The 72,089-nt window shown below is 29.3% G+C and overlaps 5 protein-coding genes and 1 long non-coding RNA gene across 10 annotated transcripts; 4 read left to right on the forward strand and 2 right to left on the reverse strand.

The window, feature by feature from the left end:
- Window positions 1-10,959: 10,959 nt before the first annotated feature.
- On the forward strand, window positions 10,960-16,370 carry LOC112693824 (sorting nexin-6). 2 transcript variants are annotated; one of them, XM_025569067.1, is made up of 14 exons: window positions 10,960-12,106; window positions 12,289-12,357; window positions 12,429-12,533; window positions 12,595-12,705; window positions 12,824-12,945; window positions 13,013-13,175; window positions 13,245-13,410; window positions 13,497-13,612; window positions 13,698-13,880; window positions 13,963-13,980; window positions 14,667-14,730; window positions 14,798-14,883; window positions 15,367-15,441; window positions 16,271-16,354. In XM_025569067.1, the coding sequence occupies exons 1-14, from the start codon at window positions 12,101-12,103 to the stop codon at window positions 16,352-16,354; spliced, it is 1,368 nt and encodes a 455-aa protein (XP_025424852.1). In that variant the 5' UTR covers window positions 10,960-12,100. The 2 variants fall into 2 exon arrangements, with proteins under 2 accessions (XP_025424852.1, XP_025424860.1); XM_025569075.1 differs by lacking the exon at window positions 13,963-13,980 and having other exon boundaries at window positions 10,962-12,106; window positions 16,271-16,370.
- Window positions 16,371-18,109: 1,739 nt separating this feature from the next.
- Window positions 18,110-23,506, reverse strand: LOC112687721. 2 transcript variants are annotated; one of them, XM_025560640.1, is made up of 6 exons: window positions 23,006-23,506; window positions 21,223-21,413; window positions 20,225-20,399; window positions 19,989-20,072; window positions 19,652-19,814; window positions 18,110-18,881 (listed from the first exon to the last, which is right to left on the reverse strand). In XM_025560640.1, the coding sequence occupies exons 1-6, from the start codon at window positions 23,030-23,032 to the stop codon at window positions 18,301-18,303; spliced, it is 1,221 nt and encodes a 406-aa protein (XP_025416425.1). In that variant the 5' UTR covers window positions 23,033-23,506; the 3' UTR covers window positions 18,110-18,300. The 2 variants fall into 2 exon arrangements, with proteins under 2 accessions (XP_025416425.1, XP_025416499.1); XM_025560714.1 differs by lacking the exon at window positions 23,006-23,506 and adding an exon at window positions 21,471-21,551.
- A 4,257-nt stretch (window positions 23,507-27,763) lies between these two features.
- On the forward strand, window positions 27,764-42,065 carry LOC112692235 (monoacylglycerol lipase ABHD12-like; the record flags this gene model as incomplete). Its single annotated transcript, XM_025566875.1, has 10 exons — window positions 27,764-27,816; window positions 30,150-30,188; window positions 31,041-31,159; window positions 32,185-32,290; window positions 32,423-32,616; window positions 32,701-32,833; window positions 36,895-37,012; window positions 37,142-37,303; window positions 38,728-38,849; window positions 41,717-42,065. Coding segments are annotated over 10 exons (1,110 nt in total), but the record flags the coding sequence as incomplete, so codon positions are not given.
- A 1,341-nt stretch (window positions 42,066-43,406) lies between these two features.
- LOC112682149 (small nuclear ribonucleoprotein Sm D1-like) lies at window positions 43,407-46,615 on the reverse strand. The gene is made up of 4 exons (XM_025552698.1): window positions 46,356-46,615; window positions 45,403-45,479; window positions 44,036-44,239; window positions 43,407-43,800 (listed from the first exon to the last, which is right to left on the reverse strand). The coding sequence occupies exons 1-4, from the start codon at window positions 46,367-46,369 to the stop codon at window positions 43,700-43,702; spliced, it is 396 nt and encodes a 131-aa protein (XP_025408483.1). The 5' UTR covers window positions 46,370-46,615; the 3' UTR covers window positions 43,407-43,699.
- Window positions 46,616-48,767: 2,152 nt separating this feature from the next.
- Window positions 48,768-50,904, forward strand: LOC112685699. Of its 3 annotated transcripts, none has more exons than XR_003148833.1 (4): window positions 48,768-48,876; window positions 48,995-49,484; window positions 49,558-49,679; window positions 50,538-50,904. It is a non-coding gene; the product is annotated as an uncharacterized LOC112685699 (long non-coding RNA). The 3 variants fall into 3 exon arrangements; XR_003148834.1 differs by having other exon boundaries at window positions 49,558-49,621; XR_003148825.1 differs by lacking the exon at window positions 49,558-49,679.
- A 15,146-nt stretch (window positions 50,905-66,050) lies between these two features.
- LOC112692316 lies at window positions 66,051-67,249 on the forward strand. Its single transcript, XM_025566982.1, has 3 exons — window positions 66,051-66,071; window positions 66,162-66,402; window positions 67,128-67,249. The coding sequence occupies exons 1-3, from the start codon at window positions 66,051-66,053 to the stop codon at window positions 67,247-67,249; spliced, it is 384 nt and encodes a 127-aa protein (XP_025422767.1).
- Window positions 67,250-72,089: the final 4,840 nt, after the last annotated feature.

Genomic DNA, 72,089 nt, shown 5'->3' on the forward strand with positions numbered 1-72,089 from the left:
ATACTGTTGACGATGTTTTTCAATGACTTGCAGTAAAAACTGATTTTGTTCCTCTTGATTGGTCAGAACTGAATTAAAAGATGAAATTAAAGACACTCCTCGCTCTGCTATGTCATTCACAACTTTTAATGACCCCACTGTTTTCTTTCCACTTAGATATTCTTTATTAGTTTCCCATGTGCTTGGATCAGTTCGTAAAAAGTTTGTTTTAATATTTAATGCATTAAATAAATGTATGGTTTGATTTATCACTAAATTTGATAACTTCTTCTCAGCCAGTTCTATTGCTCGTATTTTTAATTTTTTTGCTTTACCTTCATCGCTCCCTAAATTTGACAAAGCTGATACCATGCTCAATTTATTTTCATATGAAACATTGTTATCAAAAAAAGATAGACCTACTAATGTCGGGCTCAAGTACCACAAATGACGAGAAAAACATTCTAAAGCTATTTTAGCGATTGTCTTATTCTCATAAGCTTTTAAATCATTTATAAAGTTTAAATCATTTTTGGGGACACTAGCAGCATTAGGCGATGTAAACCAATATTTAACATACACTTTGACAATAAAAACATTGAATGTTTTTAATCCATCGAGAACTTCGGGTTTTAATTCAAACTGTGATCGAAACATATAAATTTTCAAACAGTAAATGATTTTAGACATCCACCTTGCTCTATGGAATGCTCCGGGTGCTTGTATTGTAACCTTTTCACTTATATTTTCTCCAAGAAATATCAAACTTAAATGTAGTAATTCTTTGTAATCATCTCTTGGCTGATAAACTGATAATTGCTTTCGAATAAAATTGATTATATCATTTTTTACTGGTATTATATTATAAGAAATAGAGTCGTCCGACATTGCACTTTCAAACCCTTGTTTATTTATATTTTTCCAGAATTTTGAAAATGTTTTAAAAAGTAATAAGTCAGGGCCAGATTGATGTTCAATTGGAAGAGAATTAAATACTTTGCTGATTATTATTTCAAATATATGATGTCTACAAGCTAGACCTAAGAGATTTTTTCCGATTTTTCGTTCTAAAATAGTACAGGCCCCCTTTTTTATACCAGTGTTACTAGCTGTGGTATCAAAACACATAAAATTTACTCTATTTACAATATTCCATTCATCCAGCAATTGAAATACAGCGTTTACTTGTTCTTCTCCAGTTCCTCAGGTTAATTTTGGTACTCCGAGTAGTTTCATTACTCCTTCTCCTGAGACTAAAACTGCTAAACGATCAACTGAGTCTTTAGAAATTAATTCTGGTAATATTTTACCGTCCCAATGAACTAAGTGCAACTTCAGGTTGAAAATCTTGTTTGATTTCTTTAGCTATATTTTTCCTATGCGTTCGTCTCATTTGACGGATTGTTTCTTTATTTAAAGCGATTTCAGAAGTATTTAAACCAATTGTTTCAGCTGTAGCAGCTAATATATATGTGGCACTACGATCACTAACTTTTGTACGATCGAGTGCTGACGCAACAGCTCGATTAATTATATTCCTCGGACGTTTTCTAGGACATTTTGGTAAAATATATTTTACTTCTTCGTCACTATCACTTTTCTCACTACTGCTACTATTACTAATACATAATACTGTATGTTTTTCAATTTCTAGACGTTCGCTTTCTTTTTTTTTTCTTGATATTATTTTTAAGTTCTTTGCAATACATTTTTTTTCTTTAATTAACAATTTTTTATCTAGTGCACCCATCGATCCTCGTCTACCCTTCTCTCTTTGTGTTTTCAAAAATTCAATGTCTTCTTGTAGCTTAATTAAATTCATAGCACAGGCATGGGCAACATCAAACAAATTGTCTAAATTATTTAAAAAATGGATCACTTTCATAACCTGTGTCTCTGTTTGTCTGGTTGCATTTTTTTTAATACCAATCCATTTCGAATGTAATTTTTTGATCTGATTTATTATATTATAATTTTGTTTAGTAGGGATTCTCGCTTTATTCCAAAAATCTAACAATTCATTTGTAGTTATATGAGCACTCTTTTGTATCGAAAAGTTGTCTTTTAAATGCAAATGTAAAAAGCGGCCAAGTATTTGTCTATTTGATGGCAGTTTAGATCTAGTTAAAGTTTCACTTGTGGTGCCAATCAAATAAATACCACGATTTTTTGAATTTGTATAAGACATTATATTATGTACTGAACTAATGTGTTATATTAAAATATTTATTTAAATCAATTACATTGTAAAATGTACATACCAATAATTTAAGTCAATACTATTGAAAGGTCTGCAATCTGCATGTGTGAATAAGTGAATAATTGATTGTCTTCAGAAAAAAATAATGAATTTAACTTCACTTTAATATAATAACAAACAAAATTTAACTCACTGGCATACGAATACTAGTAGAATGATACGAGTATTAACAATTTAATAGTTAATATCAAATGCATGGGTAAATAATAATCAAGTTTAATAATAAAAATGTAGATAATCAGTTTTATCTTGAAAATTAGGTACCTTACAGAAAATTATATAGGTATAAAACTTTGAAACGCGTGAGCGATCTCGAAATATGTGATTATCTAAATTATATTTTTACCACAGCTATTTAATAACATATAAATCAATATTATGAAGTAAGATATTAGAAAAACAATTTTTTTTTTTTAGCCTATATAGTTGAGTGGCACCCTAATATATATATATATATATATATATATATATATAATTATTATACTATAGTAATGAAAGCCAATCCGTCTCTACATACCGGGAAAAATTGAATTTTATAAATAATATCTTTAATTATAGATGTCAAATAATATTTATTACATTATTACCGCCGATGTGCAATATATGTATGTTAGTATTATACTAAGTATAGTAATAAAAGAAGCTCCGTTTCTACCTTCCGGGAAAAGTTGAAATAACAAATGTATTTATAGACCAAATATAAAACCAAATACACCATTAAATTAGTAATGTAATCACAAATTCTGAAAGCTTATTTAATCAAATAATTAATTTAATCTCAGAAAATAATTTAAATATAAACAAATGTGTTGCACAATGTTACGATGGTGCATCAGTTATGAGCGGAGCGTATACAGGTGTACAAGAACGAATACGCAGTAAAGTGTCACACGCAATATATGGGCACTACTATGTGCACCGCCTTAATTTATGTTTAATTCAAACTTTGCAAAATATACCATTTGTTGTAAATTTTTTTAATACAGTGCAAAAAACGTATACGTTTTTAATGAATGTACAAACAAGATATGAGTTATTTATTAAAGTTCAAAAAGACCACAATTTACCCGTGTTACATTTAGAACGTTTAGTGGACACTAGGTGGGCTTATTGGTATAGTTCATTAAGTAAAATTAATTCAAGATATACAGAAATAATTGAAGTACTTAGTATACTTAGTGAAGAAGGTGATCAAACGGCTATGGGCAACTGGAATTTTAAATGAAATGTCTAAATTTTCTTTTATTATTATGGCGATTTCGATGGAATCCCTTCTTAAAGTTATACATTGTGCTTCTACAGAACTTCAAAATTCAAGTATTATTTTACCAGCAGCTATTGATCTGATAAAATGTACTAGACAAAGTTTAAATAAAATGCGGAGTGATACATTTTGGGTTGATACAATAAAAAATGCTAAATTAATTGCTACTAAAAATGGAATTCCTACAAATCACAGATCTAGCAGATCACTATGTTTCAATAAAAGGCTCAAAGACTACTTTACTGAATCATCAGTAGGGAATACTTCAAATAACACACTAAATAATTCAGTGAATGAATTAAAAGTATTATTTTATTCAGCAATTGATAGGCAAGTGTTCTGCAGTTTTATTACAGTTTAAATATTTTAAATGAGTTATGATTTGAAAATATGATTAAAATAATTGCTTACCAATGTAACTAAGGACTTATTTTGTTTTTTACTTGGCATTATTGCATGTATAATATAAACAAAAGATTAATTTTCAATGCATAACTTAATTCTTCTATACAACGCTTATTATATTTTTTTATACAATATTTATTAGCATGGTTATTATGTAATTACTAATTAATTATTTATTTATTTTATTTTATAGATTTATGAATGAACTTGACAAACGTTTTAATGACACTAACAACAATATTATTTTAACCTGTACTATATTTATTTCTTCGGATCCTGATTACTTTAACTTCAAAAGTCCTTATCTTCAAGCTTTTTTGGATCACTATAATTACTTCAAAATTAATCCTATATTCCTAGAGTCTGGATTTCTTATTGCCAAAAACCTATTTTCTAAAAACAAAAATAATACCCGTGAAGATGGAGTTCATGATCTTTTTTCCATATCTAAAAAATTGTTGGAAATTCCAAACTCTTTTCCAGAGACCCTAAAAATTATTTCTATACACTACAAGTACTTACTATATACTACTTTATATTACTACACTACCTGTATCAACTGCTTCTAACGAACGCTTTTTTTCGTCATTAAATCGTATGAGCGTTTGAGCGATTTGCTAGTGATTGCTGTTGAAGGTGATGAGGCTTCAAAAGTTGATCTTCGGGAAGCTATTGATTTATTTGTAGACATGAAATCTCGTAGATATCCTTTAAAAGCTTAAGCTTATATTAATTTTTGCTATTTTATTTAAATTTAATTATTATATCATATTATGAACTAGTATATTATTTTTAGCTGTATTATTTATTTTTCTTCTTGCTTAGTAAATATAGTATATATATTAGTTAAAAAAAAATATTTGTTTTATTATTCTTTTTTCGAGCTTTGCAATACACATATTATTTTACCTAAAGAATCAAAGGGCCGGTAAAAATTTTGCTCCACCCTAAGAAAAACTAAAATGACGCCCCTGCACTACTAATGTATCAAAATTAGAGCAGTTTTGCTTAGTTATCAGATATGTTTTTGGTGGAGAAATCTATGAACGTCTTCTAGCTCTAAAAACTACCCAAGATTTATCTAGATTTGGCATGTTTCAGGTTTTTTGTAAAATAACTAAAAATAATAATTTGAACTGGAAAGAACATCTCTGTAAAACTTTTTTTGTATTAGATATCAATAAATCAACATTTGAGAATTTATTCCTAAAGTAACTTGCCTTGCTTAGCAATAAATAAAAAATTCATCAACTTTTATGCATTATATAGAAATAAGCTATTAATATGTATTTTTCATTCAAATATACAAAAATATGAAAAACAATGATTGACCATAGACTCTACAGACCACGAAATGTCGAGATTTTTAATCAAAATTATTCTAGGACAATTTTACAAGAATATGCATTTGCATAAAAATCCGGGCCCTATATTGGTATATTAGCCGTGGTCTATTTATTATCTTATCTATAAACTGTATAAGTGCAATTTCATAGAAAAATGTTTTTTGTACTTAATAGGTATTTAGTAGGAATTTTAGAATTACAAAAACTAAAGATAAAAAAAAATGCCCTTCTCCAAAAAAAATATGGCACAGATATAGTAAATACTGACGGTATAAAATTTATCCGTGTTATTCATATTTTATTTTCGTATAGACAAAAATTCATAATTTATAATTTTGAAAAAAATAATTTGCAATTTAAATAAGGTATTATAAAGGATTTACTTTCGTAAATCTAAAAGTAATAGTGTTCCAAACGAAAAACAGATGAGAAATTATGAGAATCATTAACTTGAAAAAAAATTATTATTTTATAATATACGTTTGTCACACTAGTTACATTACTGCATTATAAATAAAGACGGGAAAATTAATTTAAAAAAAAGATCATCCGTAATTCTATCAAATAATCGGTCAATTACGGATAACCAAATGAAGTAAATGTTATTTTGTAGCTTATGCCGAAAATTGGCACATATCAAAAAAATTAATTATGATGGTGAATTTTGGGGGAAAAAATTATTGATAAACTTGAAATGTAAGAATTATGGTGGTTAAGTATTAACGTTGAACTAATTGAAAGTCATCAACAACTCTACTAAAACATGGTCGCCATCGATAGCACATATTTCGGTAATAATTTTTAACGTTTTCATGATTTAATTTGAGAAAAAATTCTTTGCCAAGTTTAATAATATGGATTAGCATTTGTTATGATGTAAATTATTTCGTGTTTATTATCAAAAATAGCAATAAACCAATAAGAAATGCATGAAATAATTATTACGTAAACAAACGATAGTGTTTCAGCCGGCGGCAATGTTCCAATGACATCGATAAGCACTGTCCAACATCCTCTGAAGTTTGTACTCTTGTACAAATATTTATATTTTAAATAAATAACACACACAATCGTATGTAGGTACGCGACTGTTATATAAGTAGAATTGCACATGCGTAATGATTAAAGCTCGGAAATTGTAGGAGTTGCATAATTTTCTGTATACTCTCAATTTATAGCAGATCAAGCTAGAAATTCGTTCCACACAAAAACGAGTTTAAATGTTTTCGCATATTTTGGCAATTTTAGAAAAAAGTGCATATTTCTTAATTTTCATATACTTTTTACCTATTCACATTTCTTAATGTTCATGAGATTTTTATGCCTGTGTAATATTTTCTAAACAATTTGAAGTTTTATTTTTTTTTCGATTATTAAACGTACTAGTCGCCATACCTTACCGTTGTTATATCAATTTAATTTAACGGAGCGTATTTATCTTTATAGCACTAAGGTAAACACTATATAATATTATCGACGTTATCGTTAATCTAATAGCAATATGGCAAGTGTATTATTAATACTAACATTACTCGCATACATAGGCGCAAATAGCGTTTGAGATTTGGGGGGCTGAAGCCCTAGGTACTGAATTTTGCATCATAAACTATAATAATACTAAAAAGGCTTAAAAAAAATCAGAAAATGTTTGGGAGGGCTATTGAAGTGTTTGGGGGGGGCTTAGCCCCTAAAGCCCCCCCCTATTTGCGCCTATGCTCGCATATACATTAACCATAACTTCATCGGATGTTTAAAGAAGTTTTTCGCGCTACAAAAATATACTTTCAGACAATCGTCGTTCGTTTGATATGGAAAATATAAAGAAAGTTCTGATTGTTAAATGCAATACGTTTACAGGTATGTATGTTATAATAATTTATATGTTTATTGAATAATAACAAATAAATACCTATAATTTTTCAAATAACTTTCATTCTGTTTTTTTTTTAGATTGTAAAAATTACAATTCATAAAAATCACCCAAAAAATTTTGAATTTAATAAAAACATATAAAAATTTTGTATACTTAGTACATTTTTTTTTCATATTTAATAAAAATTTTTTACATATTAGATAATTTTTTTTTGCATATTTTACAATTTTTTCGTGCATATTTTGCCTTTTTTAGTTCCTACAACTTCCGAGCCCTAGTAATGATCATCACGAGGCTCGATTATTATCGCCTGTGTGTATTAAAAATAAATGCCGTATACTGGTACCTATTATGGTCAGCTCACAGTTTACGTGAAAACGTAGAATACATTATCAGTTGTTATTGTTATACCTAGGAGTCGAACGGCCCTAATTAAACCATTGTAATGTTAATTTATATTTCTTATATTCTGTATTGTTAAAATTGTGGCTTGTGTTGGATAGGTATACAATTATAGTTATTTTTATGTTTTTAAATTACATTTACTGTAAATTCTAATTTTCGTTATGAAGGGGGGGAGGATAATAGTTTGCCTCACCAAAAAAATACTATCAAGCCGCCACTGCGAACCAGTCTAGTTTCTTTTGAGTAACTCCGTTTGTAAAGGGCCTTAGAAAAATCAATGAAGTTACGATTGTGACGATGACCGATTTAAGCAGAGCTTCCACCCTGACTTTAGTCCGGAGCCCTTTTATGTTGGTGACTTTCTGTAGTTGACTACAATGTGTTCTAAATACCTAATCGAATTTGAAATTTATTTTATTTATTTTTGTTCCAAACCTTGTTTAATCTTTTTTCGACAACCTTACCCGATATGTTCAGTTTGTCACGTACCGTATAGTTGATTAATTTATCTTGAAACGACAATAAACACAAAAATATGTTTTTGGTCTGAAAATTATCAACTCAGAATTATAGTTTAATTTTTTTGTAACACCATATAGTCATTCACAAAATGCCGAAATATTTTTTTTTATAGCTTTTTAGAAGATTTATATAGCTTTATTGCTTTCTTTTGAGTATTTTTCTTTCGTTTTTTATTGCTTTAAAATTCATATTCTAGTTATTAGCCTGTTATATATAATAATAAAACATAAAAACCGTATATATTACTAAGGTTTGAATTATTATTTAAAATGTCTCTTTATAGAGTAAAACACCTAACATTATAAAAGTTATAACTATAAATGTTTTATTTATGTATATGTTTATTAATATATTAATAAATATAAACACAAAGAAAACATTAGAAAATATTCAAGTATAGAAAACCTATTAAACAAAGTTAAGGCAAAATATTATTTTGCCCAGAGCCACGCAAAAACTAAGACCGACCCAAATACTATGGCTATTTCACATGTATCTAAATACGTAAGTACCTTACAATTAAGGCACGGTTGTTGTAGCAGTAAAAAATTTGTAAAATGTATTGCAATATTGCACTAAAATAGATTGAAAATTGTGCTTTAAAAAATCTAAAATTACACTAATCAAATAACGTTTCATTATAACTCATAAAATTACGTTTATTTTTATGTGCCGTTAACTTATTGTAATTTACGTATTATATACGAGTATCACTGACTCATTAGTTACAATTGATAAAAATTGTGTGTATAAAATATATATTACTTAAAAAATATTGTTAGAATAAAATAATTAAATACAATTTCAAAATTTGCATTATATATTTTAGATAATCATTTGTACATATACGAAACACATTTAAAATTTACATAGCAATAAATTGGAGCAGTAAAAGATTAAAATGCAACAACATCCGTCCCCTACTTACAATGGACTCCCTATAAGCAGTGCCGTATTTAGTAATTTTTTGCCAAGGCGCAAAAAAAAAAAAAATTGGCACTCCTCTAAGGGGCCTATCCACGGAAAATGGTGCGCCCTCAAAATATCCCATGCATCAAAATATTTCCAGTTAAATTTATCCCCGTTACAAATATCCTACATTGAAAATATCCCCAGTAATATTATCCCTTAGTTCATATTTATATTTTTTATTTTTTAAAAAACATTTTATAAATTTTAATTACACTTTTATTGTTTTTAGCAATGTATATTTCGACTTAACATACTATATTAAAATTAACATAATTTTTAAATTAAATATACATAAAAAAAAGATTTTTTTAAATGAAAAATTACACGCAATGCCTTTTAAATATTTTAGTACGGTAGCATGTTCATAGTTATGAACCACTTATTTTAATTGTATGTCCAACTTCTCATAAATTTTCTTTTTTTTTAATGGGTAGCTCACCAGACATATATTTTTAAATTTTTGCTTCTTGGAGGCCTAAATAGTCGTAATATCGTAATGTAACATAGTTGTAATAATATTACTTAAATAAAAATAAAAAAAAATTATAATTATTCATAAAATTATATGTTTTATTTACCTTGCTTTAGTTGGAAACACTTTATAAATTTCCATATCGATGGTTCTTAACTATGAACATGTTACTGAAATTAAGTATTTAAAAGGTATTGCGTGTAATTTTCATGTAAATCGTTATGAATTAAGGGATAATATTAGTGGGGATATTTTTAATTGGTATATTTGTAACGGGGATATTTTTAACGTAAGATATTTGTAACAGGGATATTTTCAACGAGGGATATCGTGAGGGGGAACCACGGACAATATAGGAGATAGATCCTCATGAACCTTTTAGATATTCTAAAATCAATGCTATTTTTGTGTAGTGGGCACGCCACCGCACACCACACGCGATAATAATACATAGTACATACATAATACACCGTATTATTATAAATAACTTATGTTTATTGACATTATCACAACAAACTTAGGAACTAGTATTAGGTATATTAATAATATTCTGGATCGCTGATAGCTATAAATACATTAATAATGTATATTAATAAATTAAAATACATTAACATTAATTTATAATACTGTTATTAAAAAAAAAAAAAAATAATAATAATTTTAAAATAATTTTAAAAGTTCAATAATTCACAAGTGAGCAAATTTCCGACCATAAAATGTTGACACCCCCAAAAAACTGGCGACCAAGGAAGTTGTAGCCATTGCCCCTCCCCCCTAAATGCGGCCCTGACGGAAATTCCCTGATAATTCAAAAAAAAAAGCATTGTCTTGTTTAAAATACATTATTTAAATGATAAATAAACCTTATTAAAACGAAACCTCTGTTAACCGGATACGGAAGTATTATCGTTTCAACGAAAAAAAAACTCTGTACGCCAGGAAATAAAAACTCTGGATTATAAAATGTTATTATAAATGTGTAAAACAGAGATTTTTTTTTTTAATCAGACCCCGTATAAGATTCGAATGTAAAGATGTATTATTGTACATGCGAGTGAATTTTGAATGAATGCACGAAGCACGGGTAATGAATACACGGATTATAAGAACACGAATAATATCTAGGTCAGTGAATCTCAACCTTTTTTTTATTCACGGCACACTATTATACATCACAAGTTTTTGCGGCTCACTCATGCACTGGACAACAAAAACTTTGGTTACGCCAAATCCAGTAGGGTTGAAACCGCGAAGTGTACACTATACATTTTACCTAAATATATATCTGCACAATTAATTGACATTTAAATGTCACAGTTTTATCAATCGGCCATTTTTCGCGGCATGTTAGTGCACCGCGGCACACCGGTTGAGAATCACTGATCTAGGTACACAAGTTTTTGTTATATTTTTATATTTTTTTATATCAGTAACTCGTAGGCAGATGTTTTCATAATCGGTTAGCTATTTAGTTTTAATGCATACATTTGTACATAAAACGGCTTCATTGTTAAAATGTTACCGATGTAGGTATGATGTTGTTCAAAGATGATTTATTTTTATTAATCGTGGCTGCATCAAGTTCATTTTTCAGATTTCAGTTTTTTTCGTAAATTATTTTCTGATCATCACCATTTGTGCGGTAAAATGATTTTGTCGACGTTTTTATGTACGTTTAATCGCTGGCCCTAGACAAAGTACAGATCACAACGTACACGTGTCGGTTTCGCGATAGGAAACGGCCGTGAACAGTGACCGCGCGCTTCGGTCAAGTGTCGCGACAAGTTATTAACGTTGTTGTACGATTTTGTACGACGCGGTAATGTTTTGTTTTCCTCCCATCCCGTCTACCGTGCAAACAGTAATAACAATAATTATCAATGGGCGATCACAGCGCAATGACGGGCGAGCGATACGGAACCCGACGGTCGGGTGTTGGCAGCGCTGCCTGATGCGTCCGTGGACGACTACGACGACGACGACTACGACGACGACACCGGAGATAACATCGCGTAACAATAATAATATCAGCGGACGCCACACAATCGGGTGGGCGTGTTGGCATACGTAGTGCAGACCGCTTCACTCTTATCATAGTGCCGTACCGTACGCCGTGCCACAGCTCGGGATTCGCAGAACGCGTTCCGACGACCGTAAAAAATAATTTCAATTAACCAACAGTGCAATATTAATATTAATAATAACAACAATAATAATAATTATAACAATAATTATACCGTCTGATTACCGTTTCGCAAATTGTTTTTCTCGTTCGAACGCGACGCTGCGATAGCGAAACGAACCGTTTCGCCAATGTGTCGCGAGTGAACAACAGCCGTACGTACAGCTGAGCGTTTTATGGTTTAATAACCGCACGTCGAACGTTCAGTACCTATCGTCGCCGAATGCGACGACAATTTTGACAAACGTTTACGCGTAAGGAACACGGCTAACGTCTCAGCACTTCCCGTCCGTCTCTTGCTGTGTCCGCCGCCGCTGTGTTGTACGGCTTCGCGTCATCACGTGCACTGGGAAAACTCTATACGCGAGGGTGCCGTTCGCTTGTTCTTCTCGAAACTTCAAAGTTACACATCCAAACATAATGCTTGTAAGTTAAAGACAATAATTTAGATGGTAATGGGTAAATGGTATATATGGTATACAAACTGAATGTTTTAAATTAGGTTTAGATGATACCGTATTGGTATCGGTCGTTAGTTATATGCAATTTTCATATTGCAAGTTATTCTGTATGATAATACGTCTTAAAATTTGATTTTTAAATTTTAGTCTGATGAGTTTGATGTGGAAGATAACAACTCACAAAGTGATCTGTTAAACGAAGATCTTATGACTGAAGTAATTTATATTTATAATTGTACTTGATCTCCTTTGGCTTAGTTAACATGTAAAATTTGTATGTTCATTAGGGAAGTAATTCAGAAAATGTTGACTTAAGCGATAATTCTTTACAAGTTGTTATTTCTGATGCATTAAGTGAGAAGGACAGAGTAAAATTCACCGTTTTGTCTAAAGTAAGAATCATTTTATATAAATCACTTCTTCAATTCTTTGAAAATCATCTTTATTGTCTAGACTACATTGCCAGATTTTCAAAAGTCAGAATTTTCTGTCGTGCGACAACATGAAGAATTTATTTGGTTACATGATCAGTTTGAAGAAAATGAAGACTATGCAGGATTTATTGTAAGTATTTTAGGTTATGTATATTAATCTTTTTACATGATTGGTTGGATGTATTATTATCTGATTATTTATTTTGAAATTAAATCATTTTTATTTTGTATTCAATTTCAATTTAAAGATTCCTCCTGCACCTCCACGGCCAGATTTTGATTCTTCAAGAGAAAAGTTACAAAAATTGGGTGAAGGAGAAGGTACAATGACTAAGGAAGAATTTATGAAAATGAAAAAAGAATTAGAAGCGTAAGTGAATAGTTAAATGGTTAAATACCATTTTTCATACTGTCATTATTGAAATTAATTTTTTTAGTGAGTACTTAGCCACATTTAAAAAGACTGTTGCCATGCACGAAATGTTCCTTTCACGACTTGCTCAGCACCCGGTTTTTCGCTATGATACAAATTTTCGAGTATTTTTAGAATATGATCAAGATCTTGCTGTTCGTACTAAAAACAAAAAGGAACTTTTTGAGGTAGAGTATTTCATTTTACCATGACTTCTAGATTTTAATATTTTATTATAAGTGTAATTTTATTAATAGGAGATTATGAAATCTTTGTCTAAAACCACTGACGAATATCTTCTTTCTGCAACTGTAAGAGATGTTAATGATTTTTTCGAACAAGAAAAAAATTTCCTCATAGATTATTATGGACATTTAAAAGATGCAACTATGAAATCAGACAAAATGGTTAACAAGCATAAAGGTTAGTTGAACGTTAATTTATTTAACCTGAGGATATAGTTTAGCTATGTATAAATATTAAAATTTAATAATATGTTAACTTAACAGATGTGGCTGATAGTTATATTAAAATATCATCATGTTTAGTTCAATTATCTACTTTTGATCATAGAGAACTAGATTGGTTTCTAAACCGATTTTCAGAAACATTGGAAAAACTTAGAGTATGTTTTAATACTTATTATTTCTATGATTTTTCTTCATATAATTTTCTTTTATTTTAATCAAATTTTTTTTGTAAATTATTAGAAAGTAGAAGGAAGAGTGGCATCAGATGAAGATCTTAAACTATCAGATACATTACGTTATTATGTAGGGGATTCATTTGCTGCTAAACGCTTATTATACAGGCGATTACGTTGTTTAGCAAACTATGAAACAGCCAATCGAAATTTAGAAAAAGCTAGAGCAAAAAATAAAGATGTTCATGCAGTAAGTAATTAATTATTCATATTCATAAAATAAAAATAATATATTATTCAATTTTTATTATTTCGTTAACTTGTTTAACGAGGCTCAAGAAGTTTATGATGTAAGTATATGTCTATAATTTATTTTATGAATGTGACATCTTGAATAATGTTCATTTTTTACTTATGTATGATGTATGTATTTATACTCTTAACAGGAATGTGTTGATTTTTTAATTTTTTTTTTTTTCCGTAAATACTTATCATTTAGTAAATGTGCACCAAGTTTTATGCATTATTTTATTTTATATTGATCTTATTTCTTAAATACTTTTAAAAAAATGAAGGAATGATTAATATTGCTAATTTTATTTAGACTAATTATGGTTCTCTGCATGCTAGTCTAGGTTTTTCTTAATTAATTTATAGTTAAAAAATAGATTTTATTCATTATATTTATTTTAACTGAAATAACATTTTTCAATAAATTATTTTGAAATGGATTTAAGTATAATTTTCAAAGATTTTGAATTAATGTTCATAACTTGTATTAAATAAAAAATGTGCATTTTATTTGCTTTGATTTAGTTCTAAAATTATTTTACCATACCCAATATTGTCATAAGTAACTTAAACTTGATTTTTCATCATCCTTTAAATTATTTATTTTAGTTTATTGATTACTATATTATAACAATTTAAGCATTTTAGTTTTATACATATTATTCTCTTAGTAGAAATGTATTAGAATGCATCACTAAATATTTTTTTCAGTATATACATATATATAACTGTTATCTGTTTTTAGGCAGAAGCAACACAGCAATTATCATGTGAAAAATTTGAAGTAATGTCTGATAAAGGAAAAGAAGGTATTGGTCCCTTCACAATAAAACTTATATTATTTTGAATAAAATATAAACAATACATTTTTTTTAGAATTAATTGACTTTAAAGCAAGGAGAGTGTCAACTTTCAATAAAAACTTATTAGAACTAGCTGAATGGGAAATAAAACATGCCCAGGTAAACTATGTTATAATATACATAAATATACGTGTCTTTCCTTATTATTTTATTTATATAATTATTTTGGCTAATATTGTTTCAAAATTACTTTTGAGATTGTTATAACATTGAAAATTTAAGTATTACATATAAATTTAAAACATAAAAAATGAATTAATAATTTGATAAAATTATAAACAAATTAATGTAATCGAATCCCCAAAATATTGTGCCTTTATAATTTTGCCTGACCTAATATTTCATCAAAAATTCATCTAGTCCATCCAAATAGTTTTATTTTGGTTTTAAACATTTTAATGTACTTAAATTAAGTTTTTTGTTATCCAAATATTTAGCAATATTGAAAATTTTAAGCTTATTTTTTAGATTATTTACTACACAGTTTGTGTGCAACATTTGTGATACAACTTAGTTGATAAAAATATTTTTATATTTTGTGATTATTTGGTATTATTTATTATACTTACATTTTTATTTTAGCATCAAATAGACATTCTAAAAACTAGTCTCGAAATGATAAATAGTGAAGAAAAGAAATCAACACTTAACGTCGAGGTAATTTCATAATTACTATTATGATATCCTTTAACACATGTGTTACTGTTATCTTATGGTTGGTTTGAATAAACCCATTTGATAGTTCTGTCATCACTTAGTACAATTTATACAACTATCATCTGTTAAGATTTAATCAATCTTTATCATATAATCTCTATGTAACCACTATTTTTTGTATTAATTTTATTCAAATATTTATCGATTATTGAAATGAAAAAATATTTAAATTTAAAAAATTATATAAAACAATATTATTTATAGCTTATAATTTATTTAAATATATATTTACGTTTAAAGTTTTTATTTTATATTAGGAAAGTAATCATTCCTTAAAGAGATTTTATTATTTTGTATTTTTTATTATTATACACATTTATTATCATTATGTTTTGGGTAACAATTTTCACGTACATTATACCTAAGCTTTTTACCTTTAATATTTATCTTACTGAATTTGTACTATTAGTCAATAAATTTAAATTGTTGAAATTTTTAAATTTTGTCATTTTATGACAAATTTTAATTTTAATTTTTAATAGTTAAAGGCAAGATTAATAAGTTTTCAGTTTATGTTATAAATTATAGCATATATAATAAAAAATTACTATGATTTTATTAAATAAAATCACATCAGTTTCATTCTTTAATCAATTTGACAGTTAATTATTATGTCCTAATTCACATATTTCTGTTTGAACTATTTTAAACTTATTCAAATTGCCTTTTTCTTGAGTTAAACAAATCATCAATAAAAATAATATGTACTTGTGTAATTAGTATACCTGTATATTTCACTTGTTATGTTTTGTTGTTTGCATACATGTAGTTGGCACGAAGTTATCACGGGAGCAATTGTTTTAATTTATTTATGTCTATGAATTTAAATAATTTATTTGTAAGTTTCAATTAAATGAAACATATTGAAATTATGTATTTAAATTATATTTAATTTACCAAGTATTTGGTCAAACACTGATATAAATATTTATTCTAATGCATTGTTTAATAGCGTACAAATATTTTGAAGTAATATTTAAATGGGAGAAGAATACTTGATGAATAATCTTTTATGAATAGTGTTTATATTTTTTATTTTATTTTTTACCTGGTATAAAATGCATATTTAAAGCTACTTTCTTAAAACAAATAATATTTGTATTATATACAAATCATATTATCATATTATGATCATTTGATATACTTTTTGATAATCATATAGATATTGTATGCTTTTAGGAAAGAACCTAGGCTTTATTAAATGAACATGTTGAAATATGGATCCCAAATACCTATAAATCCTATATTTTTCCCTAATTCATTCTGTATCAAAATTTTGCTCATTCATAAAAAGTCTAATTGATGAAAATTAATATAATCCATAAGCAACTTTTATTTATGATTGTTTATACATTTGTCGGGTCAACTAATATCATATGTTGAAAGTAAATCTGACATGTCTTAATAATCAAGAAGAAACTAAATTGATATTTTATTTCTTCTTAAAATATTAAATGGTAAAATAGTATGCCCAAAGTAACTAAACATGATACATTTTAAAATATTTAAAATTAACACTCATTCTATAAATACCTTATACACGGAAAAATTGTAAATGAAATCTTGTTAAATAGTACAATAAATCATATATTGCAATTTTATAATACATATATGAATGATTTTGTTTTATTTTATAATAATAATAATTATTTAAAACACTATTTATACAATATTAAATGCATTGTAAATACTTTTATACTATATATTGTACTCTCTGACCTCAAGGCGTTGGAACAATAAATAATAATAAATACTGTTACCAAATAACCCCTTTAATTTTTTATATCCAACCAGATTTGTTTTAAAGTTAAATTATTTAAAATACATATAATAAATTACTATTTTATAGTAAGGAACTACTTATTCAAAACATTTTAGTTTTGTTTATACGGTTTAAGTATTCAACTGTAGGTATTGGCTAATATACCATTAATGTAAAACAAGCATTTTAGCCATCAGAATGCATTTATGTCTTAAAGATTTACTGTTTGTAATAACTTAATATTTTTATGATAAATAATAACAATTACATTTTTATCTTTAATGTAATAAATTAATCACTTTAATGTCGTATATAAAAGTCAAAGTGTACAATATTATATATTTATATATAAATATAAATAAAATAGTAATTTTTGGTTTAACATTTATAATACCATCAAACCAATATTAAAAAACAATTATGCAGTCTGGTGAGTTACCTGTATATCTAATTTTCCAACAATAATAATAGTTGTTAATTATAAATAGTTATATACATTTTTTGGCTTAGAAATTGGCAAAATAATTTATAATTTATGTATTGATCATTCAAGCCAGAAATATATTCAACAAAATATTTCTATTTCCAGAATAAATATTGCAGTACATTCAAAATAATTAAAAACCGGACTATATATTTTAACTTAAGTTGAATAAAGCTCGAGTTTTCAGTAGAAAATTTAGTTATTTAAAACTTTAAATTTCAATTTATAAACATTAACATGTACAAATTGAAAGTCGGAAGTTAAAATAATCATAATTTCAAAACTATTGATCTTGGTATAAAAATTTGAATATAATTCAACTTTAGTCATGTCTATAATTGTATTAATTTACTGTTTTGTGTATAATAATAAGCAGCAATTTTAATTATACAAACTCAAAGACACAAAAAATAATACATAATGTACAATTTTAAGAAACATACACCCATTTATATTTAGTCCGAATAAAATGTATGTTATTTCATCAATCACCTACAGTAGTTATTGTCGAACAAATCACATTGACTTTTATTCTTGCCAATTATTCAACTCGTTAAATTATTTCTTCGTCTGAAATCAATATACATGTATTTTCATTGGCATGCAAACTACGATCCATTAATTTTTGCGAATGCACTAATGGTTCATCATATTCACTACTAGAGGAGCGACTTTTGTAAAGTACAGGGCCTGTAAATGGTGTTGCAGCATTGTCCAGCAGTATGTTATTGCTACCTTCTTGTAAGCGTACAGAACATATTCTTGATCTAGCAGTTAGTTTCAGTCCGTTATCAGAGGAATCTGATATAGATAGCGAATTGTCAAAATTCGACGTCAGATCAGATTCGGATGCGAGAGATTCTGAACTTTTAGCACTGTTCGGTCGTTTACTACATTTAGTGAGTGTGCGCGATGATCGCTTTTCTGAGGAATCGGTTTGAGGAGAAGGACATTCTTGCTGTTCCGTATTTGAGTCATTATTCTTGATATTACATGAACAAGTGTAACAGTGTCGTTGAGTTAACCGCTCTTTGACTCTTTCTTCTAAAACTTTGGCTAGAATCGATGCTGAAACATTGTTTACAGATTGAGTAGATCCTTCTTCGATATCTCTTGATGACTTAAGGGATTTTTCTAGAAATTAAAAAAAGAATATATTTCCATTATTTAAACATGAAAATATTTTAAAAAACATGTATACACATTAATCATAGCTACTGAACAGTGTTGGCTCACAAGTGTAAAATAAATAAAATGGTTATACTTATAAAAATCTAACTTGTGGGTTTTGTGCTATCTATTTTTACAATAATTCAACTTTGACAGATACAATACTGAATACATCAAATTAACAGGACATACGTAATACTGCTAATTTTATTGATGGTTTAATTGAAATATTTGTGGTAACATACCAAGAATTTTGTGTACTCCAATGCACTTGTTCATTATACTTTTATGAAGCCAAAAAATTAAAAATACAATGAGTATAGATAATATTGTAATAATTCTTGTTCAAACTATTACTTAGTCATAAATGTTTCCAAAAAGGTGTAGTGTTTTATTAAATACTAATTACTTAAGTATATAAGATACTGAATTTATTTGATTGATTAATATGTAACTAGACATACTTTGTCTAATAAAAAAAAAAAATGGTTGAAAATATTAAATTATAAATTTCCGATTACATTTGAAATATTTTAATTATGTAACCCTTTTTATAACTTCATATTAAAAATTTTAATTATTATTTATAAATACAGCCTAATATTAGTTACCTTGAATAAAAATAATTTATAAACTTTTTTTTGTTATTTAACATATATTAATATTTAACGTTATAATATAAAAAAAAAACAAATTAACAACATTTATATATTAACTTGAAAATAAAAAATTACCATTGCTCAATGAATAAACCATAGCTGTTGGAGGAAATGTAGGAATTGGAACTTTTATAGTTTTTCCCTCTGATTTTTGGGCTACATTACCATTGCCATCTGATAATCTTCGTTGTTTGGTAAAAATATAGTTTCGAACTTTGGACTGTAGTTCAGTGGGCAACTATAAAAATATAATTAATATTAATAGCATGATTAAAACATAAATTATATGAATGTTTATATTTTTTTAAATTTTTTTATTTTGATTATATTTTATAATTTAAATTTATTCACTTATTATAGTTAAATAATCAATTTTAACATTATGCACAGTATGTTGTTATGCTTTACTTACATTATTAAATTTTTGAGAAACAAAATGTGATGGTTTACACTGAAGTAATTGGATAGCAGTATTAAGATCATTTTTATACCTCTCCTACAACAAACAATAAATTGAATAATTAAGATATTGTAAATTTCATATACATTTAACTACAAGTAGACATTAAAATTATTTAAACATCATGCATGTCGACAAGCATATTAAGTGGATATAGATCAGTTATCTATTACATTTTATATACTTACATTTTCGTCATTCAATTGATTAATTTGAAGTTGCTGGTCTACAATTTTTCGAGATAGTGTTGTAATTTCTAAGTTTAATACATTCTTTTCTGTTTCAGTTTTATCAACAAGTAATAATAATTTATCTTCAAGACTTTGGTTCACACGTTGAACTCTCTTATGAGATTCTAATAACCTAAAAACCAATTACATTACAAATGTACCGATTACAGTTGATTATATTTATTTTCAATTTTTTTTTACATATATTTTAATTATTTGGGTGGTAAAAGATTAAGACTATTAAACAATTTTCATAAGAAATTTATATTTACATGCCTCCTTTATATTATGTTGATATAATTTCAAGTAAAATAATAGGGCATTTAACATTAATTAGTTTATTTTTATGTATAATACACATGATACTTTTATGGAACATTATATGTTCTATTATTAAACAATATGATGTTCCTCTATTATTCTTTAATAGATAATTGTTTATTTTTACTATGTTTATTTTATATAAAACTATATTAGCAACTTAACTCCATTATGAAATGTATAAAAGTTTACTTTTAGCTCAGACTCTAGTTTGATTGCCTTTATATAATGATAATTCATATAGTAAAAAAATAATTCAAAACATTGTTTTAATATTCAATGTTGTCATTGTCTTCCACCACAACATCAAATACCTATACTAAAAGTATAGTAGATTGTTTTTAAAAATTACATAAAAGTTGAATTACTTTAACCTTATACTTTATTTACTTTTTATATAAAAAAAAAAACAATAAAAAATTAAGAACAATATAAATAATATAAATGCTGTACAGTATACAAAATTGGATTCTATAGACATTCTAAACTTAATTTTATCTTTCAATTTAATAATGATTTGATTATTAACAGAAATATAATATTAAAATTCAGTGTTTAGCCGAAAAAGATGTAATTCACTAGTATGCAAGTATAAACATTATTATATGGTCAATATTTACTACTTTATTAAATACCTGGAATATTTGTCTTGCCATATTATTATTTCGTCTGTTAATGCAGCATACTCGCCATGTGGAAATTTTTCGGCTTCACAGAGAAAATTTGTTTCCATATTGAGAATATGATTTTCTCTTTCTAGGAGTTTTTGTTTCAAATTTTCAATTTCAGCATGCAAATGTAAGCTTGTTTGCTCACAGCCACAGTCCTAGGTATACAAATATAATTAAATTATAGTTTTAAATTTTTAAAAATATTTTTATACATTTTTCATTGTAACTGATTCAGAGACATGCTGAGGATTGTATTTTGGCAGTAATATTTATTATATTTGGTATGGTAGTTATGATTTCATAATAATATCTATAAATACAAAACAAATGTTTTTGTTTTATTTTTAATTGTTATAAATATAATATTAAAAAACAAACACCTAAATTATATTTTATATTTAATTACAGAATATATTATAATAAAGGTCCGAATTTATTTATAAAATAAAGTCCATTTTTCTTTGAAAATTATGCAGATTTTGAAACAATTATTATATTAAAATATCTATTCCTAGTTATTGGATTATTGTGATTTGTGAATTGATAGAAGAAATATACTTTTAAAAACTAGGTGTGATAAGATTTTTTTACGCTGTTACATAAAAAATGAATAAAATCAAAAACTAAATAATAAAATATCAGTAAATGGTTAGTATTTACTTATTACCAAGACATTATGAGTAAATTTACTTAAATAATATTACAATTATAGACTACCTACATTAACAAGTGGACAACAAACATTAGTTAAGATCTCAGGCTTAATATAAAGTAAATTAGGCTACAAATTTCAAATTTTTCATAAGAAATCTAGGGATGAAGAATTGCTTATTCAGTACTAATAATGAGCTCAATAATAAAGTAGTTGCCTTTATTGCTGCATTGGTAATGGAGATGGTAAAAAATGTTGTTCATTAATACATTATATATTACAATAATAAGTTAGGTATTAAAGGTAATTTTATTTAATAATATTAATTATTGAATAAAGAATTTAAAAATTAAAATTATTTCCTAATATTTATTATTGTATTTAAATGAATTAAATTTTAACATCATGTTTTATCTTCTTGTTATATTGTATGCATATTGATCATTGTTGGATTATAAAAGTAGTAAGAACTATGTATAATCACATTAAATAATAGATACTTGTATGCACTTAATACAATTGTTAAGAATTAAGATAACGGAGAGAAAGTTAATTTTATAAATAAATATTTTTATGTATAGCTCTATAATAATGTATACTTACATCATTTTTTACCAATAATATGTTGATATAAAATCATATTAAAACAAAACACCCTATAACCAATACAACTTCAACAATAGGTTTCTACTTTTGCATACCAAGATAGACCTACAAACATACAATTATGTGACAAGAATGACTGAAGTCAATTATATATACCCAGATGCAATGATTTAATGTATTAAGTATTAAGCATATAAGGACATAGATACAAGGTCATTTGACCCTAAGGGCACTGTTTTGTACGAATGGCTAACAACAATACGGGGAAAACTCATTAGTACGCTGGTTAATGTTTTACATGAATATGCAGTAAAACACAATGCAATCGAGCAAAATCTACAGCTACTTAAAAATGCTTCATGGTACATTTGACTCCAAGGGGAATTGCGCCAAAGCTAACAGCAATGTTGCCCGTAGAGTGTTGATCACTGGTGATGGGAGAAGGAGGTCAGATTGAAGCCAAGACAACGGGTAAGTAGTAGCACTTACATTTTTGCAGGGGGTGCGCACAGCCATTGGTGAAAATGCGAGTCTAACGCACGGAGCACGTAGGTGACTGAGAAAAAAACGAATGCAGAGATCACAGCGATGGACCCGGTCGTCGGCCGAATAGTTCCAGGTGCCGTGGACAAGATACGCGTGCCCGTTGGTCGGAACGCCGTTTGCGTCGTGGTCTCGTCGTCTTTGTCGACAGGAGAAAGGGGCCGATCGATCTTTCGACGCCGTACTCGTCTACGCTGACGTACGCATATTATTATTACTGCGAACACAGAAAAGGACGCGCGCGCCGCAAAAACGCACGGTAAGATCGTGTGAGGCGACGAAACGCGGAAGCTGCAAATAGATTACGTTCCGCGACTATCGGCTCACTGAGTCGTGTCAATTGTTGGCGAATGATTATTTGGTGAGTACCTAATATTACGCGATTAAAGTTGCTAGTGCAATGTTATCGTCGGGGAAGACGGCTGCGCACCACGGTGAAACGTCGACGCACGCACGCACGCACTACCGTGATAACAATATTGTACTGCAACTAATTTGTGCCCCTTTTATTATTTTTCTTTTAAACCATTTGGGACCATTTAAGTAGACCATTTAAGCCTTTTTCTGTTAATACCTAATTCGTCCACTCCTCTCTACTGTACGTATGGTTCAAGTTTTCGTGCGCGTTGCCAAAACTCATATTGCTTTACATGCACGTATTTAAATATTTGGCGACCCCGGGCATATAATTTATGCCCCCCCCCCCGCAAAAAAAAATAAATAATAATAATATAACACTTATTATTTCGTCCATAATCGAGATTCTTTAATATTAAAATGTAACTAATAAATTAAAATCGTTTTATACTTTTTTTAATTAAAAAATTAAACAAATTATACCTAATAAAACATACTATTTTCTTTTTTTTTATTGTATTATTTTTTTTTTTCATTAGGTGTCTACATCATTTTTAAAATTAATTTTGCTTAAATATTTTGCAAATTATTTAAATATTTTTTTAACTATTTATGCTATAATTTCCCGTGTCCTGTACACGTAATTTCTAATTTCGAATTAAAATATCGTAGGAGTGGACACGGCAGTAGAATTTCGCTACACGTTTTTCTAGAAAACAACCACATTTTTGGTTTCGATGTCAATATGAACACTTATTTAGTAACATAAACGATTTTTTACTTTTCTTTTTTTTTTTTTACATTCATTCTGTACTAAGCTTAGAAACATAAATTTAATGATAAGTAGGTTAGTAAGTAACAGGTATTAGGAATCGTACGATTTTCAAAATAATGTTCTCTTTCAATATTTTTTGGATAGTAGCAGTGCCATGGCAAAGGGATTTTTGAGAGGCCATACCCTCTCAGTTAATGTCAGTAAATGGATAGGTGACTCATGTGAATCTGCAACACAAACATAATCAGATGTGGCTTGATCATGAATTTTGTGGTTCACTGAACTACCCAAAAATTTACATAATTTAAAAAAAATCTTCTTTTGAAAACTAATTTGTGTTTCACGCCATCTTTTGAAGTACTATCAATTAGACGACAAAATATTTTCACTGGGCGATATTTGTATCGCCTAAGTACAGTGGTGGACGCAGGGAGGGCTTTTGGGGGTTCAAACCCCTCCCGAAATGAATGAATGATTAATTTCAAACGTAGTTATCCTACTTTATGTACCTTAAAAAAAATGAATTATTCAAAATACGATAAAAATATGCTAGAAGAAAAATGTTTTGTTAAGAAAAGTGAATTTGTAATTTGTAATTTTCCAAACGTTTAAAAGGTATTGGTACTTAAAACTCAAATTTTTGAAATTCCATGATGGCAATACTTCGTAAAAATAATGCGTGTTTGTAAGTCGCTTATTATCAGTAAGTAAAAATAAGTAAATATACGTAATCGATATTATATTATTTACAATGGTACATTATGATTGACGATTTCCCTAAATTTCATGTTGTATGGTCATGTGATAACGATCGACAATAGTCAATCTATAGTCAATAGTTAATTATTTCAAAATAACGGTAATCAGGCCCGTATTTAGAGGGGCACAGGTAGGCACATGTCCGGGGGCGTCAAGTCTCAGGGGTGGCAAAATATTTTAGCAAAATTAATTTTAAAAATTATGTACATAATGAAAAAAAAATACAACAATAAAAAAAATAAAATAATATGTTTTATTATGTTATAATTTATTTAATTTGTTAAATAAAAAAAGTATTAAACGATTTTCATTTATAAATTATATTTTAATATCAAAAATCTCGATTATGGACGAAATAATAAGTGTTATATTAATATTATTTATTTATTTATTAATTTTTTTTTTTGGGGGGGGGGGGGCATAAATAATATGCCCGAGGGTGCTAAATTTTTAAATACAGGCCTAACGGTAATTATTCTTATTTTTTTAAAACTCTCCGAAATTTTTTTTCTGCGTTCACCCCTGCCTAAGTAACTAATTTAAAAAATACACTGTCCCAGACGTCTAAACCGAAAATAACCTCTTAGTAATCAAAAATTTAATATAACAAAAAATTTTTCACAAGCCTGAGTGTCATTTATGTATGACTGCTCTAGCATGATTTAAAAAAAAAAGTATGTACCTATTATTATTAATTTTGAAATTTATTTATTTAAAATATGTAATTATATTTATTATTAGTAATAATTTCTCTATGGTTCAATGCTAATGTAATTAATTTAACGCACATACTTATAATGCCTGTTACGTACAGGTTGTATAATGTAATAACCCAAAAAATGAAGGTAGGAGGAGGGGGTATGAGTTAACTCATACAGATATCGGTCGTGAATCCAAGAGCAGACCAAATCAACCAAACAATATATACAACTATAGTTGTATACCTATATACAATATACTGATGTAGTTAGTTTGATGAGTAAGCTGAGGTTTAGAGACTTGTTTCGTTGGCCGTTTTGATAAGGAATTTGAATAAATGACACACGAAATATTCTTGATTACCGCCGAGTCTAAATCAGCACTTACTCAGATTTTCTTATTTCTTGTTAAAAAGTAAGTAACTACATGAAAGTATAAATTTGGTCAAGCCCGTGTGCACACACGTATCTAAGCAAGACTCTTAAAAATAAAAGAGTGATTACACGCACCAACAGCGTATCGGTTTCGGAGACAGACTGCACTACGATTGTCACGCACTGCGCTGGGTCATCACCAGTGCCGGATTAAACATATGTGGGCCCATAGGCAATTAAAATGTTGGGTCCTACAAAATTATATTTTACGTACATCATTAACATTACTATTCAATAATTAAAATTAACAGCTTTAAAAATAACCGACTATTATTAATAAATAAAATCATGTTTATTACATTTTTATATTTGCAAGAAAAATTAAATAATTATTATATTATTTCTATTTTTTTCGAAATAATTTAATTATTATTACTGCATATAACACTTATAAATTAATATATATTATGTTTCATAATGACTTTTGTCCCGTAAATTCGTAAATAGAATACAGATATTATTAGATAGAAAAAAAAATATAGTTTTCCGTTTTCACGGGGCCCTTAAATGAGTGAGACCCTAAGGCAGGCGCCTCCTCCACCTAATGGGTAATCCGGCACTGGTCATCACCTTTATATAGATTTGGGCTCACATACGAGTATAAGCTTAATGTCAGAAGAGGATATAAAGTCTAAAAATATTGAGCTTAACCTTGTATCGATGGCGGCATATTTAAGATTCTTTATTTAAAATATTTATATTGTTTGAGGTGTCGATTCTCGTGATGACCTACGGGTCACGTAGGCTGCGATCTCGTAGTGTATCGAACAATGTTATTTATATTCTGGTCTCTTCGCGATTAAATAATAAATATTAATTAAATAATAATAATAATCTATAATATTAATTTATATATATATAATTAATTATATAGTAATTCGCGATACTCTTATCTCGTGATATATATTCTGTGCATATATTATGGCCTGAAGGTGTGCTACGACCATGTTTTCATATTTCCAAGCGATGCGGCACCGTACATGGTTAAAACGGGAAAAATCAATTAAAAAACACTTCGTGTTACATGTATTTCTTACGCACTTTGTCGGGTAGCTGAACAAATCAGAGGGCATTATTCAAAAGTTGATGAAATAATATCGAACGTCAACTAAGTATTTTCCAAGACACCGTATCGCGTAAATAAATTTAAAGACGACGGTAGTAACACGGTCTGAGGCGGCGGATTGTGCGGAGTACGTGGAGGAGGAGTGGCTCGGTCTCGGAAAAGGTGGTGAAGAAGTATGTGCGGAGATGGAGTGGCCCAGAATCAGCATTTATGTTCCACGCCGGACGTCGAATTTCCTAGATCCAGCGTTGTCAAAGAGTGAACTTCGATTGTTCCTGTTTCGCGTAGGAACTTACCCGATCGCATTTACTGTCGGCAACTAAGTTTTCTCGTCGACCCTAATCGACTTGCTTGCAGCAATTCTGGTCTTTGTTATTTGGTGTCCCTTGCGCACCCGGTCAGACGAATTGAACGATTCCGGACCTTCGTTTCACACTGAACCCTTTCCGTTCGAACCCTCTTTTTAATCACATCATTATTTTGTGTTTCGAATGTTCGCAGCTGTGATGAAATGGCGAAATCCACGTACGATACGTATCACATATTTTACTACATTATTCGGATTGTTTTTCCTGTTTTTACAAATTACCAAGACGTAGACTGTCAGATTTTAACGTGATACCAATCATAGTCCAACACACTATTTTGTCAGTCAACCAAAATTGTTGTGAGTTAATTTTACGATTTTTTCCCCCCCCATATTTTCGAACTACTAACAATTAAAATACAACGATGTACAATACAACGAATACATGAAATATAAGTGTGCATGTAAATATATTTATACGTATACGAGTACATGAAATATGTGCTCATAGATAAAAAAGAATAAAATAAGCAAACTGCTATTCAAAAAAAATAAGAATAGATTATTCTACTCATTACATTAACACAATATAATTCATTACGATTTATGAAAAACATACCATAATTACACGCTATTACGTACATATATTTTAATTAATTAATTATAATCACATAATATGCTAATATTCATCCCTAAATTGACCAAAACCATGTATAAAAGTATAAGTCATTTTATACAGGCAATACGGATATTATTTTAATATTTTAATATTTTATACATTTAACTGTGTTATAAAATGTTTAACAATAATAGTTTATTGTCTATTATCTATTCATTTCATTATGTTAATTGTTTTTAAAATTATATGCATAATTACAATAATATTGTACACGCATCCAATTTACAATATTTTAATTTTCTTAAGTTGTCAGTACGGCAAGTGACCTACCTAATACGAAATTTGTTTCACGAAACTGTCAACTAATTTGGACGCAACTTGTGTTCTATTCTACTCATTAAAGTGTAGAGTAGTTAACATCAGTACGGTAAACACTAATATCTACTTACATTCGTAATTAGTTTTAATTTCAATTAATAACTGTAATATATTTTCTATTTATATTTTAATTGTTTATATTGAAAATAAGCTTTAATTATTCATAAACAAGTTACCTATGTAAGTATACAATTTTCATTATGGTAAACATTAAAATTTAAGTTATACATTAAACATTTATTAAAATTTTGTTTATCAAAAGTATGTATGTTTGAATAATATTATTATTTTAGAATAACTTTTTACTATAGATCGTCGGAAGGAAAGTACTGAATTCAATTTGTATTTTATAAAACTGTATCTATTTAAATTTTGAATAAAATAAATACTCTATACACTTTAAAAATAAAAAGATGTTAGTTATTGGTTCCAGTTATCCAAAGTTTTATTGAAATTATTCATAAAAGTATTAACGATTTAAATTCTAAGCGTGGTTATTGTCAATAATATATTTTTTAAAGTTATTTCATTTTTCTCATGTTTAATTTTACAATGTAACAACTTGCTACACCATAGTATAATTTTAATAATACGAATACGAGAATCAATATTCATTGGTTATTCGATAGGATTAGAATTGCTAATTTATACACATATGTTTAGTATGCAAACAGTATTTTATGATAATCCAAATAAAACGTTTATGCAATATTTGAGGGAAAAAAAATTAAAATTTTTTTTATTTTACAAATTTATTATAAATTATAATTAATAACTCAAATACATAATATTTACATAATTGCATACTTAAATTTGTTTTAAACAATATGATGTCCGAAGATGTGTTTTTAATTTTTATCTGATATAAAATATTAATTGAATAATGTTAAAATAATTGAGAAATGTCTCGATTTTTGTAATATTTATATTTTAATTTATTTTGCCATAAATAATTTTTTATTAAATTCAATACGTTTGAATGGTAGCACTAAAAATTTGCATTTATTTATTGGCATTTAAACTACTCATTTTGGATCATAATATAAATTATACGATGTTTTTTTAATTCATGTTGCTTTGGTTCTTACGTGATATTCATTTTACTCGTGCTTAGAAATTTATTCTAACTACTGTATGTACAGACTTCATAATTATTCAGTAATTTTTTTTTAATTTGAATTACACCAAAATCGGTGGCAACTTGCTTTTATATCACCCGACAAAGTTCTATCTACGAATCATCTCTCTACGCTTTCAGTTATTATTCAATTATACACAACTTCTTGACTAAAACGACAATAGCCGTCTTATCAGTTTTGGTATATTTAAATTCAATTATATCAAAATATCCAACGCACACCGAAATCATGTCTATGTCGGATCGTAAGAATTATTATTACGACGTACTTGTAATTCCTCAATAAAAATTAAAACATAAGATTTCGTAACAAGGAAATTGTTTATAGACTTTTATTGATGTAATAAATCTGTTCCGGTCTACTTAGTTTAAATCATTTCCACCTTTAGTTATTTAAAACTCGATTAGGTAGTATTTAATCTAAAATATGTCTTTATGACTGTAATTTTTTTTTATTATTTATTACTAATGATTGCTAATACATTCATTACTCATCACAAATTCATTGTTAACATTATTATTGTTATTATTATTATTTTTTTTTTTTTTTGTTCATAGACAAACCTCAAAGATGTTCGTTAATTGCAACAAGAGAAAGTGAGTAATCTTACTAATATAAAATAATACAATTAGTTAAATATTGTATAAAAATTCATATGTCTGCTAAAATTTTTACCTACAGAAAATTCAAAACGTACACGACGATTTTTAAGCCTTATTTTTATCCATTATCTACTGGATTTTATGTATAGCACAAAACTAAAAATATACTTAGCTAACAAACTCTTCTTAAACGTCCTATAGTTTTACTCTTGTTCCACCGAAATAAAAATTAAACTACAATTTTAATTACACAAGTCAGTTTGGTTTTATACAATTTTGTAAATTGTACTACTTTTTTACTATTTATACAATAATATATCTTTAAAAAAAAAATAAATAAATAAGTAATTTAATCAACTGGATTTTTTATTTAACTTAATTGTTAATTTTAATTAATTATTTCAATATAGAATGATTAAATATAAAATGATTTTATTATATATTTGCATAATAAGTTTTTGCATTTGTTATTTAAGTTATAGCTTTTAATATATTTGTAGGCATAAAAACATATATCTATATTATATATATTTTAAGTTATTCAGTAGACAGATATTTATGTTTATTGCTCTTAGTAATGCATTTTTTTTTTCATGGAGACTATAACAAATTTTTATTTAACTCTTGTTATTTCACCACTTTAAATAAATTAAGACTTTAACACTATACGAGTACACCAACAATAATTTTCGTGAGTAAATTTGTTAGCATTCGAAGAACATTAATTATCAGAAAATGCTAACCTTTTTATAAAGTACATTAATTATAGTTTATAGTAATAGTAATTATTTTCGTTAATTCGTCATTATAAATATATCATAATTATTGAAAATTATATTGATCAAGGGCATGTTTCACGGCGTTGGGCTTCGTTGGATTCGCGTTTTTCATCATATTCTTGCTTATTCCAGCTATTTGGCGTTACTCGCCTTCTGTTCAAAAGAGTATGATATTTTTGAATCACGGTAATTATAAAAAACAATTATTATTTTATTCTTAATTTTCATATTTTAATCGAAACAAATTAATGATATCACAAAGCAAATTGATGCAAAATATAAGTAAATAGTAATAATAGATTTTCTAATTAAAATAATCTGCGCATACTAGTTGGGTCCCATGATTCAGATTGTTCACTAATTGGGTCCCGTTTAAAATAGCCTACTGTACGAGTTGGATCCCATAAAAAACATTTTCCTTCCCAATTTTACAGACTTAGGACTGTCTATAATAACATCAATATATAGATAACTATAGTTACTACAGGTATGGTTAAAAATGTTTTTTTTCTAATTTTTAAATCGTTTTTAATCGTTCGTCGTCCATCTGATTTTTAATGATTAATAATATTAATAATAGTTCATCGATTATTATTTCAATAGCAAAAAATACCTAATCTAAAATATTATTTTCATACTGTATATTACTACGATAAGATATCATTTTATTGCCAGAAAGTACGTCCTTAATCCATATTCGTACTTAATAATATTACTAATTCGTGGACCGTGGACCCAATTCAAACGAATCATTTGATACGCCCGGACCCAATTCGTACAAAATTTAAAACTAGTATTATTTTCGGACCCAATTCGGACGCAGCCAAAATAATAGTAAACATTGTTCTGTGAAATGTAAACATTTTCAAATATATATTTGTTTTTTTATGTTTTTAAAGTTTAATTTGACGTTCAATTATAAAAACTCATTAAAATATTTAGACATTCATTGATATATACGATTTGAATCAACAGCTTTTATTAATTATTAATACTATTATAATATTTTAATTTATGTACCAATACAATAAAGAATAACATCAACTTTGGTTCAGGTAAATATGAGATTAAGTATGACGTTTTATCATGTTTTCTTATTTTCGATTTAAAATGTCATACCAAATAAATTTTCAAGAATTTGTTGAATAATTATGATCGAGATACTTTAAGCATAAGAAAAAAAATACATCGTTCCTTTAATTTTTATTTAGACTATTTGCCTTCCGTGCAAAATTACAGTCATCCGGAAGTATACGGCATATCCGGTACAAGGAATTTTTACATCGATATAAATGATAATGTAACGTTAGGAGCATGGTAAGTAAATATTTGAATTTCTAAAATTGTTTTAATAATACTAAAATGATATAGTTGTCGGTATTATTGTTTATTTCATATTTATATTTTGATTTGATTGGATAATATTTTATTTTTATAATATCGTTGCAGGCACATATTACCAAGTGATTTGTTAAAACAATACAAAAAAAATGATATCAATTACGAATTGGCTTTGAGTCATGGAGAACCGATTATTATATACATGCACGGCAACTCTGGCGCTCGTTTAAATAGATTACGTATAGAATTGTACAAAAAACTTCGGAACATTAATTACCACGTTATAGCTGTGGATTATAGAAGTATAATATGGAAAATATCTCTTAAACATACCGTAATGGCTAACTAACGTGTTGTTCTTACATTAAAGACTTATTATTTTTAAGGTTATGGAGACTCTACAAAGGTCGATATCAATGAGACCGGCCTAGTGTTGGATGCAATGGAAACATTTAAATGGGTATATGTACGCGCTAAAGGAGCTCCGATTTTTGGATGGGGCCACTCTCTAGGAACTGGGTAAAGTATATTTAAGAATACGGTTTTTATATCATCATAATATTATTTTAATAGTAAATGTAATGGTATAGTTTTATACTGTCACCCTCTTTATAAAATTATTTGCAAAAGATATTTTTATTGTGAATAATTGGAATGCGCTAGTAAGTTATATATGTAGTATGTCGCCTTCTAAAATTGTTCATAACACTTTTCACGAATGTCAGTCGTAACTTTAATACGGTCAGTAGAATGAAGGAAATCACGTAGTTCGAAATAGAAAATATAACTTAAATTAAGGAATACCGTACAAATCAATCAAGTTAAATATCAACATCTGACCATCAAGCTTTATAAAAAATTAAAATATTTATTTCAATTTATTACAAAAAAAAAAAAAAAGGCTAACGAACATAAAACTATTAACCATTTTTTATTTTACTGTATAAAATATTGCACAGTTTTTACCAAATATACCAGTAGATACATTAAAATATACTTTTAACGATTTTTTCTTTAAAATTTAAAAATATAACTAAGATATTTGTCATATATATCAATAAGATATTTGTATATAATCAACTTTTAACTCGTGTTAATTAGTCGAATGTATTAATGTATGACTAAATATTGATATGTGAATATTTTTACTCCTAATAGTAATAATCAATTGAAATTTACTCTTAATTTTTTACGAATAAGATAACCATTTAATTCAAACTAATTTAATACAGAAACAATTAAACAATTAATACGATCCAATTATTTTAATTCTATAGTATATCGATACAATTTTATATGATTAGTATAATTATTCGCAATACAAATTTGATATAAAAAGATTTTAAAATAAAATAATATTTCTACAAAAAAAAAATGTATTTAAAAAAAAAACACTGTAGATATAAGAATATAAATATTTCAATAAATAAATGTTAAAAAAAAATTTAAAAAATACATATTGTCAAGCCCGGATGAAGGGGGAGAAGAGGGGACCATGGCCCCAGGCCCCAACGGATATCAAATAATAGTAGGCCCCTGGTGGATAGTAGGTTATTTTCGTTTTTTAACTCTTTTTTTTTTTTTTAGATTATATAAAAAACAAGTATAAAATAGTATATAATTTTATGCTTTTGTGTTCAGTGAGTTATGTTTTAGAGGTACTTAATTAATACCGATGATTAAAGCATTTGCTTCCCAAAAAGAAAGAAAAAATTATTTATATAAATAACATTTTTATTTTTTTTGTATTAGAAAAAACAAGAAATAAATTTATTAATTAGAATATAATTTTTTTGTCTGAAATATTATTATGTGTAGGTTATCAATATTTTGATTATGTTTATGGGCCCCTAAATTGGTTTGACCCCGGGTTCCAAATTATAAATTATCATAACCCGGGCTTGCATATTGTAATAAAACAGATGTTTAACTAAAAAAAAGTATTATTAGGTATTCTCCATAAAACCTATATTAGAACCAATCTCAATAGTGAAGACATGAATATTAATACAAACAATGTCTGAATAATTAAAATGAAAACACCTTCTCTATAGGTTGATATATTACTTAAGAACTCAAAGAATATAATAAATATAAAGAATAGTAATACAACAACCATTAGTTTATCAACAATTTCAAATATTGTCCCATTTATTTAGAAATCGATTAGAGATTATTGGAATTTGTAGTCTTATAAATTATAATAACTTACGGCATCTATATTACATGTGCCTAATGTGAAATTTGTTTTTGGATTTAATATTTTTATAAGAAACTATTATCTTCAACAATAATTTTGATTTTACAATACACAGATTATATACATTATGTTACTTTATTGTTTCAATTGGTAGTGCTTACGTGGACGCAACCAGTAGACATCATGGTGATCGTTTGCATTCAACTTGAAAAATACTGTAGGTAAAAAACTTGTTCTTATCGTTGAAGATTAAATTTCATTAAACATTATACATATTATTTATATTGTTATAATAGGAAACTATTTTCTATTGTTGAAAATTTTGTTTTTATCACGTTGAATGCAAATGATTATGGCGACGTCTAGTGGACGTTAATTATCAGTTATTTTAACAATAGAAATGTGTATTTCGTAATATATTTTAAAATTAACGACATAGAATCATATAATTAAAAAAATAAAATATTGATATATTTTCATTGGATACCATAAGCCGGTTAAAATGTGTTCAAATTCAGCATGACTCTCGGGTAAATATAAACAATAAAAACAAAAATTAGTAATAATTCAGATAGACAATTAAATTTTAATGTATGAATAAATAAACAAATTATTTATATATAGAAATAAATAAATAAATGCTTAATTATTATAATATTTGTATTATAATGTATTATTATATTACATATTATAACATTTTAATAATCCAGGGCAGAGGTTTCCAAACTTTTATTCTCCGTATACCACGTACCAATTATTTCCATTTTCGTAGACCACTTAAATTAAATGCTTACAAACTCATCTAAGTGTTCTTCATAACTTACACTGAACTGCTCACCTGAATAGGCTTTATTATGGAATGCAATTTTTTTAAATAAAAAACGTGTTATTTTTTATAATACCTTTATTTCTTTAATAAGGAAAATATTAAAATCAATTTTTTAGTAATTAAAACGATAAAAAATATAAATTAAATATAATAACATAAAAAAAAAAAATCAAGGATGGTGTTAAAAAAATTTATCTTTAACGAAAAGGATAAGTCTGATGCTTTAATAGTAAATTTTCAATATTTGGCTTCAAATTAGTCAGGTTTAATCTCAAATCTCCTCTATCAGTAATTTCCAATTTAGTTCTTTTTTTTTGTAAGAAGATTGACAACTGTGTTGAAACCTTTTGTAAAAAATGTAAGTGTTTTAGTGCTTTCTATATAGGTACATTTCTTTTTTAAGCGATTGCTTGTTTGCGCTATCCACTTGCTTAATGACAATGCGATTTCTATATCTGTTTTTCCAACGTTGAGCATAGATGAATTGCTTCTATAGGAGTAACACATTTAAAATTTAAAATACATGTTGTATAATGATTATAACTATGACAACACTCAATAATGTTGACATAATCTTTTAAAGAAATATTATCAAAGCGTTTTAATTATATATTTAATAAAAATATTTTTATTAAATAATAAAAATATATTGTGCCAGTAATTGAAACAACATGTTGTCAGAATAGTTCTAGAAACATATTTTCGAAATGTGATGTGAATATTTTTCACCAGTATTTTTCTCGTATATGTAAAAAACATATTGCACCAATGTGTATTTTGGCATTATCGTAAGCAACATGTGTGTTAAACATTGAATGTGTTTAAATTGTTATGTGGGATAGTATAATATTTTAATAATATTAAAATAACAATTAAACTCTTGTCGTAGAACAATGTCACTAATAACCAATAATTTATTTCATTACTTCGGCATTATAGTGATGAACGAATCATATTTGTTGAATAATTAACATGAAAGTTAGTATATGACGCAGTATTAAACATCTGGACAGAAAAAATAAACATTAATAAACGGTCGATGTATAATAGTTGTATTGGATATGTTAATACATCTCCGTAGTTGCTGTCACTCGAATATTCTGTAGGATTTTACAGTCCATAAGGCATAGTTATTAGTTTGGTACTATAAACATTAATAATATCGCTGTTATTATGTTTATAGTACACTGTTTAACGAAAAATATTCGTAACAACAAATATTGTTTACAAGAATAATTTTTCCGTACATGTAAACGATTCGTTCGTTCCACGAAGTTTATATTGTTCTTTATACTTGAGTGTCAAAATATTAAAATGCAGTGCGATCTAGGTATTTATATATGCCAACACACATATATATATAAAATATTCTTATATTGGCGACTTTTTTTTTTTATAATTAATTAATGCGTTTTGGTACAATGTCTAGTATATGTCAAAACGCTCAGCGTAATACTGGCATGCATTTACATACAATTTATCTATTGTAACAAAACGATTTACAGTAAATAGACCTAGTAGTTAATACATTGTTCATTATTTATTGTTCAGAATTAGCGCACATGCGTTTTCTCTGCTGGAAAAAGAAAATATCAATCTTAACGGACTTATATTAGAAGCTCCGTTCAATAAAATGAGCGAAGCAATCCGAGAATATTCAACCACCAAGGTAATATTAATACAAAACATAGATATAATATTTAACCACCGGCAGCGAGTTAAACCGATCGTTTTAACATAACAAGCTTATAATATTTAACCTACTAGTATGCAATTATATTTACGTATTTCATTATAGATTATCCGATATTTACCGTGGTTCGATTATTTCATTATTGACCCGGTAAATGAAAACGACATGGTTTTCGACACGGAACAAAATTTGAAAAATACGAAATTCCCCGTGTTGATCTTACATGCAAAAGACGATACAATACTTCCATACCATTTAGGTGTAAAGGTAAGCATTATTTTAATAACAATGTTTACAACACGTGTATTTTTTTAATATTAAATAACTTATTATATTGGCCATATTATTTCATTGTAAAATTTAGACTTATCTTATCGCTAGGAAACGTTATTAGTTCGTAACAATCGAATGATTAACATATTTTTCAATGATATAAAGTAATATTTATTTAATGATTTGCATTCATTATCAACGTAGTAATCGTTTTGTCGTAATTCGACAAGTCGTTGGAGTTGTTTAGATAATTTTTTTTTCAACTTTTGGTAGTCGTAAATATCGATTGCGCCAAAAATATATATATATGTAACATCGCTATATACACATTACATTATATATATACATACCATATTTAGCACGACGGTATAGTGGCACGAATTTATTAAGAAAGTAAGTTAAGTAAGAAAAAAAACATATACATTTTATAGAATAATTAAATAATAATGATATATATAATAATCACTGATTATTAATCAACAACAATTGTAGTTGGATTGAAATATAAATTTTGAGTTGAGCATGTTTAAATAATACATCTAAATGCGGTAGCGTATGTATTTATGTATTTGTGCTTTTGTCTGCCAATAATAAATAGGATAATGGAACATAATATCCATTTTTAAAAATATGAACCGTTAACAGTTGATAAAAATATTTTGGGCAACTATAAAATGTATCATCAACAAATATTTTCTCACTAGAGTATAGCAATTTTAAATTAGAATTTGTAGAGTAGAATATAATGTTGTTTACTGTGTCAGTATTTAGTAAAAAATCTGCTAGAAACAATATTATGTATTTATAAAATCCGAAAATGTTTTAATATTATAATATATATGTTATATTCTTATATACATATGTAAATTTTCGATGGAATCGATGTATAAAAATATTCGGCGAATCGATAAACTCCCCGATAGCTTATCGATCTACAAATAGCCTGTAGTACCTACAGTCAGTATTCCTATAACTTCGATATCGGTCGTTTTAAAATTTAAATTTTAGTGTTTGAACTTACAAAAATGCCAACAATTAAAACAAATGCATTTTTAAAAAAAAATTAGTATTAGCATTGATTATATAATAGTATTCTTAATCAATGGTATTAGATATTGAAGAGTTTTTTCAAAGCGTTTATTTTCCATGTATAAAAACATTCTGTCTGACAATACTGCCAGTTTTACTAGTGCAAATCTTGCAAAATACATAGTAGTTAACTATTTTTTTAATTTAAATTAATTTTTCAGTTTTCTTTATTCAGTTTTAATACATGTTAATATTTGGTCATCCTTTTTTTCTGCTTCATTTTAAAATAAATATGCTTAATTTTTGCTTTTTTAAAACAGTTTTGTACTTATTTTGTTATTTATTATGCTTTAAAATCCGAGCCCTACTAATAATATTCGTTTTTGCAGCTGTACGATTACATCAAGAGTTATCGGAAAAATACACTAACCGAACTTGTTTTATACGATGCCAAGTACGGACTTAATCATCAGTTCATATGCCGGAGTAAAGACTTTGAGAAGACAATCATGTGAGTGCCTACCGCCTATTTTGAATTTCCTCCGAGTCGAGCTGTAGGCTTGTAGCACAAATGTTATAAAAACTAACACAGCATTAACAAATTTTAATTAGTTAATTAATAACAAAATTGTATACGTCCTTTTCCCAATAAACAAATTCATAATCAAGCCCCTATGGTCAGGTCCTGATTTACGCAAGTGCAGATGGATCACTTGCACTTGTGCCCCAATTTCTGGAGCTCCCTGGTCTCCGTAAGTTGTAGAAAATTGTATTTTTAAATTAATTCCACAAACATTTATTTTGTAAAATGTAATACTAACTGTCAATGTTCAGAGTTCAGTACAGGCCCGTAGCTAAAATTATACAACTGGGGTGGCCTTATTTTCGTCAACATTTTTCTTGAGGGGATTTATGTTAGCAATTTTCCTCGCAGTTACTAAATATACTATAAAATAAAGTTGAACAAAATATTTGATACTTCAAACAAACATAAATTATTATTAAAATTAAAAACAAATAATTAGGTGACTTTACTATTTTTTCAGATTTTTTTTTTTTTTATAATCAAATATTATTCATTATTAGGCTTAGGGACTTATAGCTCTAAAAAATACACAAATATGCATGAAAATATGCATTTATATGCATAAAAAAAAAAAATAACCACATAGGTAATACACAAAATAAAATGTGTCCATCGGATGTAAATGTATCTTTAAACTCCAAAACAAAACTTGGAAGTCGGCTACTCGTAGACTGTTGTACTTTCGGCATTACACAATGTTACAAGATATACGCGTACGACGTTTTACGTATGATTCGACGTGTGGTTGCGAGACAAAAGAACAACGACGGATAATAATCGACTGAACTGAAAACTAAACAAATAATCTATTATTCTATATCGACTATTATCTTTATCGATATCCAGAGGGTTATACGGTCGATACGGGTTTATAGTATTATTTAATGTAAGGCCACACGCTACGCGTGCTATGTTCGCGATGTTCTTAGCTACGTTGCGGCGCTTAGCTGAGTGCTTGATTTGTGGCTATATTTTTGAACGATGTGTTGCGAATGCGTTTGCAGTTTTCGACAAACATGCTTATTTATATTGCTAGTGCCGATATCAACAATTGAACACAGTGTGTCCTATGATATGATATTCAAGCTACGAGCAGTCTATTATTTTTTCACGCATTTACGCCATCTCGGCTGTTATAACTTAAAAGTAAAACTCAGTTTTAAAGTTTAAGGTTTTTTGAAAAATATTTATATTTTATTCATTTTTGTAAGTGCTACGTCATTCTTCGAAATGACGTTACTAGAGCAGCTAATAGAGTAAGTTCGCAGATACCCTTGTCTCTGGAAGAAAATAATAAATCATTTATATATAATAAAAATAAATTTAACTTCATCTTTCCGTAGTAGTTTTAACAGATTATGAAATTCAGCAAACTTTTTACGTTCCATATTTACTTCATGGACCCATTTCCTTTTTCGTTTATTATTATTTAACGAAAATAAAAACAAAACTTCGTCATCACTTCTATCATTTTCCCAAGGCAACGTACCCGTCAATATCTTAAGCATAAACATTTATATCTATAAAATAAAAGTAAGTATTAAATTATGGTTTAACCTTTTTTATATTAATTCAATTATTTAAGCCTGGGTATTTTATTAATATATTGGGGTGGCCTGTTAATATGTTGGGTGGCCGGGTCACCCCAGGCCACCCCTTAGTTACGTGTCTAGTTCAATACATAAAAAATATACTAAAAAATAAATCATTAAATTGTCAGTTGAATTTTGGTTATTTTTGTCATCCCACACCCACGTTTTAATCAGTTACCAGCACAAAATATTAAAATAATAATAAAAGAAAATTGTTTGAACATCGGAAATATTTGATACCTAATAACTATTTATAGATTTATTCCTGCCCAGTATTTACAAATTTAAGCCTGATTCACACCTGTCCGGCACTGCACAGCACAGCACGTAACGGCACGATAAAACATTGTATTATTAGTTTATATGAGATAACTCACATTGGTGAGTACATCACCGCACCGGCACAGACCAGCACCGACAGGACCGACCGACCATCCTTCGAAATAATGTTTTGACGGTCCGGTTCGTGCCGGTCTATGTAGGTACGTTTAATGTCGGTGCAGTGTGGACGTAGAAACCAACAAACATCGGTGAAAAACTATTCGAATTTACATAATTTTATTTAGAACTGAAAATATTTAGAATTTCTATATTCCTTTTCAAGTATAATTTATAATCCTCATGTTAATTTATCAAAAATACAACATTTTAATCCATTCACTGAATTTATTCAAGGAATAAGGATATTTATATCAATTTATTACTATGCTCATATTATTTTTTGTGCCATTCTTAATAGCAGGTATCAACACCTACTAAAAAAATTCAAAATGAATTACAAATTTCTATCACACAAATTATAATATTCCGTTACGTTTCAGTCCGGTAATTTACCGTGCTGTGCCAGACAGGTGTGAATCAGGCTTTACCCGTCGTTGGTGATGCTAAGTATTTCGTTCTCATAATTGCCATTTTTGGAACCACTGGTTTATATTTCATTCGATTTTGAAATTGTATAAGTTTTGAGTTAGGTATTTAACATTCTTAACATATAAATATTTTTTTATTATTATCAACATTTCCCCCCCCCCTCTATGTAGATTTTTTCTAGAACATTTTTTTGACTTGGGGTAGCCCCAAAAAAAATTGTGCACTTGGCCCTACAGTTCGGTACATTGCGTACTTAACTCCCATCAATTATTGCATTGTTCTGATTCACCGCCTTTGTGTTTAATGTTTATGTTTTTTTGTGTGTCTTAGGAAGTTTGTGGAACAATCTTTAGAAACGACGGCGTCTCATCGTCATGATCGGAGCACGTACTAACTCGTCGTTATTATTATCATATCACACATATCTTACGGTTAAGTCGTAACAAAAAATTTTTAAAAACATACACGTTGTATAATATAGGTAATTAGGTATTAGGTACTCAATGGTTCCTTCTAGTTATTATAATATTGTTTGAGTTTATAGTATTATTGTTAATACTATAATTTTATGATTAAACTAGCCGAACCCGTGCACTTCGAAGCATAACATAAACAAATTAAAATAATATCAGTGGGTTGTGGAATTTCTACAAAATAATAAAGTTAATTTTAAATATTATAAGCAGTGTTGTGCAGAGATAACTAAAAATGTATCTAGATAAAGATAAAAGATAGTTAAAATCTAAATTATTTATATAAAGATAAAACACTATTTATCTGGATAAAAAAAAATAACATTTTTTTTATTTTATTAATTAATTCACACTTTTTTTTTATAAATTTATACCTAAAAAATTTAATTAAATTAAAATTAACTTAACTTTGATCTAATAGGTACCTCTAATATAAGGCAATGAAATTGTCTATAAGATAACTTGAGAATTTTTATTCTTAAAAGTTAATTTCAGTTTAAAAATTAATATTTTTTATATATAATATTAAATTTCAATTTGCTTTAAAAGTTATTATTAAACAATAAACAATAAAGATAAGTAAGTAATTTTGTAAAATTAGTGTTGTTTAATAATAACTTTTTATATATTTATAACTATTGACACTTAACATATATTATATTATCAACAATTATTTTGGTATATTTGAAATAAACATCAGATTCAAAAACTACTGGATCAATTCATTATTGATTTCTTTAAAATGGTTTGCATTTTCTAGAGAAAATAAATTTTTTACAAAGAATTATAAATTTTGTTAAATAGAGGTACAGCTATATATAAAGATTCTAGATTACGCACTGGTTATCCATTTGTAAACTTACAGAGATAAATAAATATATACAAGTAGAACATTAATATATAAAAAAACAAAATTATAATATATAATCTAGTAATAGTAAAGTAATTGTAAGGTTAGCTACAGTGGCCTGTAAACTGTGCCTACGCCAGGGGCGCGAATTTCAAAGGAGCGCAAAATTATACAAAAGTTGTATTATAATACTACAAACAAATCGAAATTTTTCTGTTATACTTTCTTGAAGTATGTAGATGATGTCTATTTGTATTCACTATGTGTGAATTTAATGATAAAATTATGAAAATACAGCAAGAGCATTTAAATAAAAAATTTCACATGAAGGAATAAATACATAAAGTCATAAAGTGAGAAAAGCAAATTTTCAAAGATTAAAATTAATATCGTAATAATAACTTATAAATATAAATTATATACTTAAAAAAATAAATAGTAAAATTAAAGGATCAAAAATAATATTATAACATCAAATTTCAATTGGTTAAAAAGCACTATTTTCTAAATTTTCCAAGGGCGCTAGATAGTCTTTCTACGCCATTGGTTGGCTACTTAAAAATATTTAAATTTTAAAGTATACTTAAATTCTGAATTAATATGGAGAGTACTACATGGGTAATAAATACATAGTAATTAAAAACATTGAAAAAAATAATGTACAAATCCAAGTGAAAAAAGAATTAAAAACACAAGGTTTCTAAGACATTTAGCTGGGTCTATGTAATATTGTATTCTAACACTCGTTTACAACCATTATCTCTAATAATAATAGTTAATATACTTATGGATATATGATTCCAATTATAAAATCATACTAAGTTTAATATTAAATAGTAAGGAATAAATAATTAGTAGAAAGTTTTTAAGTTGAATACAAAATAAAATGTGAAATTAATTGTCAAGTCATATTATTATCTGTTAGTGTACAGTATAAATCTTAAAAATATATAAAATACTTTTTGATACATTAGGAATACTTTCATATCTTCAACGTCGAGATGGTCCACTACCACGTCCACGACCTCCCCGAGGTCCACCTCGGCTTCCTCTTCCTCTTGGACCTCCACGTCCACGGCCTCTTCCTAGTCCTAATATAAAATAAAAATTATCAAACCAATTTATTTTAAATTATTTTGAAATATTTACTAAAATAGTAATATTATTCTATAATACTCTATATATTTCTATGTATACTCAAATTAGTTACATAAATGATAAATCACTTGAATTCAAAATTTTAAATAAATCAAATATTCTAAATATTCCTGTTAATTATAAATAAATTTACTTTATTAATAAGTAAAAATATATTATTTAACAAACCTCCATGACTTCCTCGTTTACTATTTTTAAAACGTGATTTAGGTGCATCATCAACTAACAATGTTTCCAGGGTGAGTGAATCTGGTAAAATGAAATATCGAATATTGTTACCACGAATGCTAAGTGTTTCATAAAGTATTGGCTGTTGATTCCTTACGGTCATCTTAACAGCCTTAAGATGAGTATTCATTGCTGCATCAACACCTAAAATTTAAACATAGGTTGTTTAATAAATATTAAAAGAAGATCTAACATCTAAGTTTCAAACCATCAATATGTTTTAATGTTAACCATCTAGAGAATGAAAATAGTCTTAGAATACATCAATTTGATATGTAAATCATGTAACTAGTTTATAAGTATCTTAATAAGGTTATGATATTATTTAATTTTTAATATTTTGTAATAGTGTTCAGTTGAAAAGTTACTTTTTTCTAAAAAATTTAAATAAAATCATTATACTGAAGTTACTAATTTAAAATAGTTGTTAAAAATGAACCTCTCAAATTCAACGATTCAAATTAAACCTATATAGCAATGCTATTAAATAAATTAATAACACAAATATTGTTTTATTAATTAAATAAATCATTCAAATGTTTTTTGTAGGTAATTATATTTATGATCCATCGTCGATCACATATTTACTTTAAAGTAAACAATGGAAAAATACTATAAGTTTGATAAGGACTAATTATATGGTATATTTTGACTACAAACAAGCAATGACAGTATGAATAGACAGGAGTTATGGAAAGCAATGATACATTTTGGAATCCTGCAAAAATATATAATGACAAAACAGTACTTAAAGTATGGTTCCTTTAGAGGTTATCACTGGCCATTAAAGTTAATTCAGGGCTACAGCAGGGAATCCAACATTAGACTAGACTTTAGACAAAGAAAAAAAAGAGAAACTTACTATAGTGACAGCGTAGATCCTTAATGGACCATTAAGCTGTTGAAGATAAGATAATTATATTTTTGATAATATTAACTAGATTTTAAAACATCTTGATAATAACACTTATAAGAAAAAACTATTACAGTAGTAATTATTTGAATGAAAATATAATCTTAAATAATTTGTAATAACTAAGTTAAGAATTAAATATCTAATATTAATTTTCACAAATGTTTTATATTTAGTTTTCAAGATACAATATGCTGATTTTCTAACAAAAAATCCTATATTGCATTTAATTTCTTAATTGAAATATATTAGTAATTCATAAAATAATATTATTCAACTCTAATTGTAATATATTTATACTATAAATATAAATATACATACATTTTGTATCGTAATTAATAAATTAAACATTTAATTTAAAATAAAATACCTAACTTAAATATATTTTTTATACCTGTTATGGTTCCATGGACACTAGTACCATTTTTTAGCTCTAATGTAACAGTTTCATGACTAAGTTTCATCAAAAACCTGAAAAATTTAATACAAAAAATATCATACATGAGTGCAATTTCAACATCAGTGTAAATTCAAATAACTAATTAATTTTAATAATGAATAGTAAAAATTATTTAATTTAACATAAATATTGTCACATTTAGGTACGTATTGTAACGCACTACAATGTCACCGTATTACAAATAGAAACAAAATGTTTCGATGTACCTTTATAAAAGAATATGAAATCTAACTAGTGTAACTTTAAAAGATAGCCATATAATTAAGATAAACACATTTGATTAAAGATTTCAGCTTTTCTTTTTACAAAAAACAAATATTCTAAATTTGTCATAATTAGCTATATTCTTATATATAAAAGCACATTGCAGCTTTAATTCATAACAGATCAGTTAAATCAGTGTTAAATCATAACGTTGGAGCTAAACATATAGTTAACTAGAATTTTTTGGTGATCAATATATTCCACCACAATGTTTGATAACAAAGATGTTGAATGTTAACCAAGTTATGGTAAAAATGCAGTTTTTTCATAGATTGTTGGCTCGTTAAAAATCAATTATTATCAATGGTAAGTAGTGTGTTCAACAGACTAAAAGCATTGTAATAAAGAATTAATAAGAAAGTGCAATAAATTATAACCACGAAAGGTACAATAATTCGATATGAGTAACTGTTTAAAAAACATTGAGACACTGCGAACGAGGTGCAGCGATAGAAAAACCAGCATCATATGCAACCTAAATGTAAACTGTAGATCATTATTGTCAAGTAGATCACACGCTGGTGCCCAACCAACACAGTTTAAAACATTTAAATCCGAATTGATTGGCGTATGGATCTTCAATGTATTCGCGGCAGCCGTTGAAAACCGAGCGCTAGACTTACTTGACCAACTTCATGACGCCTTTTCGCTCGCAAAGACCGTTGTGGACAAAACTATGTGTTCTAGTTGAAAAAGAGAAATAACAACGATAAGAATGGTTAACGATCCGCAATCGACCGGACAAGTGTTTGGCTAACGGCGAGAAAATCCGAAATCAAAACAAACAGCGGTGGTATTGTTTTCAATTCACAAATTGTGTACATCCGGATTGTTTAATGTACAAAAAACACTAATACAACATTCGACCGGCTTCTCCGTGATAACTTATAGCGTCCCTTGATAACAACAATCAGGATTGCTAATCGAATGTTGACTATCGATTTTGTCAACTACATAATAAATTTTTATAGTTGTTTTAGCAATATTCAACGCTATGAAGAGAATAATTAATTTGCTCAAGTGCATTTTGTCATGATCATAAAATAATAAAATAAATAAATGTCCTTCTAGAGCCAAAAATATATCTCCAAATGAAGCCATAGATAATAAATAAGATATTGTGAATTGAAAAATAATGATTTACATTTAAAAAGAAAAGAATTATTATTTTCAAGTTCGAGGTGAATTACATATTGCACAGGAGAGTGTTGTTATTTTTGTAATTAGACTCCAAAAGGTAAAATAGTATAATATACTAACTATATTTATATATAGGTATATAGTTTATGTATAGAAATAAATAAATAAAACGCTTAGTCTGGAACATTAAGATATGTGTATTTTCATTCAAAAAGGTTGTAATATACGAGTACATGTATCTTAATAATTCAGGCCAAGCTCGTATTTAAGAGGGGGCACGATTACGCACATGCCGAGGGTGTCAAGTCTTAGGGGCGGCAAAATATTTAAGCAAAATTAATCTTGAAAATGATGTTGGTACCTAATGAAAAAAAATATTACAATAAAAACAAAAAAATAGTATGTTTTATTATGTTATAATTTGTTAATTAAATAAAAAAAAAAAGGAAATTGTATGTTTTATTAGGTATGTTATAATTTGTTTAATATTTTAATTAAAAAAAGTATTAAACGATTTTCATTTATAAGTTATATTTTATATTAAAGAATTTCGATTATGGACGAAATAATAAGTGTTATATTATTATTATTTATTTGGAGGTACATAAATTACATGCCCGGAAGTGGCAAATTTTTAAATACGGACTTGATCCAGGTAATGCATTTTATTTATTTATTTATGCACGTATAAAATACTTAAAAAAATCTTACCTAAATCAATATTTAAATGGTTTTATTGAATAATGAGTCTTCATTTTAAACAAAAATTTATACTATACTTTTCTCAAATTCTAAATACCCAATAGATAGGTACAGTAAAGCTTACAAAATGTTAGAATGTTAGAAATAATGTTAGAACACGATTTACACGTTTTTAGTATTGGCCAAAAAGGCTAAAATATTAATATGTAGTTATTAGTTTTCTATTATTGTTTATTTTCGTACAATCGTTTCGCTCGACTATAATTTACCGCCATTAATTTTTACAATTCTGTGTTGAATAATGTACATTTTTTCAACTTCATCATCATGCGTGAAATTTGTCATTTGTCCTTGTAGAATCATTAATGTGAACAAAACCTAGAAAATGTTCACAAATTACTGCTTCGTTCTTATTGAGAAATCTTATAATAATTGTCAATTGTTCTGAATGACTTACGTCTAAAGTACAATCAAGAATAATTAAAAAGTATATTGATTCTTTTAACACGTCAATTATTTTTGATTATATATATAATGAAGTGATTATTGATGTAGGAGGAAATATTTTTGTATCTATTATTATTTTAATTATTATCTAATATTATTTTAATCTTTCTTTGTCACACGATAAAATATAACAACATAAAAAAAAAATAATAATAATTACCCTTAAGTTAGACGGCGTAGTGTGAACTTTAATATTAAGACAGCTTTGCCAACTTGAGTACATAAAATAGTGTATTTATAATAAATAAGTTTAATATATGACTAGGTTACTGTGTTACTTAAATTTTCATCGAACCGTTTGGATTTTTCTTAAAGTTTAATCGACAACTCATAAATATGAAGTTTTACACAGTTTTTATAACAACTTATACGTTTGTTTATTAAAGTTATTCAAACTATAAGCTTCGAACATAATAATCATTATTTGCTTATGAACAAACCCATTGAGCCACCGGAGTAAACCGCTAGTCGAATGTTTTATATAGTGTTTGTAGAATCAATTAAATTTTAATATATTAAATCAAATACATATTTTTCCTTTTTTTTATTTATGGTTAATAAAATGTACAACAAAATAACCGATAGGTAATCCCATGACGTTTCTTTCAAAATCGGTAAAAAAGCGGTAATTTCTTATCATCACTGCAACGGTGATTCTCGTAGTATAATCAAACTCGATGCCCGAACATGTAGTCGTGTATTATCTGTTGACTGTTTGCAAATGGATCGTTTTGATTCTACATAAGAATCATTTTGTTATTGTGTGTTAGGTATTCGAGTTGTTCCCACATCCAGGTAATATCAATTGTTTATAACGTGTTTTAACCCATTTGCGTGTGTTTAGTCCTCAAGAATTTGAGGTCCCGTTACCTGATTTTCGTATTTGTGTTTAAGATGTTGTTTTGTCTTTCAGATATGGTGAATAAAGTGTGTAAAGGTACTCGACCTAAGAGAAATCACATTGACGACGAAGATAACCGCGATGAAAATCATAAAAGGAGATATAGCAGTTGAGATCGTTATTTAACCAGAGATAAATACCATAAGGGTGGCGGTCGCAAATATGAAGAATTAAAAGCTGGTAATTACTACTCTGCTACTATTCTGGTGGTACAATTGTTGGTAACCGGAAAGGTGATGATGAATCCAGATATAGTAGTAAAGATCGTCGCGGAAAAGAGAACAGATTGAGAAATGAAGACAATAAGAAGGATGAACCAATTGGCACTCTATATTATTCAGGTGGAATAGGAATGGTTGAACGTGAGTGTGGTAAAGAATTAAGCAGTGATGAAGATGATAAAATTGGACATCATAACTATTCCACTGATGCAGCTGATTCTTAGAAAAAGAATATCGAAAGTTACTGGAATAAGTATGATAAGAAAGAGAAAAAACCAAAGGTGTGTATAGTACTCATATTTAGATTTAAGCTTATATAGCAACTATATTGTGATATGAACAATAATTTTTTAGGATGACAATAATATTCTTTTACATCGGAACGAAACTATTGATTTACTAACATCTAAAATTGAAGGTGCCTTTATATACCATCAGTTAAATTAAGAATTATGCAAGAAAGTTTTACAGTAAAAGTATTATCAAGATACATTTTTTAATAATATTCTATAACATTTTATTTAAATAAGTACTGTAAAATATTAGGATATTAATCAATTAATTTAAAATAAAATAAAATCTAAGGAAGGATACAATAAAAATGAAAATTCAGTAGATAATGCTTCAAAAACTAAATTAAATAATTTATGGATAGGACCATACAAAGTGATGAGTTAGTAGGAGAAGAAAATATTGTAATACAGTAAGGAAAAAGAGGTACACAGTAGGTTGACAGTACAAAAAAATAACATAAAAAAATATTATAATGATAAATAAAAAAAATATATAAATGTATTAATAATTAGATTATACAATTAATTAGACATATTAAAGTATACAATGATGAACTATATAAAAAATCCTACAGAAACAAGAAGAGAAAATTATGTAAATAGAGAACCAATTATGAAACCAGTAGAAAGAAAAAGAATTGAAAAAATATACCATATAATCATCACAATCACATTTGTCGAGATAAAAAAAAAAATATAGAGATAAATTTAAAAAAAATAATATTAAAAATTAAAACAAATTATAAATAAAATAATTAGTGTAATGTCTCTAAGACAACTTATTCGTTTAGATAACTAATACACTAATTTGAATTAATCCATACTTTATTTATAAAGATTGAAAAACACTATTACATTACATTACAACAGTTGATCATGATGTCTCGTATTGCCCACATTTAAAACTTAAATGAATAAAACAAAAGAATATCTATATGTACCTTGTCTAGATTGAAGTTAATTAATGCTATCAACTCATATATTACAATTAGAATAAGAATTAAATAAATTATGTGATTAACACACTTTTTTATTTCCCAGATTAAGTTCATTATTATCGATTTTGATTCACAAAGAGTATCGAGGGCGATGAGTAATACCTTGAATAAGTACAAGCCAATAAAAATGCAAGGCAGACCTATATTACTCACAGGAGACAACAATATGTGAATGTGTCGAGAGACAATCCTCCGATGGGCACTTAATAAAATATGCCCTTGCTCCACCAGGATGCAGAACTGACAACTTGGCACTTGCCAATGTAGATGCTATATCAATAGCTACTCACTGACTGGAGCAAAATATTAAGCAAATTTATTTTTTATTTTTTAAGACTAATTTTGTAAAGAAAAATATAATATAATACATTGTCACAATCCCTTTTGTGATAGATATAATTCTAACAAAATGTATTTTTAATTACATAGTAATTATCTAGTTAATATCCATGTACAACTTACACATTTTGAAAAATGTTGACGTACTTACCACTTGACTTAATAACTTATATCATTTAATGCTCAAAAGTAAAATAATGTAAAATATTTACAGTTATTATAAGCTATAACGAATATTAATGATATTTTACACAACTTCGTTTCACATTTTCGTTATAGTTATTCATGCGTTATGTAATATACAATTATGTATGTTCATTCCTAAACATCGGAAAAAAAAAGAACCACCATTCATTATATTTATCCTCGAACTAGTTTAAAAAATGTTGTGACTCATCTGGTAAAATTTATAGCCCGTTTTTTACTGTATTGATTGTTTTCAATTTTTACAACAGCTAACGCAGTTTTAATTTTAAAAAAAAAAGTACATTGTTATTGTAATTTGTAATTACAGTGGAGCATCGATTATCCGCACTAATTAGGACCGAAAGGGATAAGGATAATCAAACAAACACTGAAAATTTTAATATAAAGTTGGAAACTAATTTACTAGATATAATACTAAATATAATATTCGTACATAATATAAAAAATATAATAAAAAAAATAAAATAAAAATATAATGTATTTGTTTGAAATAATAATCAATTTTTTTTTTGCACATTCAATGAACTTCTTTTTTTCACCGTCAAGTCCTCTATTATTTTTAATAATAAAAGTTCGGTTGTATTACACTCTGGTTATTGTTCATACCACTCCATTACTGACTCTATTGCTGTAAAGGCTTTACCAGGCGTAGGTACCAATATAGTTCTTGGCGTCTTCATATTAATTTTCAATTTCAGAAGGCACTTCTGATTCTTTTACTAAATCATATATACAAATTTATTTTTAGTTTAATTTGTACTCGAAAATTTTGTAGTGCGGATAATTGATCCTCCATTGTAGATCTAAATTAAATATTTTAACCGGATAAATATTGTTAAACAATATAAATACAAAGGTACATTAATATTTATATTTTGAAAATCATCATTTATAGATAATATTACAGTATTTTAAAAAACACTTACGTTTTTTCATGTTTATTTGACAGAAGAACATAAGTCAGTGGTCGTACTTTTCGTATGTCTTTAGGTTATAGTACCTACATTAAATTATGCAAAAAGAGGAAGGACAATCTTAAATGTACTATTACAAAACCATGTTTTCAATCATCCGAACTACTTGATCTGCCAAAGATTTAAATTCGATCCAGTTTGGAATCTATGAAATCTATTATTGAATTCATTTTTGTTTATATACCTTGGTTAATAATTTATAAACGATTATTAATGATTAATGACATCAAATCAAGATCACCAACAACTGATTTTAGAACACGAAGATAAAGTTACATATTATAGGCTTATTATTTTCGATATAATAAATTTATTTTTTAACGGCCAATGAGCCTAAAACTGCCATAGATTTTTATAAGTATAGTGAAATAATATATAAAATATTTTGAAAAATCTGATCGGTCAACTCAAGTGTCGATTTCGAGTATCTGTATCATAAATATTTATTTACAATGATAATTTAATACAATATATATATTTTTAATCTCTGAAATTTAAAAAAAAAAAAAACTAACTTAATGTGATAATAACATTCATTTACTAGCTGCATATTATGAAAAACAATTCAACTCATTGGACTTAGAAATACTCAAAAGAAAAAAAAATTAACTTGTTATGTAACTTAACTTTTTAATTCATCAATTTTCAACCTTTAGTATTGTATGTACAGTAGGGTCTCGATAATCTGAACACAAAGCTAATCCCAAATACGTAGTAACCCGAACGAGCTTGAAAATTATCGCATCGCTATATTAATACATATGTATGTGTATCATAATAATAGTAAATGTATAATTTAAATAATAAGGTTCATACTCTATAGTAAATATTATCTGTACATACACACATATATAATTATAATAATTTTTTGTATACATTGTCTTTATAAATTACGAGTTTTTACGTGATTAATACAGATAAAAATAAATTTCATAATTTAAATTACAATAAAATTGATAATTTTATTAAGCCACAGATAATCCGAACGAATCGGTAATCTGAACGATCACTTTCCCCAATTTCGTTCGGATTATCGAGACCCTACTGTATTGTAAAATCTACAAAGTACTAATACTAAATATCTATTTAAACATATTATAACCATACATTATTTAAATTTATCAAATATTATATTTCTTAATGCACGTGTTATAAAATTCTACGAGTACTAACCAAACAATAACTCTGCGTATTTTAAAGAATCAGGTAATTGTTATTGAGCATGATAATCACTCGGCAAGAACATTTCTGCCGAACTGCAATACAATTAGAATTTATAAATTATACTGCATAGCATGAAGTACTCCAATATAAAGTAATATTATTTATATATATGAGTGTATGTGAGTAATCTATAAACACTGTCGTCACGCAGAGTAAGTCGAAAAAATTCATAATAACAATAGTATATAAAATGGATAAATAAAGCACAATTTATTAATTATTATCGTCATTAAAAACAACTTGATGGGTTACGATAATAATTTGAAAATATTTAAAAAAAAACCGGTTTACTCAACAGTATTAACGTGCGCGGGTACCTTATAATAGCAAGCAACTACATAATATTATATTAGGGAAATACAAGCGATTTTAATCTTTTTAAATTTTTCAAATTGTTACGTTTATATAACTTAGTAAAAAGAACACGGTAATTTACAAGATAAATTCAGTTCACAGATCCGAACTGCACTATTCTAATTTCGAACAACACCCGAGATCGCCGAAATTTAATAGCTCCAAGTCCTGTTTTAGATGAATACCCAAATGCGTCAAAGTTTTGTTTTCCTTAACTGCAGTTCTACTTTTTCAATAAACATTGAAAACCTTAAAAATTATTTTACGATTTTTATGATGGGAAATAATGAAGTACAAATTATTTTATCCGAGAGAGGCAGAGTTGGCTAATATTGGAACTCTCCAGTAGTAGTTTATTGGGTCGAGAAAAAAAAGGTGAATTGTTGAAGTGGCGATGTACAAAAAATGATTGTACAGCAAAAATCTATTCTGTGCAAGAGAAAAATACTGTACAAAGTAGCAAAGTCATATCTATTTTCGTGTTGTTTTTTTTTTTGGAGGGTTTTTTTTGGGTTCCTTTTGTTTGATTGCAAACATGCTCAATCGGGTGGTGAAAAAAGTCAATCGCGCTCAATTGGGTTCCAGCCATTTGTCTTTTGCTAATCAATTTAATTTTTACACTAAAATCTAAGAACTCCAAGAATAATTTAAACATAAAAAAAAAGTTTTAATCTAAATTGTAAATATTGTGTAATCAAAATGTTATAATGTCAAATTTAAATATAATTATTATTCTTAATAAAAGCGAATTTTAGGTATTACCTGTGATTTTTTAAAAATTTCATTAAACTCCATGTTAATGTTAGTTCTGAAGATTATAAGAGTTGTAAAATTATCATCTGTAAGACCTATAGCTTCTTTCAAGCAAATTCCTTTGCTTTGAAATAACTTACACAGTGGTAAAGTATAAGAAAACAATGTTTAAAAATAACACATAATACAAACGTTTTATATGTTAACGTTTTAGAAACAAAATATAAAAAAAAAAGATTCATTTTTCACATTCTCAACTTGCACCGAACTTTACACTAAAAATTCAGAATCACAAAAAAAAAATGACATCAACATTTGTGAACGGTTCTATCGGATTGTTGCGAACCAAAATTATTTACAAACAGGTAACGGGGAGGGGGAAGGGGGTTGATATATTCCTCTCGTTCCCTCATCGCCGTTGACCGCCACCGGTTCGAGGTCAAAGCGTGACCGTTACGTATCGTTACGACGGTGTTTTTGGACCACCGGCAGTGGTCGAAGTGAGAGGGGCCGATACGGAGGGATGGCATCCCTCTACTTTTTTGTATTTACAGTTTTCATCCCTCTACTTGTTTTGTCTAGAATAACGCATTCCTCTCAAGACTTGTATTTTAAAATGATATACTTACTATCATTTTTATATTTATGTATAAGAATTTATTTTTTATCTGTGAAAATAATTGTTTTTAACATTCAGGCCCGGGCGCCCGGCTCATCGTGTTGTTTAGTATAAGCCGTTTCGCAACCCGTATCATAGCCGTATTCAAAGCCACGGACAAAGATAATATACCTTATGTGAACTATAAAAAAAAAAAATATATTTTAGGTACACAAGGTGTGAAGAATGTTATGATGATATCAGTAAATTTGAATTGTAAGGCATCCCTCCACTTATCTTGAGCGATTTCGACCACTGACCACCGGTGTGCGGTACCTAGACGAGAACGCAGTTCGAAAACGATTTCACAACGAGGACTTTCGGTCGAAACGTTGTTGCACGTATGTGCCAGGTCTTATTCGATCGCCGCTCCCATCCACCCGTCGACCGTGTTCGTTACGGTACACAACGGCGGCACGCGCGCTCGCAACGACGTTGGACGGCGGATGGCACGCGGGGGGAATCGTTCGGTTCATCTAGACGGAACCGCTCGCGCAGGCCGTTGGGATATTTATGGAACGTATTGTAAGTACGATAATATAGCAGCGGTTCGCCTCGCGTACACGAGTACGTCCGACACGTATTTAAAGAAAAATTCGTCGCTCCTCTCTTTATCCCTCCCCCGTAACCCACGGATTTTGTCGCGCTCGCACACAATGCGTCGTTGTTGTTTTATTCGTTTATTTTTTTTTTTTTTTTTATTATTATTCCTCTGTAGACGGTTTTTTTTTTTTTTTTTCAATCGTACATTCGGTCATCGTCGTCAGCGCAGATAACGTAACGACAACCGCCACCCATCCAAACGTATAAATATACGTACGAGTATGTTTGCTTACACACGCGCGGTACATACCTACCGCGTATCTGTCACCGGCCCAGCATACGTCGGAGAGGACCGCGCGCGCGCGTTCGTATATATTATTAATCTAATACGTGCACGCGGTTAACTAGCACGCGCCCGTCCGTGTAGATCGGAATCGGATAAAACAAAAAACGTATCGGACAAATTACCTGCAGCGCGCGTGTGAGCAACGAGCTGCGGACTGCGATAACGACACGACGGTGTTGGTGGCGGTACGGATGTTGCCCGTGCTCCTTTGCGGTCCGGTCGTCGTTGTTTTATGGGCACGCATTACATTTGCATATTGTATTTTACGTATACGTATTTGTGTTGTACGTGTCCATACGCGAACGTTCGTGTACGGGGGCATATTTAGGGGGCGGGGGGTGATGTGGGTGTTAGAACACCCATGCCCCCCCCCTCGACCGTATTTTACGGTATTTCACCGCAATGCAAATTTATTCGCAGTATGATTTGAATAAACGTTGTATACAACTTGTAGATTTTATATATATACGGTCTTAATACAATCATTTTCATTAATATAAAACAATTTATATAAATACATGGTATTTATTAATGTTATACGGGGGGGGGGGGGGGGGGGGCAGAGCCCCATAACTAACTTACCATAAGTCTATTAAATTTTAAAACACCCCGTTAAATGATTCCTGGATACGCCACTGTTCGTATATGCACCTCTGAGCGCCCGAAGCTTTTTTTCAAACGAACGGACAACTTGTTCGTGTTGATCACTTTCCGTTTTGAGTGCCGAAACCGTACCCAATATTCGCACGCGTGTGATTAAGGGTAAATTACATGTTTAAATCACCGTCGTTGCACTGCACGAACCGTCGAGGTTTCGTTGTAAGTGACGTAGAAATACATAGGTATATTTATGCTTTGACGTCCTCGTACGGTTGTACAACTTTGAAATGACCCGTTCGTACTACACAAGCGATCGAAGAGAGCGCGTGAAAATGCTTGTTGACGTTAGAAAAATGATGTCCTTATCTAATTTTTTAACACGAACCGAGTATGATCCTTGGAAACGTAGTTTTAAGAACGCTGTATTAATTTTATTCATAGATATTCAGTGAGAAGGTGAAGCTTAAAAATACTAATATGTAATAAAGGTAAATATCAAGTATAATAAAATAACATAATATTAAAAATCACGGGTGGCATATGCCCTTCCCTTTTCGCTTGACCGCCTTGGGCGATCTCGTAGATAGACTAACGAGATGAATATTTAGAACAAGTAGATCGAGATTTTAGTTCATTTTCATAGAGACAATATACACTTTGAAGGCGGGGAAAAGTCGATTGGATCAACGCGTTTTTATAATGCATACAACAACCCACACTTGCGGTCTCAACATAGGATTGGTTTTTATTTAAGAAAAAAATTAAAACTTAGCATTATTAAGAAAATTATTATATTCACAGATAAAAAACATCCGTTATTTTCTGTTTACTTTTCCGATCTCGTTACTGACACATTCTATATAATATCATACATACATATAAATAAATTTAACCTAGTGCACGTGCTCATATACTAATAATATACGAATAAATTACGCACGTAATAAATAATAATAACAATCGACCATAATGACTTTATTATACGAGTATAAACTGCATTACATAAATTCATCTGATGTGCGTGTGAGTGTGTGTTTTGTTGTGTTTGGTCAATTATTTGGGTCGTAGCGATACGTGCGGTCTGTCTACAAGAATGTGATCGGATTTAAATACGAATGCTGGCTTTAGCATGGTGTATGCGTTTTGTTATGTATAGAATGTTATTGTATTTTCGATCGTTGCTAATTCAAAAAAAATATCGCGTTTCCACCGATTTCGAACACACGCCAGTTATAGTCGAACATTACGTATACCTCGAACACACATCCATCATCGTATTTACAGGTCCACGGTGATCATCTGTGCGTTACTACATGTTTCAGACAGGACCATATTTATACAAGAACAATACGGAAATCTTTGTCGGGTTCAGCAGCAGCGATTATCTTTTATTCATTTTGATAGTTGGTTTTCGACCACATATTTTTTATCATTGAAATATGTACCATCTGTAGTAGATATACTACGCTCAATGGGTAAACTCGATATGTACTACAAGCATAAGTCAATTTTATGATGCACATGAATAATAATATAAATCTATTATAGTAATACATCAATTATTTCATTTTTTTTCAGATCATGAAATGACATATTAGCGTCACCTGAGGGTATCACTGCCCGATGGATACGTTTTCTGTTAACCGTATTGAGCTAGTATATTTGTCGGATTCGGGTGGTTAAGGAATTAGGAGTATAAGCGTTTGCCGTGCGTACACCTGCTATATCTGGAAAGAGTGCGGAACGCTGAGGTCTTGGAGTAAGATACAATCAGATGTACAAAACCACAAAATGTAACTTTTGTTATTTGTCTGATGTTTTTAGATAAGAACGCCTATAAAACTAATAAATATTGAGCGGTTTGACTCAATCCCAAAGTGTGTAAAGTAGGTTCAACTAGTTATGTGTAACATATACTCGCAGGTAATAAATAGAAAATAATTATATGTACCTATATGTTACTTATATGTATTTTTTTTATTTTCGTGCTTAAGTATTATATCTAATAAGCTTTTAATTGTTTGAATCACTAGGCTGAACATATTATATATCATCTATGTCTATGCAGAGCCGTGTCAAGAAATTCAGTGACCCGGGGTAAAATGTTTTCGCACCCCTTTACGATTTAATTATTAATTGTTTTCTTATTATATAAAATTAATTTATTTTAATTAAAAATAATGATACCAAATTAATCATTAACATAATTAATATATAAAAATACCAAACAATATTTTATAATTTTTTTCTTGCTTTATCTTTGACGAATCTCTGGACTAAAATACTCCAATCAATACTCTTTACTACTTCAGATTCCATACACAAGAGTGATAAATATGATTTTTTTTTTTCATTTGCTACTGATGAGCGAAGATATGTTTTTACTCTTTTTAAAACAGAAAATGTGCGTTCATCACTAGAATTTGAATAAGGTATACAATTTTTTTCTTTTTTACTCATTAAAAAACAAATCCATTTCACAAATACTTATAGTTTCATTTAATATAGTTTCAAAACTATTTCTTAATTTACAAATATATAATTCAATTGAACTGCATAATTTTACCACAGATAATAAATCTATATTAAAAGATTGCAAACTTTTGCTGGTCATGTTATACCTCAGTCTCGCAGTCTTGTTTATTATTATCATAAATGTTTAAATATAAACGATCAAGGCTGGCAATAACAATAATAACAATATAATACTTGGAAATATAACGTAATATTCTATAAAAAAATAATATCACTAATTTCAGTTAGTAATATTTTGTTCTACAGTAATTCAGTAATATTATTAAGAAACGGGGAAAAAAGGGTTTTCTTCATATCTTGTCGTTGCCGTGCCAATCTATTTGGTACCGACTGTACTACATTATGCATGATTCTGAAACAGACTTCACAATACCAGTAGATATATTTTATAAATCCATATTTTAACTTTGTAGTTTGTAATATTATTGATTATAAATATTTAGAATATAGTAGGTGTTTATAATCAATGGTAATACTCAGTAGTCAGTTAGACCACGGTTAATAAAAAAGAAAACGGATTTTATAGGGATTTTCAATGAGAAAGGCTAAATATATTTATTTCGTCATTGCTGTCATCGTTGTCATCACCACGGTGTCCTTTATTTATTATTTATAAAATTATAACATAATTGATTTTTGGGGCCACATGTAGCATATCAATCGTAAATAAAGGCGTCCCCTTAATTTTAAAAAACTACGTTTTTAAAACTAGGATCCTGGGAGCAATTGCTTCCTTTGCCCATCCCCTTAACACGGCTCTGTGTCTCTGTAGAATCACACGCGTTTGCATTTGTACTTTACATAATAAATTCGTGCATAATAAATTATTGTGCACGAATATACGAAATCGAATATCAAAATTGTAAATTAATATTAGAAGAGAACAAATAGGTTGGAAAAATTAAAAAATTCACAATTTTAATAATAATGTAATAGGTACACAAAAAATGTGCGAATTTTTACTGATTTTAGATTAGCCGAGACTCGGAATTCATCTATATCGTGCTTATCAATTTTTAAGACCAGTATATAAAAAATACAAATTACATTTAAGATAGCTATAGTAATAACTAATATACGATTTGTTTAAGTATGGAACGCGTGGATCATATTAATATTTAAAACGGTTTATAAGAGATAAGAATACAATTATATAGGAACGTGCTACAGTTATATGTTTTTGTTTTTTACGTCTTAACTGAAAACGCTTGTTCGTATACCATAATCTACGTATAGTACATTGTTCTTACGTCGGTCTCAGCATTACTTAAATCGATGTTAAACACACTGAAAGCCAACGCCAACCGTTTCGCGCGCGATGTTTAATTATACGACAAATATATTTCATCCGTATACTATATGGTATTTGTGTTTGTAATGTGTCTAAGTACGGTACCTCGACGAAAATCAAGTTTTACGACTAAATTGTCCTTAAGTCAGTAGTACGGCGTCGAATCGTACCACGGTATTAGGTTATAATGATTACACGGTGCGCGCACTAGAACGTGTCAATTTTTTCTCCATTAACGTTAAATGCACAGCCAATGGCGTTCCGTGACTGACGATAATAATTAATCATGGGTAGACGAAGAAGTAGATGAGAAGAAGATCTCAAATCTCTTACAATCTAAAATTTTAGTATACGCGTACAATAACGCTTTATTTATTACAGTGTTACACTCAGTATTGTATCCACATAGTGTACTCGTGGCAATAATGGTAGAGGACGTGTTCTACACAGGGCGCTCCGCGGAGAAATCTATAATTGGCATCATTTGCAGTATGCCGTGTGCACTTGTACGTGTTTTTTCCGTACCGCTATTAGGATATTGATGATAGTCGAAATAAAATTATTGGTTGTTTGTGTACAAATATTGGGTTTAGGTTGGGTACGGTTGGACTTTCTCGGAGTGTCCGTAGGAACAGTTTTTTTTTTTTATTTTTTTTTTATCGAAATACGTTCTGTTTATAGTATACATCGCTGACGTGGGTCATTATCGGTTATGCTATGCACGATTATACGAAATTATAATATTAACGGCCGGCATTGCGATGATACGAGTCGCGCGCGTCAATCCCCCGTGGGGGACATGACTCAAAATGTATACACACACACACACATATAATAAATACGATCCTGTGTCTCTTATCTGATTCGTAGAGTTCCTTAAACACTGCGGACCTCTCCCTCCTCCATATTGTATAAATATAACGGCTCCCCACCCTCGAAACCTGTTACTTAACACTACGCGCGTACCTACGTATTATTATTATTATTATTATTGTTATTATTATTATTATTATATACACGTTTGGAAACGTTAAGCGAGAGAAGAAGCGTATTTATATTATTAACATCACGAAAACGGCCATCACCTATAAAAGGACGACGCGACGACGACAACGACGACGACGACGACGACGGACACAATGGTGTTGCGCGCGCCACCGCCGGGTCACAGGTCAACGAGGTTCAACATTCCTCGCATTTCTGGTCTGGCCCCGCGACGTCGTCGCCGCAACCGTCGTTAAAGCCTTGGCACGGGTTAAATAATTAACGTCCGATATTATTGTTATTTTTACCGTCTCACGTCCGTGTTTTATGTGTACGCACAACGATACCCGGTCTAGGATTACGTATGTCTCTCTCCGTTATTATACCGTACTCGCCAAATTTTGCCAAGCTTTGGTAGTGCGCTTTTAAAAAAAAATGTTCATCCCAAGCGATAACTCGTGGTGGACTTCACCCTTCTCATACGCCTCCTGCACTTACCCGACGTGAAATATGTTTTTAATTTCCAAATAAAATTAAAAAATCGCGATGTAAAAAATAAATGAAAAAAAAACGAGATTGCGATATAACTAGACGAATCTAATACGAAGGTTTCCACCGAAGCATTGACGGTGCGAAAATAATCGCTGTTGGATTGATTCTGGATCGGACCGTACGACGTGCGTCGACGGTTCTTCACTAATCAGGACCGGCGAGAACTTTTGAGGGCCCCGGGGCTGACCCGGTTCCAGGCTCCCTTTGCTTAAACTCAGTAATTAACTTATGGGGGGACGCAAGGAGACGGAGTACCCCAACTAATTTTCAGCATCCTCCTATAAATATTACGTTATAATTATAATGCTTAACAAGTCTTGGGGACGCTATTTTTTTTTTTTTAAGTAAACACAGTTCCCCTTCTTTAATTTTGCCAAGTCAAGCACTGCTTAAACTTGTTTGGCCAAGGTATACATACTAATGGAACTTATTTGAACATACTTAAGTACAATTAAAATATTAAAATGTACATCACATGCTACGGCGAATGAAATTATAAAACAGTTTTGTATGAAGGCTGAGACGACGGGCCAATTACGGGCCTCCGGGGTCTATCCTTCCCGGCACCACCCACTCAGTGACCCTGCGCCTAATCTATATATTGGTTTGTGTCACAAGTGTACGTATACAAGTGGCGCCGCCGACGCAGTCTCATCTGTCACCGTCAACACAGTTACCGCTCGTCGCACATCAACAATATACTGCACCGATATCATGACGACGTACGGCACCGTTGATGAACCGACGAGTGATTTCCCGTTTCACCAGGCGTATACCACGTATACCGCATACCATTATACATGTTGAGCTAATAAAAAAAGCTATGTTTTTACATAAACACCGTGTTGCCAATCGATCATGCAGGTAAATGTTTCGAACAACAATATAATTTGTAACGTCTCGTACGTTTGGCTTATCTTTACGTTCCATCAATTTAGACCGTTTCGCACGCGAATTACACGAGGATTAATACATTTCAATGTTACCTTTTACAATACGTAGGTACGCGTATAACTGTAGAGCGATTTCAGTTTATATAAAGCTGAAATAGATTACATATAAAGGGTTACGATTCAATCAGATATTAGTTTTGACAAGTAGACGGATAATAATTGGATAGATTCTTACGCGTGCGCACAGTGAAATTGGTCGACGAAGAACGAAGAATCATATTAGTATTACGTTTCTCTAAAAATAAAAAAAAACAGATTTGCCGCGCGTATACACACGTTGTGGTTGGTGGTAAAAATATGACGTCGGAATTAAAATATTTGGCGATGAAATGTATAGTTGACAAAACAACATTTTTTCACTAATCGAATTTTTTTTCGTAACATTTCATCCACGATACTTATTATAATTTGCGAGATGATGTGGTTTATTTCCTAATGGTAGACACTGTACAACAGTGAATATTCCCCTTGCGTGACGTCAGCGTTCACTGTTCAACGCTCGGGTTTTTAATCGTAAATAATGCTCTTCGTATGCAAACATAATATGATCGCATTTGCATACGTATATAATATCCAATGAGCTGCAATTTTTTCAAACAAAAATTTGGTCCTAGCTTCAAAGAAATCATCGAAATCAATCATCGATGCATTTTAAAATGATCGCATTTATTTTCATTATAACTTAGTGAAAATAGTCGAAAATGACGTAAAAACCAGTGAATTTTAAATTGAAACTTGCATCGTTTGAAAATTTTATTTATATTCCTTTAGTTTTCCAACGCCGATAAACCGTTATGTGCCGTATATCTAAATGTTCTATGGTATGTTCTATAAGAAATATTGTTTAATTATAAATATTTGTTTGACGTTTTCGAGATAGGAATGTCTCACATCAAAAATAGACAACGGAACAAAATATCTTTTATTAAAATGTTAGCTGACTTATTGTCAAATTTAGAAAGGAAAACATGGTCTGTGCAATGATATTGGTTTTTTATGATGATTTGAGTTTAAGGCCTAAACGAGTTATCATATTATGTAAAATATTACAATTTACAAAATGTTTATAATTTGTTTGACAGTTGAAACATCATTAAAAAAATATCTCATCGTGCGGGTAAAAAACTTAACAATAAAAAATTGGGTCTACTGAATGCAGATTAGCTATGTTAGACGGAGAACAGACATGGAGTGTGTCGTCCACGATATTTTATCGACTTCATATAATTTTGATTATATTTTTTTCATTCATTTGAGTGAATATAATATACAAATAAATAAATATATAAAACCGAGGAAAATATCCTTGGAAGAATATCTCTCGAATATTTTAGGGATTAATCGTACAATATTCAGCAATCATTTGTATTCAATTATTTACATTTGAAAACATATTTTTTGAAAATAGTGAGGGAGAAAATGTATTTCGAGTCACCTCAGCGGATATTACGACTGGTAAAATCGAAAAAACGTTCGGCAATCGATACACGGTGCGTATTATAGTAGTAGTATTTGATTGCGGCAACGAGAGCCAATTTTTTTTCTTACTGCTCTTTCCACACGCGCGCACGTGGAACGCTGCTACTACTGATGATTATGTTGATGATAATGACGATGATGATGTTGATGATGACGATGAACACGGTCGAATTACATATCTAGCGGCTATTTATAATACTCGAAATATCGTATGCGCGTGCGCACGTGCCCGTCCGGTCTAGAAAAAAAACAAAAAAACAACAGGACACGTTTGGAACAATATGGAAGTGCACCGCGCTGAGCACGATTGCCAAATGCGACCCGAAGACCGTAGAAGCGGTCAAAGACCGGACGACAACCGCTAACCGCGGCCGTTGTCCGACGAAAACGGTCGGCGGCGCCTGGAACGAAACCGGACACCCTCGCACGGTAATTTGCAAACGCGTCGCCGCGCGGTGATGACATCATTATGGGCACGCAGAGCTGGAGCTGGGAATGTGTACGTCCGGAGAAAATGTTAAAATTACGCCCTATCGCGGCCCAATAATCGAATACTCTTCTCGAGAATTGTTTTCTAATAATTAACGTACGATCATACTCGTTGAGTTTTAACCTCATGTCAGTATTCGACAAAGTTAAAAATATCGAATTAGTTGTCAAAAATTACAAAAAATTACACCCTCTAAAATTTTACGCCCGGGGATGAACCCCGTCTTCCACCCCTCGGTTCCGCCACTGGTGTTACGTAATCGCGTACTGTTCCGAACGCGCGGTTTCCCGTAACGCACGTGTTATCGGTACCGGCGGCGACCGACGTCGGGGACGCGATGTGCCAGTTTTTTTTTTTTCATTTTTTCGTACCGCGTGAAATCGATTTATTGTCGCGTACGCATTTTGAAACGACGGCGTTTTGCAAGAAATGCACGTACGTGAAACGCTAAGGAAACACGTGTGCACGTACGTTTGAGCTCCGGTGATCGAGTCGATAAAACCGTCTTTCGTGTTCCGTCGCGAGGCCGCCGCAACACCGGCACGATTGTTGCGTTATACATATAAATCGTAGGCGCACGTTCGGTCTAAGACTTGGGAGTGCCAAAATTATTCACCCCAAGGTGATTCGTAGCACCTCTACGTGACACCACCACCCAAAATAACATTTAAACTAATTCAATGCTAGAAGAGTTACGCTGGGTGTTCGGAGTGTGCGTTTTAGCGACGAATCCCTCCGAGCTTGTTAATCAGTTTTACATAGATATATACAAGCGATTACGAGTAATTATGACCGTCACTTGCTGCTGCTGCTGTGAATTTGATTTTCATAACAATCGACAGAAAAACGCTACTGTACATCGCTACGCCGCAGCACGTGTACAGATACGAATATAATACGTATATTACGATGTCGCGTTTTCTTCGACGTGTACCCGTGAATCAAAAGGTACACTTCGTTCTTTATTTTAATTTTATTTTCGCGATTAATTATTATAAGTGACCGGGTTTATACGTAAACGCACGCATTAACTATTAGTATATGGTATTTTGAAATCTGATTAGAAATGTGCACGATTTAAATAATTCTTATTAAAATAACAATTTCATTGTATACATAAAATGTATATATTTTGCATATTTTTAATTATTTTAGGGTTTTTTTTTTGCATATTAAATATAAAGATATATTACATTTTAGAGTATATATTTTGTATTTTAACAGTGTAACAGTTTAATTTATATGTGCCTTAATTCTCAAGTAAAAATAACAAAATGCTAAAGAACGATAAAGAGGTACGAATAATAAAGTGTTTGTGCACTATTTTTTTCAATTTCATTAAGTTTTAAACATATATTTTTTAGAATTATTGCTCGATATTATAGATTCGAGAGTCTTTCCGTGTACATAAATCCTTCGCTTCAGGAAATGTTTCAATGGCGCGAGTGATACGTTCACGGTACGTATGTTACACGTGGGTCCTCGCGCGTTGCCCTTCCAACGAAGACAAGGACAATGCGAGTGGACATGGTCGCGATCCCAAGAGATCGAACGACGATGATCTCGTTCATCTGGTCGAAGGGGAAATGAGACGGAGAGGAAAGTCGAATATCAAACATGACAAAGGTGAATAAAATGTGAGTACCGTTGAAAAACCTGTCCGTACGCGCACGAGACCGGGGAGATATACTGTAGTGTATATATGTAAATACGTGTGCCCGTAAATTATCGTTTTACTTTTTTTTTTTTTTTTATTATTATTATTATTATTATTATTATTATTATTATTATTATTATTCAACAGGATAATACGGGTTGGCGTATTAACGAAGTAGTGCACCGGACGGGTTAGCAGATAATTCAATATGACAAGTCGGTAGGACTGGTAAATTTGTTTCGGACACACAGTCGTTAACCATGCGCGATATTTATCTCGAGACGTTCGTGTGCCGACGACATCTATTAATCGCCCGTAAAATACAAAACATAAAATTATAATAATAATAATAATAATAATAATAGTTCAAGTATAAAGTGACCATTGTGTAAATAAACCTGTCAATAATATTACGGGCCATAAAGTCCGTCGACACGCGCGCGTCGTCGTTTAAAAACAACCACGACTATGTGGACACGAATTCCGACGGTTTGTATAACTAATATTATACACGTTGCTGTACGTTCCATTATAATTATCGCATCCCGGGGTGGGTGAATCGGACGCGTTATTATAGCCTAACGCGCGTTAACGCGTGCGGTTCGTGCCATACACGCGTATTTGGAACTTTTGCGTGCGCGTGAAGTTATGAATTATTATACGAAATATGTACCACTTGATGTTTTTTTTTTAGTATCAGTACCAGTACTGGCGTACGGCAGCAAAGAAAATATCGTACTCCCAAACGGTTTTAATGTAATTCGTATCGCTCGAGAATGTTATGAGAGCCGAAATGTATTGATTTATATGATATAAGAGTTTCAAGCCAATCTACGTACATTTTTTTTAATAGTTAAATTGTTAGTTATATAATATATATTTATATTGTATATTAACTTATTTAATTTTTGTTCTGATCTACTAATTACCTATTATTCTCAATTTGTCTATGTTGTACTACGTTATTGTACTACGCATCGGCGTTCACATTAATTATTAAATAAAATAAATTGTCAAATACCGAATAAACTTGATTTCGATTCAATCATTATTATACTAATTGTATTCGTTTCATTATGTTCACAATAATTACCGAACATTTAAAGCATAAATGCGCTATATATTATGTTTTATATTCATATGACATAAAATAAAACATGATGTACATAAAATAATAATGAATATCGTAGCACGAAATGTTTTAAATATTGAAAATTGTGTAAAAAACAACCGTACATTTCCGTTTGTAAAATTAAATTACACAAATCCAACTTACTGTGCAGGTACATGCCGACGAAGCAAAAAAGTTTTATGAAAAATAAAGTACACTTGGTCAATTGATACTCTTGATCGTGCAAAGCAATAAAGGAACATTACGAAAAAGAAAAGCAAACACGGGTCAAATAAATTAAAGGGTTCGGACCATTTTTCAAGGCGCGGTTGTATATTTCGAGTAAAGTTTTCAGACCCTAAGCACAGGTCTAATACGTATTGTAACCGTCTTGTAAGAAGCGTCCACCACAACGATCTATTCATCCGATAATCAGAACACTTTCCATCCGCACAGTAACAATAATAATAATAATAATAATAATAATGATCACTTGAACGAAAAGCGTACGCGTTTCTGAATTGATTCACGTAGATTCATGTGTATTGTGCACTGGCAACGCAGTATTTTGCGTACACTGCTGACATCGCTTTAAATGCGCTTTGCGTGTAACGATTGATTACAAGAAAAGAAAAACAAATTGTAATATCGATAGCTTAGTATTTAGGTAACAAGATTTACGCGCGATTACGTCCCACTGTGAGGTTGGTATACACTCCCGTACAGAAATTTAAATTTTTTTTTTCTTATATGTAATTACGTTTCGCGCGTTATTACCACATAATCGAAACGTTTTAATCCTCTCGTTTTGACCGAACCCAACATTAACCTGTGGGGGCGGGGGTTGGTGTTTGTACACACGTGCACATTGTAATGGTCTACAAAACAACAACAATAATAATAATAATAATAATAATAATAATAATAATAATAGCGTGTGTGCGCGTTGAACCTTTTATGGTTCTCAATATTCGTGACAACGGAACACTGGTCAGGAGTGTTGTTCTTACGGTATAAACGTTGTTTTCCGTCAGAGAAGGAGCCGTTGCGGTCCTGCGACTGGACAAAAATTATTACGCGATGTACGTACATGCGGATTATTATTATTACTATCGTACTCCGTGCACACGCATGCGCTCTTTGGCTGCTATACAATATAATTAATTTATTTCTATTTGAATAGATGAGCCTAATTACACCGATCAAACAACAGAGTTCTTGCGGTAATTCGAAACGTTTTTACGCATTACAAGTAAAAATACATCGCGGACACAATCATACGCGTTACGCGTGTAACAAAGTGCGAAATTTATCGACTTAAAAAAACCATAGTGAGGAGTTAAACAATATGCTTCCACGAGAATGTCTAGCGATTCTCATTATCTATACGCATCAGCCACGGTAAACGAACAACATTTCAACTGTGCGAAAATTATTCCGGGAAGTGTTAAGTATAGAGAAGGCGTCAACAGATGATCAACGCAGTGAAAAATTAAATGGTTTTATAATTCATGTTCTTGTTCGAGTACTGCGGTTCAAGCGGTAGACCGATGCGTTGAAATATAATAATAGTGCGGATTTTTTAAATTAAATCGATTTCGGACGAAGAAATATTTTCACGGCTACTAGGATGGACCAGTGCGCCGCCGAAGCCGTTGGCGAATAATTCAAATAGTATAACAAAAATATAACACCAAGCCGGCTGACTAATCGGTTAATAATGGTTCAGTTAATGAACTGTAGCGGAACCGAAAAAAACGTTCAGTGACCTAACGTTTTTGCTTTTAGTTCCGTTGCCGAACACACCGTTATTCAGTAGTGTTCGACTTACGTTGCGTGTATGCGTGTGTGTGAGTTCGCATGGGTGTTGTCGCACATAAGTGTTGGTATTGCGTGCAGTTGATAAAGTGAGATTCAGAATGAATAAAATGATCAAAAAAAACGAATAGTACCGAACTGTGTTACCCTTTCCAGTAGATCCGTGCGACTTGGTTATTACTATATGGTGATTTAAATTTCGGCAAAAACGATGGGGGAGAAAAAAAAAACAGTCTCCGACCTCTGTACAACGCATTCGCGATGGCAATAGGTTATGTAGACGGCGTACGACGGGGAGAAAGAAAATAATAATAATAATAAAAATAATAATAATGATAAAAAAAAAAACCTACCGTTAAAATGGTTCTGGACGAAGTACAACGTCACTACCGATCATGAACGTTATGCATGCGCATACCTGTACACAACCGCGCGCGTTTAAACATCGGGTCTTCTCGGTCTTCCGTGTCAGCGGTATACTTATTAATGTTTATTTATTTACTTCTTTTTTTTTCTTCAAATATTTCGTTTCTGTTTTGCCGACAAAACCCAGTCGTCAACATTGCCGTTGTCGACGATCGTACTCTTACGTAGTGTGTGTGTGTGTGTGTGTGTGTGTGTTTTTATGTACCGTAGACATAATAAAATTATTATTTATTATTATTGTTGTTATTATTATTGAATATTGTACGGTATAAACCGTTTTTTGCCGACGCAATCGCATGATAACAAAAATAATAAAGTACGACCGTGTAATTGTCATCGTCGTAATATATTTTAATTCGATTTCATTATACCGTACGAGGGTATATACAGTTATTTTTTATCGGTACACATAACTTCTTTTCATCAAATGCTGAGTAGCGCCATTTAGTGACTAATCGCACTCGATGGCTTGGTATAATATAATTAATCAAAATATAATTTGTACAAATGTTGATAATCAGTTGTTTCATCTCAAAAACATGATTAATACTGTGATGACATATGATAAATTATAATTGGTTGACAATATAATCCGTACCTACACGGGCAATCAAGTTCTTCTCCAAAAAGGCAATAAAATGTTACTGTGCAAACATGCTACAAAAAAAAAAAAAAAATCAAATATACTTAAACGTTTTTCTCTCATAATTATATGACGGCTTTTGTTTATGGTGGTGCAACTGTATGCTAAATAATATGTACTTGTAATATCTAAACTTATACTACCATAAAATAAATTCTCTATCATGTTTTTACCTGTTCTCCTTTGTAAATTACCGCCAGTCGTTAGTAAATAAAATAACTCACCGTGAAGTGCGGTACCCAGTCATCATTTCCCCGAACGAAAACAAAATGTCTAATACTTATTGAGTTTAAGCGCATTTAGTATATTTTTTAGTGATTGGTAAATTAAAAATTAAAAATTAAAAATGCAAAAAATTCACGATAACACATTCTGATTTGATATTTTTTAAGATATAACTTTCATAAAAATTGATTTGACATTTATCATGCCAGAGGTATACATCATTTTTCACATATACCATACGTATATCGAATTATAATTAATATGATATTATCTTAAAAAGACGTTACTGGTTTCGGTTACAGCAAATTTAGTGACTTCGAAAAAACAAAAGATTTTTAGTAAACACTTAATATAAAGCTTGATTAAGTATTGTTGCTAACAAAAATCATCGGAAATCAAAAAAATCTGCTGGCAATCGATATTTATCAATATATAAATAAATAGTTTATATATAGAAATAAATAAATAAATAAATGCTTAGCTTGGAGTATAATTATATCTGTATCATAATGTACACCGATTTCGAATTAAATATTCATTATCAGGTGTATAAAAAGTCAATAAAATTGTTGAAATTATATTTATCGTTGTCGTTTTTAAAGACTTTAAGTATACCAATAAAATTAATTTAACATAAATAAATTGAGTGTAGGCTTAATTATAAAAGCAGGTTAGATTAATTTCGTATTTAAATAATGTTAAGAAAACATGCTCTGCTCCGAATCGTTTGTGTTTTTATTTCAGTCCTATCCCGTGGGGGTTATTTTAAATCGTGAGGGTTATATGGTATTGTGTATGCTATAGGATTGAATAATTAATAAATAAATACATTTTTTCGGGGAGTACACATTTTTTTCTGATGGGAGGATAGAATCCCCTCAAGTCACCTGAAAAAAATACTGGTGTTTAAAGTTGTATGAGTGTAGGACTAGTTCTTTGATATTCAGCAAATTATATATATATACATGAAAAATTTAAGAAACGTGTTAACGTCTGATCGAAGTACAAAGTTAACGGTGAATCTCGGCAGTGTGTTATGAAAAACTTCATTTTTTTTAGTCAGCTCATCCGGTGACATATCCGTCATCTGTTATAGTTCTGGTTTTCAAATCAACCGAGTAAAAATAACTAATGTGACATACATTTCTCGTTGACTCATGACATACGCTACATGTACGCTATGTATAAATATGTATACGCGTATACGCGTGTTAACTGTATCGCAACTAGCCGCGAAAATATCTGCATACCTTTACGTTTTATCTTCCAACAATGAAAATCATTCCGCAACAGTCTTTCATTAAACACTCCATTTATATATATCAGGGCTTAAAACAATTCCTAATAAAGTTGGTAATCGGCTCCGGTAGTTTTTTAAAACTAGTAACCGGTTATCGTTTAATTTTGATATTATGGTAATCGGTAACCGTTTT

The sequence above is a fragment of the Sipha flava genome, unplaced genomic scaffold (assembly GCF_003268045.1).
Source record: "Sipha flava isolate LNK unplaced genomic scaffold, YSA_version1 0_pilon_pilon, whole genome shotgun sequence".
Taxonomy (NCBI): Eukaryota; Metazoa; Arthropoda; class Insecta; order Hemiptera; family Aphididae; genus Sipha; species Sipha flava.

Coding starts and splice junctions, on each gene's coding strand:
- LOC112692316 (XM_025566982.1), top strand. CDS start 66,051: ATGCTAAAGAACGATAAAGAG. Junction 66,072..66,161: donor TGCTAAAGAACGATAAAGAG/GTACGAATAATA, acceptor TCGATATTATAG/ATTCGAGAGTCTTTCCGTGT. Junction 66,403..67,127: donor GAATATCAAACATGACAAAG/GTGAATAAAATG, acceptor TTTTTTTTTTAG/TATCAGTACCAGTACTGGCG.
- LOC112682149 (XM_025552698.1), bottom strand. Junction 44,240..45,402: donor TGTCCATGGAACCATAACAG/GTATAAAAAATA, acceptor TTTAAATTTTAG/GTGTTGATGCAGCAATGAAT. Junction 43,801..44,035: donor TAAACGAGGAAGTCATGGAG/GTTTGTTAAATA, acceptor ATTTTATATTAG/GACTAGGAAGAGGCCGTGGA.
- LOC112693824 (XM_025569067.1), top strand. Junction 12,946..13,012: donor ATGAAAAAAGAATTAGAAGC/GTAAGTGAATAG, acceptor TAATTTTTTTAG/TGAGTACTTAGCCACATTTA. Junction 13,411..13,496: donor AATGGTTAACAAGCATAAAG/GTTAGTTGAACG, acceptor TTAACTTAACAG/ATGTGGCTGATAGTTATATT.
- LOC112687721 (XM_025560640.1), bottom strand. CDS start 23,032: ATGGCTGTGCGCACCCCCTGCAAAAAT. Junction 20,073..20,224: donor ATCAATTGAATGACGAAAAT/GTAAGTATATAA, acceptor TGTTTGTTGTAG/GAGAGGTATAAAAATGATCT. Junction 19,815..19,988: donor TTTCTCAAAAATTTAATAAT/GTAAGTAAAGCA, acceptor ATATTTTTATAG/TTGCCCACTGAACTACAGTC.